The 72,089-nt window shown below is 39.2% G+C and overlaps 1 protein-coding gene across 3 annotated transcripts; it reads left to right on the top strand.

The window, feature by feature from the left end:
• The first annotated feature begins 31,064 nt into the window (after window positions 1–31,064).
• On the top strand, window positions 31,065–53,798 carry acsf3 (acyl-CoA synthetase family member 3). Of its 3 annotated transcripts, none has more exons than XM_041269217.1 (11): window positions 31,065–31,134; window positions 32,392–32,461; window positions 33,209–33,993; window positions 34,264–34,419; window positions 37,768–37,931; window positions 38,170–38,315; window positions 39,874–39,986; window positions 40,188–40,314; window positions 49,554–49,688; window positions 49,817–49,928; window positions 51,015–53,798. In XM_041269217.1, exons 3-11 carry the CDS (start codon window positions 33,283–33,285, stop codon window positions 51,130–51,132), a joined length of 1,782 nt encoding a protein of 593 aa, XP_041125151.1. In that variant the 5' UTR covers window positions 31,065–31,134; window positions 32,392–32,461; window positions 33,209–33,282; the 3' UTR covers window positions 51,133–53,798. The 3 variants fall into 3 exon arrangements, with proteins under 3 accessions (XP_041125151.1, XP_041125152.1, XP_041125150.1); XM_041269218.1 differs by having other exon boundaries at window positions 32,392–32,556; XM_041269216.1 differs by having other exon boundaries at window positions 32,392–32,575.
• Window positions 53,799–72,089: the final 18,291 nt, after the last annotated feature.

Genomic DNA, 72,089 nt, shown 5'->3' with positions numbered 1-72,089 from the left:
GATACACACACACCTTACAAAATGAAAGTGTAACACAAATTATTTTTTTAGATACTGAACAAACACACTTGCAGAGCTACAACCACACCAACATATACCAGCACTGTGCAAGGAAATATGAATCCACCTGCTGTAATGCTCACTGCCAGAGGAAAACACACACAAACAGACACAAACTCACACAAGCTCGCACCAGCTGCTCAGGATGCAATTATGAAGAGGATGTGTACCAAGGGAACAGGCAGTTTTAAAATAAAACAGCACGAGTGCGATACATAATTCATACTCTGCCTGAACTGTGATCACAGGCCAGTTTCATCCAGCAGGGCGTGTGAAAATACGCAGGTTCAGAGCTCTAACAACACACATACAAGCAGCCCGGCTTCCCCATAAGCACAGTCTGTTGAAGAGAACAGAGTCGTATGCACTAAAGGACCCTTGTTTTTAAGCCATATGTATTTACATACCATACTACATGAACTACTGTATCTACTTAGAAAACTAGTAACACTGTGGTATTGTTTTGCATTGTTAGTATATTGTATACATATTATACATACTTGTACATACGCATACATACATATTTGTGCATTTAGTGGTGGCATGGCTTATTGAAATACCATATCATTTACCAGATTCCTATACATTATCATGCCATACTAAAACGTTGTATAGAATAATAACAGTGCTCTGTTTTATGGTATAGTGCAGTAATAGTATAATATACTTTAGTAGTGCAGTTTAATCATTATATACTGTATCATGGTACATTATTGTATCTGTATATGTGTTGTTGGGTGGAGAGGGTTTGGGATCTGGTTTAATTGGCTGCTGTTCCTCCTCTAGTGGCAGGAACACAGTAGCCCAGTCATGTGATCCCATGTGTGAGACACTCCGCTAGCTCCCGTCAGATCTCTTCACGGCTGGCAGCTCTCTCACAGGCATTCGTGACGGCGAAGGTCGCTCAAGCAAAATGGAGCACCGAGCGACAGAACTGATTGTGCTGGTCTAGAGAGGAGGAGAGAGCTAGAGAGAGGAGGGCGTGAGGGGAGAGGGAGAGAAAGGGCAGCAAGAGGTGAGGGATTGAGGGGAGAGGGAGAGATAAGGAACAGGGAGGGGGGAGGAGAAGAGAGTGAGAAGGAGGAAGGGGGACAGAGAAAGTGTGAAGAGCATGAGGGAACAGGATTGGAAAAGAGGGTATGAATTGGGAGGAGGAAGGACTGGAAGAAGAGAGAGGGTGGGTTGAAAGAAGGTAATGAGAGAAAAATATGAGGAAAGACAGGGAGGTGTAAGTGCAGATGTAGGAGAGTGTATATCAATTACAAGATACTACAGGATATTACATAGGACTGGTATGGCTTAGATCTCTTTACCTGTCAGTGAACAGGAGTCCATCCATCACATAAGAGCATGAGCTAAGATTTGAATCCAGGTCCCCCTCTCTTGCTGCTCTTTACATTACCACTAGAACACACTGCCTCACTAATGCCCGATCTCTTCAGTGAAACAAAACAGGCACTTTGTTTCTTTCTTAGCTTGTTTACGTTCTTAAAACTTGTCAATCTCCCAGTCTGCTTTCGGCCTCCGGAAATAAAAAAAATAAAAAAAAACGAAAGAAATAAATCAAGAAATATGAACAAAATTAGCTTTTCAAACTCAGCAGATGTAAATGATCTCGCCCTGTGAACTAAACGAGTTTGTGTTGTGTGAACAGATGTCCCTTCCCCGCCTCCATGATAAACATCAGCTGATTTGGTTTACGCATTCAGCACATTGTGCCTTAGCCTCTCAGGTAAGCAGTAATAATCTGCCCTCCAGCAGATAGTGGGAAGGAAGACCACCGGTATTCACAGGTAAAACTGAACACACATAACACAATACCATGCTGCCTGACCCACCTGGATTCTGAGCTGCCAGTCTTAGCAAAGCTCTTTGCTTGTTACTGTGCAGATAATTCAATCCCAGAGTCGAATGGCTCTATGAACACACCTGAAGAAAAAGACTAAATGAAAGAGTAAACTCATAAATAACCACGTATATGCACCATTGCCACCTACTGGACAATGCACAACAGCTCACTGAAATGAACGAACCTGCAGATAATGGTATTCAAAATAACAGGCAGCAGTCACCTCACCCTTGCCAAAAAATGCTCATGAACAATTGCAGCTACGGCACAATTTTTAAAGCTTCTACTACAGCCTTTCATAAATTATCTTAAAGAACAAACTGCCAATTTTAGATAACTAGAACAAAGTAAAGTCATCTCTTTAGCACTCTCAAAGTTATTTGTTTCTCAGAAATGTTTGAATGTAATTTGAAATGTGATTTTTACATTTTTGAGTTCTGTTGCTCCAATATTGAATTCTGATCATTTTCTTCTAAATCTGTCTTCACCTGACTTTGGGCCTCCGTTGAGTTTGCCTCCTATTCTCTCTGTCTATATTAGTGTAAGGTGCAGTGGGGCTGGCAGAGGTGAAAGGTTGCATTTACACATGCTTTGAGTGGAGAGGGGAAGGGTGTTTCATCCTGACACAGGGCACAAGCTCAATTTAGGGAGATTTAGAGAAAAATGCATTTAGAATGATATTTAAAAAAAAAACATAAAATAGTAAATGGAAATGTTAAAAGTCAATTACAATAGCATTTGAAACCACTCACTTCTAAATGCTTGGAAATATGGCCCACAGTTCCAAGCACTGTATGAACGAGTTCCCAATCAGTGTATTTTCTGCATTTGTTCCAAATCCTTGGGACTATTTCCACCAAGAAACAAAAGCCACCCCAGGCCCTTGAAAGCCAGCATCAGTCAGACATGTCCTCTACAGCAAGGCTCCTGACAATATTACCAAAACAACCGCTGTTTGATTTCTGTGCTTTTATCGGATGCACTCAGCTTCCGAGCTCATTAAAACACACCCATTATCCCGACATTTGTACGCATCACATGCAAAACTAATTTACTTGTAAGAAATTAAAAGTTCATTTTAATTGAGCTCGCGCTGCAGTATGCAAATCAGGAGTACATAATGTACAGTGATGCAGAGACAAAGCTGGAGGAACGCTTAACCCCTTCCTGGATCTAACGAGAAGGAAATAAGACAGCCAGGCGGTTTCACAAGAATGCACTGCAGTGAGATACAATAGTAAAACTGCAGTTCTGAGGCAATCTAACTGAAGTACATTTGAATTCCCATATCGTTACCATTGTGATACTGTACAGTGCTATAATCCGCGTCAAATAACATGTTTGGTGTGATTTATTTAACCAGGATGTCATTTTCAATGGGTTCTAGAAGGCAGCAGAAATGTTCAATGTTAAAAGAGCATCACAAATATATAATACAGATGGATATGTACAGTATGTTTTTCTTCTTAATTCATCATATATAGAATTTCGTTCTTGAGGTCACTTGATCTTAGAGAACTTCAAGAGGGCCACACACACCCAAACTCATGGGCGGGACTCAGTTCTCATTCGCTTACACAAGAACATTTTGATTGAGACAAGTTCAGAGGGTTGACCAGGTGGGTACCTAAGATGAATAATGATAATATAATACAAAGAAACACACCTACAATAAGGTGGAACTGAACTTTATTTCTTGTATTTGTCTTCATTCATCATATATATGTATAGAGTATATGTAATTACCTTGTTGCCAGACTTAGTGTTTGCATTGTAATACTGGTTTTCAAAAGTATCATTACCAATTTAAGATCCCTTCTACACCATCTAATGGCATAGACCTCAATGAGATAAATGATTCTACTGGTATAGGCCTACAAAGTTACTGCATCCCAGTTTCATATTCATTTTGCCAATAGCTTAGTTAATGAAGGGCATGGAGCAAATACATTAGAGACTGAGTTATTGAAATACGCTCCTTCACCATCATTATAACCTGACTTTTGCAGTTGGTTCAGTTCCTGGCTTTGTGCATTGCTGCTCTGGAATATTGCTAAGGGTAATTTCCATTGAATCAGTAGTGCTGCTTTAATAAGTTGAGTTCAATGTACATTCCCTTTGATTAGCTGCCACCTCTAAACACGGTCTACCAAGGATTTTGAGAATCTTCACTAGAGGAATTCACTCCTTCTGTTCCTGGAAGGCTCATCCAAAATCATTTACCATGGCCGAACGTTTGTTAGTTTGAAGTCCATAGACTTTTTTTTTTTCTAATACTTCCCATTGAGTTTCTGCTGTTTTTATTAGTGCTTTATTGTAATACTGTACAATAAAGGTAACATTATTTTTAAAATGCCTTATTCTAAGTATAGGGGCTATGTAAATGGAAGGCCAGCCAAGACACCAACAAAATGTAGTCTCAATACTAGGTTGGCCCTACTGATAATGAATACAAATACATCTCTTTTAAACTGTTTAAATTTACTGTGTGAGTCACTTTTCTCTGTGTGTGCAAATGAGTTTCATCAAGCTTTCAGGGGATTTGTAAATGGTTGATAGTTCAGAACATACTGAGGTCAGTGTTTAATGCATTTTGGACTGCAGATGGTGCCATCAATAAAGGGATGGCCTTAATATTGAAGGGGACACTACTGGCTCTCAATAGAAGACTGTCAAAAGTAATAATTTACACTGGGGGTACCTTAAAGTAAGGTTCATCTGCAATTAGTTTTTGTTGCAATTTGTCTGTTTGAGTTGATGCTTTACGGTGGGTTAGAATTTATGTTTGAAATCATAATATGTATTTATTTTGGATTGATGTCACAGCATCTGAGGCGCTTGGAAACAAGGCGTTCTACGTCATTGTGCTTCAATTGAAATTTTTGAAAAAAACAAGAAAATATACAATACGTGATTTCTCTTCAGCAGATTGAACTCCCAGCTCGGCTACACACAAGCCTAATGCTTGTCAAAAACATTCTGTCCCCTCTGCTAAATTCAAATGCAAATGTTTTTTGTTTTTTTTCTTTATCTGATTTTTATTTTTGTCTTGAAATTAGCGAGGTAGAGTGCTCGGGAGGCTAATTATGTATTCAGATGAAAGAGCCTCGTTAATGCTGCACTAGGGAGACTCAAAATGATTGGGAGAAGATGATGAAATTGAAATGAGTGCTCTGATGTTGTCGGTGGTGCATCTGGAATCACTGGAGCGTGTCCCGGCAGATGTCACCTCTTGGGAAGGGGTGGGGGGGCTGCATACCTTCAGATATAAAGGGGAGGGGGCAGGATTCTATTTTGACAGAGAACACAAAGGGAAGAAAATCATACAATAGCCAGGAAAAAGAATTAAACATCAGATAATGATCAGGGAAAGAGAGGGCTCTAATTTTGCTGCCAATGAAGAAGCAAAAAAGCATTTCATTAGAATTTTAACTCATGACAGGCCTCCTCTAGATGCTAGAGTAACTATTATCCACGGTGTGCATTGTCTTTGAATTGTGTTACCTCACCTATATACCGCTTTTGGTGTAATAAGTGTCTTGCTCCATGAACGTATAGACATTACAGCAGTATAATATTGATTGTCCCATCAACCACCACAATGGAAACTCCATTCTCAAACTGTTAACGCAGTACATATGCTGTATTCCAACAGGAGCACAGATATCAAGACAATGTGGCTTCCAGCACTTCCCCTTTAAGACGTAATTCCCCTCTTAAAGGAGAGCTCAGTCCCACTACTCTCTGTCTATGGTATGCCTCACAAACAAAATGATCATCTCAGTGTATTGCCCTGAAGAAAACCCTAGCAGAACCATTATTACCAGCCATGGCAACACAATGGAATTGAAACATAAACTGGACAAGATACTATAGTCACATGATACCGTGATACTGCCAAAGATTACCACAGAGTTTTAGGTTATACAATTGGGATACTGTTCACTCACTGTGATAAACAATAAGTTAATCAGAAATAACGAGAGAGAAGCTCAAAATTCCACTGTTCATACACTAGAAGCCTCGTAAACACTCCACACTTAATAAATACATTTAAAAATGCACCTGACATTCAGCTTGTAGCTTATGTTATAGGCAGGCAGCATATCTATATATGATTTAAGCTGGTTAATAAACAATGCCTGTCTGGGGTGTTTAGAGGAGCGAAGATATTCATATACTGTTGAGGAGTCCTCTGAGCACTAAGCTGTAAATGATTAAACTGGCCTCAGTCTTACAGTTCTGTGAATATAGATTAAGCAAAAACATAGAGATATGGATTCTAGATTTTCAATTTGTGTGCAACACGCTGCAGGATGGCTAGGGTGTGTTGTTTGCTGGTGGATTGTCAGTGAGACAGAGAGGTAGAAGCTGCTCTGGCATTCTAGCTGCATGTTGTTTTTTTTTGTTTTTTTTGGTTTGACGGAGATGCATGGTGTTTCTAATTTGGCATGCAGACATTAATTCCAGCACAGCTGCTGTTTCCTGTCTCTCCCTCAAGGCATCTCTCTAATGTGCAGTTTCAGAGCTGCACTGCAAATTAGCACCATTTGTTCTGCAAAGCATGCCTTCTTCCCAACACTACATGCATATCTTATTACTTGATGTTCTTCTAAACCTGAACGAAAAACAAAACAAAAAAAAAAAGATAAAGAGTTTTAAAAAAAAATGGCTCGGCTGAAAATTAAAGATGCAAAATTCAAAGTCAGCCAGTTGTACAATCTGAAACCTAATTTATATCTCCTTTGGTACAGATGTGTGTTTTAAATTAGCTTTTGTATATTAATGCACACCCCTGCCTCCCACTGCATCCTTTGTATCCTATAGCTTTAGTATATAGCTTTATGTATATATCAGTAAAGACCACTAGCTCCTGTTGCAATAAAAGCTCTTTGTGGACTGTAATACCAATTATTAGCAGGATGTCCACCTTTTCAAGACTTTTCAATACTGGCAATGCTGACCCCTACAGGTGAGACAATGCTTTGCAATAATTGTTATACTAACTGCTCGTGCAAAGCAGTTAAGGTGCTCTCTGGGTCTGAATCAGCAGCCACGGCATCGAATGGGTTTAGACTTGGCAGCGAACCCGCCGTGGCGGATGGAGATGCCGGTGTTTGGAATGATGCCGACAAAGCTGCTGTACCACACTGATTACATGATGTCACATTTTCTGCGATCAGCTGCTGGCTTGGACACCATTCAAACTCCTCTCCTCGGAGCCTGGAGCGAGGCACGCAGCTCCCTGTCTCGTTTCATACAGCACAGTGCACAGATATGACATTTGAATATCTTTTTAAATAACATGCTTACTTTCTGTGGTGGCTGACACTAGACTGTGTGACATTTCCCATTTTAACCCCTCCCCTTATCTGTTTGTATCTATTAATAAATTAAATGTCAAATTTCCTCTCATCGCTTTAGCAACCCGTACCAGTCAGGGGCTCTACGAGGCCAGGCAGAGGGTGCCCAGGCTGGGCACTTTTCTCCAGGGTTCAGTAACTTGGTAAAATCCCTATAGGTTCAGCAGACATCAGAAACGGAGGTTATGCGTTGTTCTCAGAATTCCCGATCGCTAATTGGATTATAGCAGTGGCATCAAATTGGCCATTTCAAATTGGGTAGGATTCTAGGGATTAAATAAGGGATTAAAATAAAGTTCGCTAAGGCACATTAATGATGCCGTATACCATTAAATTATTTTGCTGTTTTATTGAAAATAGTTACACAGGATTCTTGCAGCTTTTGAACCCTGAGAAAAAACACCAGGGAGGTTTCTTAAGGTCGGAATGTTTCATTTTTGGTTTCTTTTTTTGATAATCAAGAAGATCTGTTTGTTTACTATAAATCTTAAATCCCAAGTCATTTTGTTTTGCAAGTCATTTTTCACACAGCTGCTGCCATATGTTAAATATCAGATGAAATCTGTTCTGTTTGAAATGCACGGCAGAGCGAAGCAGAGGGGGATATCGAACGATACTGGGATTTCATACATTTAAAAAGAAAGCACAGCGCTACAACACACTTTGTCTTGTATGAAAAAAAAGCAAGTATGCAAGAATGGTAAAAATATTGCAATACTTAAAACAATTATAGCAACGCTTTTTAAATGAAATGTGATGAACTAACACTAAATTCTATTAAACTCACTTAAACATTCAAAATGCATTTGTGTCATTGTTTATGATAATGCTGATAACATTCACGGCTAATTCATTTTAGGTTTATTAATCAGTGTGAAATGTATAGTTTTTTAAAAAAAATTGTAATTAATAATTAGTTACTGTGTAATTACAGTGTTAATAACTCAAATTATGTTGTAATAACTAAAGACAACACACAAGAAAGATCTGTCATAGATATAGCCTTAAAACCATTTCTCACGTCTTATTAGCATTAACTGTCCCTTTATTGTGTTTAAATCTTGTTTATTCTTGAGTTATGTTTTTTCATTATTTCAGTTGTGAAAGGGGCATTTACAAAAAAAAATCTAATGAAAGTGTATTTATTTTATTTTTCAGATGTAGCGAAAACCCATGAAAGAAGATGGAAAGAATCCCAATCCCTTGAAAAGCCACCTCTATCTCTGGATCTAAAGCGGACGCTGTCTATTGTGTCGCATTATAAGAAACCAGATTAGAACCCAGGCTTTTACAGCTGAAATGCTGCTGCCTGGTGCCCCCTGGCCCTCCTGTTCTTTAAAAACGCACTACCTGTGAAGGGATTGCTGACTTTTTCGCTCCCCTCTCTGTTATTTGTGGTGACAGCTATGAAGCACAGTCTCCGAGCAGCAGCCCAGGGATTCAGACTCCTGCCACCTACTAATTAAAGTGCTCTGAATCACCTTTAATTACCTCAAAGCTACGAGAAATCAGAAGTCGTCGACTTAAACCAAAGCCAATTAGGTATTCTCCAGTAATCCAGCCTTTCATTGTCTCCCGGGTCTCTCGTAATAAATCCAGACACTTTGCTTTGCTCACATTACAGAACACACACACGTAACAGATTGCTTGGCAAATACAAGAAATGAAGCTTCCTAAAAAAAAATACAAAATAAGACTATTCTAGAGGTAAGAATCAAAAAGTATTGCACCAGGCAATATTGTGCAATGCATTGTCCCTAACTTCAACTCACTGCCACTCTATAACTGCCCCTGCAGCACAGCCTGGCTCCTTTGTGCAGTAGTTAATATGTCTACCCATACTGTGTGTACTCGCAGGTTCATGCCCACCCTGTTAAGCCAGGTTCTGACTGCACTGATTCTAATAATCATTGAATGCAACCCCGTTGGGTGAAACATGCTGTACCATTTGGAGAGGGTAATGTGTGTAGAAGAGAATTATTCAGGCTGGCTGATAAAGTAAATAAATAAATAAATAAATGAGTGAATGAATAAATAAGCAGGAGTCTGCCAATGAATATTGCCTTAACCGGTGAGTAGGGCTCTGTGCATTAGCAAAATCGGGCTCAGTCTAGAGGGAGCTGCAACAGGAAAAAAGTGTGTATCTATATGACTGTTTTAACAGTCATGTTTCTTGGGATAAAATGAAGAACAACTGGAAGTAAAATGGAAACAATGTGGCAGAGAAAGGGTTTAGGGTTGCTAGCTGTACTGGTATTAATGGTTTTAGGTGCAGAGGCTGTGAATTTGCAAAATCATACAAAAAGATTGCTTAATGATCCCACCCACTGTGTCCTGCCTTAGTAATCAATGGATAACATTTTGTGTACTCCTGCAATCATGGGATGCTAATTGGGGTTAAATGGGTAATCTTGTTTCTCTCCCAACAATGAAGTAAAGTTTGATGAATACCAAACCTTCTGCAATTTCATGAATATGGACTGTTTTATTCAATTATTAGCGAACCTCTTTTGTGTATAAGCAAGGGAAAATTTAAAACACTGAGAACAAAAGCAGCCAGGGTTTAATGTCTATCATATTGAATGGCCTGAATATGATCTCTTTTTTTTATTAGCCTGCTCAATATGGGGTTTTGAAATACCTAAAACACAGCACAATGGAGTGATTAAAATCTGCTCACACTGAAAAAAAAAAAGCCTTGTCTATTGAATTTGTTTGTTTGTGTCTTAAGAGGAAAAAAATACAGGGGCAGTTGCAAAGGTTTTTAGTCATATTACTATAAGGTTTATGTTTGTGGCAGTAATTCTGTTTCTAAATTCAGCTAAATGTGTTTCAGATTATGGACTACCAGTGATGGAGCAAACTCTGTATGTGTTCAAGTCTTACATTTTTTTTAAAGCTGTAGCCTCTTATGAAGAAGTGCAAGTGTTGTTGTGATCTTGAAGTACAGTGCAGTCTGTGTGGTGTTTAATCTTGTGAGCGGGCCAGCCTCCCCTCTTCCCTCCCCCCTGTGGGGCAACAAGACCACAGGTGCTGAGAGTTTGATACCGACACTCTAATGCGAATCTAATAAAGGGGCTCCCTTGTTGCCTCTTAATTGCATTCACAAGTGCAGGCAGTCCGCTTTCTGCTGCTGGGAGCAGGCTTCAGACAAGAGCTTGCTGCTGCTGCTGCAGAATCTGTCTTCCAATCCTGCATCTCAAGCACACGGTTCGATCAAGCAATAATACAAGCCAAGGAGGGAATAACCTGAGATTTGTGTCAGATTGTGTCAGTAGCAGACACAGCACATGCCATTTTAACATTATGATTTGTATCACTGTACATATTGCTTCATTACATATTGCACTGTTTTAAAAATAAGCAAAGTTACCATAAACATAGTAGACCAATGTAAATGAATAACATGGGAAAAATATGGTAATGTTCAAACTAATCATGGTATACCTTAATAAGCCAACTCTTAAACAATGTTTACTTTATTTACCATGCATAACAGTCCTTCTTTAGAATATATTTTATTAGGCTTCTTTTAAAGCAAACTGAATAAGAATAATTCTTGATATATGGGATCATTTGGTTGGCAGAAAACTTTGTAGGACACACCAGTTTGGATATGAGGGCAGTTAGGATAAAGGACTGTACTGTAATAAAAAATACAATAAAGATTATTTAACAATAAAACATTACATGACACAAGTAAGACGATCAATTACTCCTGTCCAACCGTGGACAGGAGTTAACAGGGGGCGGCACACAATTGGTCAAGCGCCGCCTGGGGAGGGCTTAGGTTGGCCAGGGTGTCCTCGGCTCACCGCACACCAGCGACCCCTGTAGTCTGGCCGGGCGTCTGCAGATTTGCCTGTCTGAGGTTTCTGCATGGTGGGTCTGCAGTTTGAAAAGAAGCAGTCGGCTGACAGCACAAGCTTCGGAGGACAGCATGTGTTCGTCTTCACCGCTCCCGAGTCAGCATGGGGGTGGTAGCAGCAAGCTGAGCCTAAAAATAACTGGCCATTCCAAATTATAAAAACAATTGGTGACTACTAAATTTAAATAAATAAATAAATAAATAAAACTGAAAAAAAACCACTTCACTGTACTTATCTGACGCAATGAAAAGTTCAGCCTCCCTTCATCTTCTTGGCTGTGTCTTTCTGAATTCAGTACTATCACATCACATTTTATCAAACTGAATTATATTTTTATAAGAGTTATTTTGTTGACATGCAGTGTGTATGTACAGTATAAGACACACCAGTAAACTATACTGACGGCACAAAATAATGCAAAATAATTCATTTTTATAAACCTGTTATTATTGAAGAGAATTGCAGAGCCCTAATCTGGTTTTATAGTTGCTTGTTTAAAGAAGCTAGCTCTGCTTGGTTTGCATTCTGCATTTCATGCCAACCCCCTGTACACACTCTTTTAAATGTAATTGGTGTAAGTCTATGCTATGACAAACGCTCCATTGCAGGTAGGTGGAATAGGTCACTCGCGGATGTGACCTTCTGTGCACCGAGGTCACTCGGTGTCATCCATCACCGCAGTGTGACCTCACTGCCCTGCCTCTCAGTAGGTTTGATAATGAGGCTATGTAACAACCCTGCCATTTCCAGATGAGGAAGGGTTCCTGGATCCTTGGTCAGAGTGAATCTCTACCCATAAGCTCTATCATTCTCATTCTGCTACGGTCACCTGAGCACCGCCCCACCCAGCTGCTGATCCCAGTCCCCAGCTCCCAGCCCCCTGCCCCTGCACAACCCTATTGTTTACTAACATTGCAAAACTAACCCATTTCAGTTACCCTTCTAATGTGTTAACTAAATGAAAACTCGCCCGCAGAGATAGTGTGTGTGTGTGTGTGTGTGTGTGTGTGAGTCTGCAGCTCCTAGCTCTTTTGATTAAATCAGCAATTCAGATATATTGTTGGTCTGTTTTTACAGCAGACAAAACGAGAACATTTAAAGAAGGAGCTGACAGAGAACAATATGGTGCAAGTCTCTGCAACAAGGGAAAAAAAACTCCAAGTTTAATTGATAAAGTAATAGCTGTCTCCTCCACCAACTCGAGATTCACTTATTTCAGCTGCTGGAATTTAAACAGATAGCATCATTATTTTAAAAAAGAAAATAAAAACAGGTGATAAATAAATAAAATTACATCAACACTACCCTTATTGTATAATTGCACACATAGGCATGCACATATGAACGATAATCATGTGATGTGCTTGCATGCTAGACTATTTGAGAAAATATCACAATCTAGAAGAAATCCACCAGCAATTCTTTAACATGATCCTTTACCAATTTTACTAGCCTAACTTACTGTACAATGCCATAGTATAGTAAAGCATTGTTAAATAAGCATATCAGCCCATGGCATTTGTACTTATCTTTAGTCATGGCAGACACAGCTGCATGGGCTTTTTGAAACTAAAGGAGTAACTTCATTTTCACAGAAAACAGTGTATACTCAGGTATAAGCCCACGTGCCAATTTACACAAAATAAATATATTAAAGTGCATCTGCAAAAAAAGTCTGCAGTTATTTACCATAATTATTCCATGCTTATACTATGCATTTGCCATGCTTTACACAAACTTACATTATTGTGCTTTCCCTGTGATGCACCTGTGCTGACCCTGTGGGCACAAAGTGAATAATCTAAACTAAACTAACATCCTTCAATGGCAATGCATTAGTGTCACTACAATGGCACTGCGATAGTTCTATATAATACTTGAATTATCATGGCATTCCAATGTTTCTTTTTTGCCATGCTTTAGCACACTTTAGTGTGCGTTTCCATGCTTCCTCTCTGCTTTACTGCACTTTGCAATGTTATTGATCCTGCAGAGAACTTATTAGGACAAGTTCACTCATGTGTATACACATAGCAGCTACAGTTTGAATAATATCATGCCAGGTACCTTTATCCATTAATTGAATATTTAATAGTATCTGTTCCTAATAATTGCATAGTCTATATAATTGTCAGGCAAATGGGCAAGTGACATGGATCTCTCTCTTTCTCTCTCTCTCTCTTTCTCTGAGTTACAGTAAACTAAAGCAGTGCACTGTACAGCCTCTCAAAAGTTTGCTTTCCTAATTGGTGAAGATCGAGTTCCTCTCTTTGCCTCCCAGCAGGATTGTCAGGGAGCGGGCGCTCGTGGGAAATCAGTGGCATGCCGCACATAAACAGATTCATCATCAGTGCTGACAGCCGGCGCGATGCATAAAGATGAGTGTAATTGCGGAGAGGAGAAGAGGGAATATTCCTCCCGGACAGGCAGGCAGACAGCTCCTCCAGATTACACTGCAGAGCCCAGTCCACTCCACTCAGAGCATGTGCAGGACTGGGCCTGGCCTTGCCTGAGCCACTTGCTGCCTGCCTTACCATCCTGGACCGGGTTTGAAACAGGGCAGGGGAGGAACAAGGAGAATGAGGTCAGCTGGTCTCAACCTATCCTTTACAATAATTCATATAACAAAACCAACTCCACAACCAGCACTTAAACTCAAAAGCAGCACAAAGGAATTCACAGATAGTGTAAGATAAATGGACTGACAGATATAATACCACTTTACAGAGGTAGGCTGTGAACTGTGCATTATATGCAGAATCACTTACAATAGAACATTGATTTAACAAATCTCATCCACAGGACAGAGCACAAGGAGGTTAAGTGACTTGCTCAGGGTGACACAGTGAGTCAGTGGCAGAGGTGGGATTTAAACCAGTGATCTTCTGGTTACAAGTCCTGGACTTTAACCACTGGACCACATTGCCTAAATAGACAGATAGAGACAGACAGACAGCCAAGCAGATATATAGATAAACAGACTTCCTTGGTTTACATACATTTTTAAAGAGTTTTTCTGTCCCCTCTCCTCTCTACCCCAAGTGAGATTCTCTAATGAGTAATTTTCACTGAAATGCATCGTGGACCCCAGGCCGCTACAGCACATTGCTGCTACCAACCTGACAGGCTGTAATTACGTCTCATTGAGCCAAAGAGGTGCCCTGAATACAGAGAAGGCGCCTGATTAGCGATGCAAAAAACAAAAACAACTCAGAAGTTAATTTCACATTGCACCAGCATCACCACAGAGATACCATTAGTACCAAGTCAGGCCAGTAAAGTGGGTTTAATGGCTGATTCCAGAAAGATTTCTGTTTCATGTGGATTGTAAGTCCTGGAGGCACAGCTGTGATGTGTTGCCCAACAGTAATGAGAGCTATTAGCGGACTGAAGGTCAACAGTCAGTCATGATCTTGATGAACTGCTATTTATATGGAACTGGGAACAGGTGTACTGTACAAACCAGATCTCTCTTAGCTAAATATCAATAGATGTATAGTTTAGATTTATTTTAAATATTTCCTAAACATTGACCATATACAATGGTCAAGCCTTGCCAAGTAAAGGGAGATTTACAGAAAAATTATAATACAGAACATTTTTGGAGCAACAGAACCAGGAAGCACTCAGGACTCAGAAAAACATAACATAGTAAAGGAAATGTAAAAAGAAATTCCCAATCTAGACCCCGTTCTACAGATTGGAAATCCAGGACGCCTCATAAAGACCATGCAGCTGCATGAGTGTCGACATGGCTAATGTGCCAATACAAGATGTGGGGACTGAGATGTATATAAATATGCTATAGTCACTGTATGAGCTTGCACCCTGAGAACTGTAAAGTTTGGCTCATCCTACATCTTCAGCACAAGAAAGGGGATAGCAGTGATAATGATGCATGTGCCAAAAAGCGCTAGGAAAATTCCTTTTAAAGCCTTTTGTAATTGAACTGAACTGAACCACCTGTCTATATTAAAGACCCTGTGATATTTTCTGTATTGGCAACGAGAGTGAAGGTGCTGTCAATCTATCATCCGAAAACTAGCAAAGAGCACAAACAAATACATACCGGTAACCCCCCTTCCCAAGCCCATTGCCTCATACTTCTGAGCTGTACTACAGCAGCAGACTACAAAATTAGCCCCCCAAAGAACAGCATTATAATGAAGTTTCTGCCTGACCGCTTTCTCCCAAACTGTACAGATAATTAAAGAGCAGCTCAAGGCTTCTACACAGCAGAGCCTTTCCTGCCTATGGCGAGATGTGAATTGGACAGGTTCTGCAGTGAGCAGGGCAGCGTACTGTCAGAAACAACAGCACAAACTCCATCTGCATTTCAAATGCTGTTTGGCTTTTTTTTTTTGTAAAATGTATCACGGAAATACACTGACATGCACGTTTCTAATACACTGACAGGTCATGCCCAGCTGTTTAATAAATCAATATAACTATTTTTTGTCCAAAATAAAGTGGCCAAAGCCTCAGTGATTACTGAATATCAATATAGCATAAATCAGCACATTAATCTGAGTAAGCAATAACATTCAGATAATATCTCAGCTTCAGTGTAAATATCAATTACCTTTAAAAGCTAGCACACTTTAATTTCTATATGTCTTTCTATAATAACTAATAATACTCTTAAATCAGCAAATATAATAAAATGCAAGCAGAATAACTGTTTGAGTGAATATGAGTCATAAATATTTCAAATGGAATCTTGATGGATTCTAATGAATAAGATATTATGAAATCATATTAAATTCTTCATCTTATAAAGCAAAGTATGACACACCCCTTTTACATGTCACAACTTCAACCATCCTGCAGATATACACTCCCCAAGTATAGTTTCTGTAATTCTCTGTTGTTTAGTTCAATTGGAGAAAATACTTAATTCAAGTTGCAGTGTTGATACAATGTGTGACGACATCTCTTTCAGGCTTTATTTAATAAGAGCAGATATTCCTGTAGTAAAATCGAACGATTCCAGGTAGGCCAATGCAGTCCATTCTAATTCTTTAATTATTCACGTTGCTTTTTCTTGAACGGCTATACCAGTTAATGGAGTTAACAGTATTTTCTTACAAGTTTATTGAATCATTCAGTGTTCTGCTGGATGTTATTTGCAGCTGGCAGTTCAAGGTGTTAAAAGCTGCTCTCCATTTTTCTGACTGACTAGACAAACTCACAACAAAGAAAAGTAATTTTCCTTGTAACCTTGACTCATTATTTCAAATTCAGAAACATTACTTACAATAGCTAGATTTAATTACCAGCTCTGGAATTCTAGGTTGAGCATGGGCCTCAAACTTTATCTGTGTTGCTATGGAGATGAGGCCAGCTCCTCTACAACTTAATTTTTATCACACATTGCAGATGCTAAAGTTCTAATTCTAAAATAATCCCTTCCATTTGGCTCACTTGTACCCCTTGAATTATGTGTTTGCAATTCCCCACAGTTCAATATATTAAAATATTCACAATATATAGACGGTGCAGCAAAAGCTAAGAAGGGTTTAGCCATTCAGCAGTTTTAACGATCTGCATTCATCCTCCCTGAGACGATGATAATGAGCTGAGCTCCTCCCACAGTGACCCCCGGCTCAGACACATCAGAGAGGAAGGAGGCAGGAGGCTCTTTGAACTCTTCACCGAGGTCCCATGTTGATGAGGCATGCTGTGGCTTCAATAAAATATTGAAAGCTGCATAAATATTTCCCAGTTCCCACTCGAGGGACGCACTGTAAACAGGAGGGGGGTCATGGGCTGACTGGTGTCTACTTATTTCACTTTTACTAACGAGTGTACCCAAGGCTTCTGGCATGACAGGGTTAACCTAAATATCCCACTATGACCACTACAACGCATAATGATGAATGAATCTTTAATGGCAGTGCAGTTGCTCTATAATGACAATGCAGTTCTACAACTGGGGCCAATGTGAGCACATCCATAAAGTATGTAATTACACCACTACTCCAACAGGTTACCATGTAGCTACATCATTTTGGTATCCGCTCAGTTGTTACCATGCCATTACATAGTTTTGTATAAAATTAAAAGGCAGTGCTGTTTAAACCTGCCACTGTTAAGATCACTAAAATAGACCCCTACATGTCTTTATCACCATATCACCTTCACAAGTCCATCTACAACAGTATGCATGTAGGTCACTGAAGTACCACATTGGCAGCGTTTCGTGGACCATTGTTATTATAATACCAAGACACCAACCACACTCCTGGTAATACTACCAGCTCAAATCACCTTGCAAATCAACAGGGCATTTTAATTTCAACTTGATAATCATAGGAAGAGGAGTAAAAACCATACTAAAACTAAATGATCTAGCCATTCTTGAGAAAAGACACAGAGCACACACTGCATTGTGCAGAGCACCCACTCTGCTGGGATGGAATTGTTCAACTTAACTAATCAAATGCAATCCTAATATAGCACCCATTTAATACAAAAAGCAGTCGGACTCTTGGGACAGATGTTACTCTCACAAACATTCACAAATGGTATGTTGGCACACCCTGTACATAGGCTGCAGTGGCAGAGGGCAACTTTACCTGTGTCTTTGTAATTACTATTTAAATACATTTAGATGCAGCTGGGATTCAAAATAAAAATGTAATAAAGCTTTTCCATCTCTGATTAATTAAAAAATAATAACAAGGATTGCAGCAGGAACAAAGCGTGGCGCTTAATACTAATTAAATATCACAGGGTCTTTAATATAGACAGGGGGTTCATCTGTGGGTCTGTCTGTCTGTGTTTCTACTTCTTTTTAACTACTGTGTATCAGTCTATCTATCTATATACCCATCAAGACTGATTTATGTGCAATGTAAATTGCATTTCTATCTCTACACATTCACAATATCTAATTAGCTATGCTCACAAAGTCTTCTCATCAATATCATGTTCTTTCTTTCTTTCTTTCTTTCTTTCTTTCTTTCTTTCTTTCTTTCTTTACAGTAAAACATGACAAGGATTTGATGTTACTATTTTTAGTTTACCATGATAAGAGTACTGTAAAATCACAGTAGAAACAGTAAATTACATCTCAGACTGCAACAAAGGCAGGTGCTGAGTCCCCTTGTGTGAAGGAGCCTACAGCGAGTGAGGAGGGGTCCCCTGTGTGTGTGTGTGTGTGTGTGTGTGTCTGCCGGCGTGTGAGTGAGGGGTGGGGAGGTGGGGGGGTCCTATTTGTGTGTGTGTGTGTGTGTGTGTGTGTGTGCTTGTGAGGGACTGGGGGTAGGGGACGGGACGGGACGAGGACGGGAGGGAGGGGGGAGTCCCAGCTGGCTTGGTACACACATTCCACTGCAGATTGTAATTACTGTAGGGACCAGGAGCCTATCTGAACCTAATCCTGCCCCTAGAATGTGCCTCCCGACAGGGGGTGGGGCACAGAACACACTTCTGGGGCTGGGGAGGAGGGTGGCATGAATATATTAAATAACACAAATCAAATCACATCACAAACACACAGAAGTGCCTGACTGTATCAACAGTATGTTAAGTGTAATAGTAATTAACAATACATCTGATAATAAAGATTATCTTTCACTTTCAGGGTACAGCTGGTACGCAGAATATTAATTTACACAGACAAACATGGAATTGTTTGAAATAAATATATGGCAGGAGAATGGAGAGAAAGTAAAGCATGGTATATCACAGATAAGCAAGTGAATTGTTTCAATCAATGGTTAATATGAACATACCGTTAATCATGATAGACTAACCAGGTTGACCAAATACAAAACCCGGCTCACTGCTGAAGATGAGTTATACACATTCAGATGTTCCTACAGAAAATGAAAACCCACTAAGAAATGAACACGCCGATAAACACATACAGTATAGTGCTGTGTGAGAGAGGGAGCAGCTGTTTGTCTGTCTGCCCTATGATAATGTTCAGTAGTGCAGCCAGTAATCCAAGGGCTAGGTCAGCCTCAGGGTCTGCTCTGCCTCCGTCTCCTTTTGTCCCTGCTCCCTCTCTTCGTCCCTCTGCCTCGAGGTTCTCAAACAATATCTACTTGGGACCCCTTTAAATGACACACTGTGGTATTCTTTCTACGACAAGGGTTTCAAAATGCAATGCCTATTTTATATAACAGACATATAGATGGTCTGCCCCTGAAATCTTTCCCCTGACCCCCAAAACCTCCTTTTTCCTTTCCCTCTCCCTATCTGCCCTGCTGTGCTTTCCCTTTTCCCTCCTCTCCCTGTGTATTTTCTCCCTCACTCCTCCTTTTCTATGACCTTCTCTCCTTCCCTCTCTTACTCCCTTTATCCTCCGGTGTGCTCCCCATTCCCTCACTGTGTGCTCCTGTCATCTTGTTACTCAGCTCCTAACCCTCTTACCCCCCCTACCTGCTTCCCTGCAGGATTAGCTGGGATTAGCATTGTTTCTCTGCTGGTCTAGAGACCCGGGGCAGGCTGCAGTTTTACAGATCAGAGATGTAGCAGCAGAGAGTCCCTTAACCTCCTTCTCCCCCTCCCTGTCATTCCCCATCCCACTTCTCTTCATTGCAGTCTGCTTACACTGTTTATCAGTACAGTATGGCATGCACTGGCATCCTTCACTATTGCTTGTTTCCACCTATTAAAGTCTCCTCTCTGTTTTCTTTGCTGGGCAAACAATTCATGATGTGCCATCCTGCTTTACTGGATCTTAATGGAGTATTCTATGGGTATAGATGAACTATCTATGGCATCACAAGAGCCAGCAAGAAACAATAAGATACTTACAATACAATATCTACAAAGCAAAAGGAAACCAGAGGTGCAATACCACTTGCACACACAATTGATGGCTTCTCTGTGCTGTACCTTTTGAGTTCTTACAGGTTAATAACTGAAAATATGAACTAAACATTTCAATAACTACTGGCAGACCTCGTACCCTTTTAATAGAGATTTTATCTGCAGACCTTGGGAAGCCCCTATCTCCAGCTGAGACCCTCAGTGTGGCTCGTCAAGGACCCTCCTAATCCCTTGTCCTCATTTTGCTATAGCTCCATGAATAAGCTGTCCATCAGACTGCCACAGCTACATTACACCCTCAGGGGCAATTAAAAAATAAAAATCTATCTATCATGAAACAGAGGGGCTCAATGAGTTCAGTTGAGGTGGCTGGTTCTATTGGCATCCCATTCAGAAACAGCAAAGTAATGAAGGTGCTGAGGACTACAGCTACAATGCAGTGTAACTGAAAGGAGATTTGATGTACACTTCTTTAATAACTTTAACAGCACCAATGGTAATGAATCTGTGGGTGTTAATGGGAGGGACTGGGTGACACTCAGAATCAAGTGCTAGCCGGCAGATGGGCAAAAGGAAAATGACGGGGGTCCGGTGTTTGAGGACAGCAACTTATATTTAGCAGAACATGAATAATTTTAAAACAAAGGGCTGGCATCAGCTTAACAAGCTTATCATCATGCACTACCTCTCTGGAAAAGAACACCTTCTTAAATCTTGAGTTGTTCATTTCCAGTTTGGAAAAGGGTTAATTACAAGATATTTAGTACTTTTTATTTTAAGTGGTTCAGCGTACACTGTTGCAGCAAAGACATTTTGTTTTGCTTTCAAATAAATGGCATTTCGGACTGGAGTGATAATCATGGAAAGGAACCTCATGCTGTTCTTAACCTTGGCACAATACTGCACTGAAAAGCAGAAACTCAAAACAGGGAAACTCAACAGGCTCTCATCACTCCATAGGTGTTTTCATTCTTCACTTTAGGAGAGATGGACAAGGCTAGAATAAACACACACACAAAGAGACAGTGGGCATCTGCTTTCCAGGTCACAAGCCAGACACTCCTGCTGAAATCGGATCTTGTACCTGACTCTCACACACACACCTACTGTGACACAGACAAAGGGAGCATATGGGGTTTTAGGAAGGTAAGCTGCCTACTCTGGGGTTACTGTTTAAGTAAAACAAACAATTAGACCTCTTTAAAGTAAAGCATGTCAAAAGAGGCCTGGGTTTTCTACATCTCCTGATTAAGTTGCCCCTTCACAGTTTATTATTTATTTATTTATTTATTTATATGTTGGAATACTGGCTCAGCCATACAGAATGTCAGATTATCTGCCAGTGAATACCCGCTTCAGGTTTGTGCCCAACCACCCCTGCAGGTTATGCTCTACCAGTTGAAGACCTCCATGTAGATCTTCTATGCCCAATAACACAAAGTTGGATTATAACATCCCTTTTTGACCTTACTGAAGTAAGTCATGTCAATACAGCACAGAGGAAAATAGAAATCCAACAGTCTTAATTGTGGTTTGCCTGTAACTCTTTCAGGTTTAATATTTTCCTCTTTTCAGCAGACTGAAAAAATTGGATAAATCATCAGGAAGTGAACAGAAAGTTTCAGATGCAATATATATATATATATATATATATATATATTATATATATATAATATATATATATATATATATATATATATATATATCGATATATATTATATATATATACACACATATATATAAGATACTGCATATATCTACATTGGCTTCCTGTTCAATTTAGATTTTAAAGTGTTATTATTAACATATGAGTTTCTAAACTCCACCTCCACCTTACCTTTCAGATCTCTTAACACCACATGTCCCCAATCGGTCACTCCGATCCGAGGATGTCAGGTTACCTTCTATACCCATTATTCAGAGCAAAAACGCAGGTGGCAGATGCTTCAGCTATTTTGCACCAAAATTATGGAATGACCGACCCAGTACTGCAAGGGAAGCTCCCTTGTTTGATGTTTTTAAATCTTGATTAAAAACAATTTTTTATAGTCTGGTAGTTATCTAAAATGTTATTCTCTCATCTCTATGTGGCATATTTAGCTAATTTTACTTTTTAGCATTATTTGATTGTTTTATTTATTTTAAATACTTGTAACTATTTTAAGGGTATTCTTGTTATTATTACATTTACTGTTATTACTTTATTTGTTTTTCTTTAGTTTTTTTTTCTTCATGTAACGTGCTCTGTGCCGGCCCTCGTTAAAGGCACTATACAAAAATAATGATTGATTAATTGATACCAAGCACATGACATAGTAGACACGAAAGATACGAAAGATATTGCTACAGGTATATAAAACCTTCTTTATTTATTAAAAAAAACAAAAAAAACAATGAGCTGAATGAACCATTGGGGAAATTCCCTGCAAACCTGCCATTTCAGAAGTAATCAGCTAATTCAATTCCATTCTGTTCAGTGATCACATCTGCCTAAGTCTCAGTTGATGGAAACAGATGTCATTCATGTGCATTTATGAGAGGAATCCCCATTGCATTATGAACAATGTGAAATATGCATATTGTTATTATTCCAAGCTGTCCGTCTGGCTCTTGTATTCCTGTGTGAGCTGGTTGTGGTATCACCCCCTCTCCAGAACACAAACGGTTAATCCCCTCATTACAGCTGTGGCTGAGGAGAGCTGGGGAGGGGGCTGACAGATGGCATATGAAGCACGTGTAAGGGGGCTGCTTTTAAATAGACCAATTCCTACTTGCCTGGTTTTACTGGGATTACATTAACTAGATCAATACAATTGGGGGCCATGGGAAAAAAAATAGTCCAAACGTGGGCCAGCAAGCCTTTCCCTACACACTCTCTATTTTTTTATAAAACTTATCAAAGTGTATTATCCTGCAGCAACCCTAGAAGAATCATTACCAGGCCACAGCATTGCCAACAATGGGAGCTCTGTGTATTTGGACCAGTGGTCTTGATACAGTAGCACTGGCACTGATAGGGTACCATGCTACTGCAATGCGTAATGGGTTACCAGTGTATTAGTTCATACAATTGTGTTACCATTGGTAAGTCAAAATATTATTGACTTATGACTGTAACTTACTGTAAACGTGAGTTAGTAAATGGGAAATATCTATGCACTATTACATTTTTAGAGACATCAGAAATTACAGCTGCACACCACCAGTGGTCACCTCACTTCAGTAATTAAGCTGTTAGGAGTCTTTTCAGAAGCTGACCCTCTATTTGAAAAAGGACATTAGTCAGTAAGCCCTGCTGGGTGAAGTGTGTTCTGCCTTCGAGGTTCCACCACTCAGCATCACACAGCTGCTCCAGCAAATCAATCCCAGTGCTTAATAAACATGAACCAGGGGTCGAACCAATCTTATTAAACATGAGCCAGGCACACCTGAGAGTGGTACAATCAACACTGTCCTAACTAAACCTGCGGTCAAATCAAACCCTGTGCTTAAAGATCACTTAAATACATGATTCTTAGAGCTATTTACTCTAAAACGTCAAGAACATCAATTTCTTACCGGAAGGGTTAAACACCAAATACAATTTTAAAGCAAATAATTGTTTATTTCTGGTTTGGTATTTTTATTGGGTGCTGTTTTCCTTTCTGAAAAAAATAAAATAAAAAATCACTGTTTTCTTGTAATTCCTATTCATTCCTATACAAATCTACAGTGCAACATATAAATAAACTGTATTCAGTATAGAAAACCAGTCAGGGAAATTGAAAATCCACCATCCCTTTGTTTTTTGCTTCTTACTCGTTAAAGAAAAAAAAAACTTTGAAAACTGCCAATAGTTCCACAAGAAGGTGCATGTCAACTCTTGGTGATCACTTGAATATGAAAACATATCAGCTAAGTTAGGAGCAAGCAGGCCTTCTAGTATTTAAAAGGATAAAAAATATATAAGTGTTCATGTTTCTGTACTGGTGTGACCTTAAATAAGCATAGGCTCTGTTGCCACTACAATTCCCAAAATCATACTGCTTTTGAGCGAGCGCCAATAAACAAACCATTTCAGGAGAATGACATTGGTTCAAATCGCTCCAAGATGCTGAAGCTTTTAATTTAGCATTTCACAGTGCCAGAGAAAAAGCAAGGGATGGGAGAGGGAGGGCCAACCTAAACAGTCTTCCACTTTCCCAGGCTCCATGAGAATTAGCTCTGAGAAAGGAAAAGGACAGTGAAGCTGCCAGGGAGCCTGGTGGCAGAGAAGCTGAGACAGAGGTTTAGAGCTGCAGTGTCCACCAACCACAATCAAAACAAACCCAAATCTTAAAATAAAGGGCCTTGAGTATACTAAGCAAAAACTACATAAACTTTTTATTCCTACAAAAATATTTTAAAAATCCCATCAAAAAATAAAGATGACACCTTAAAGGGGGAGTTATTTCAGCCTCAATATTGTGTAAAAGCTGTCTGAGGCCCTGTCTATCTGTGACTTTATTCCTTGTTAATCTGCATGCCAGCCCTGCATTAGCTAATAAAACTCATCGCCTTTACTGGATGTGCCACTTGGGAGCCCCCAGTTGGCTTTTGTAAGGTAAAATTACAGTCAAGTAGACTGTGTACTGAAACATTTTCAGTATTGTATCTTTTTGTATCTAACTGGATTTATCCGCGCACACATGATATACTGCATACTATACATATACATGTATGTAGTTTCCAGTACATGTCAGTGGGTAGCGTGTATTCTTGCCTGGTCTCTGTTGTCTTCATTTAAATTAGATGCCCTTGTGGGATATGGCAAGCACTTATGAGATAATGAGTCAGGATGTGGATTGGAACCAGTCAGCACTCAAAGGGACCATCCGTCATTCCCCTTTCCACACAAACATCTGGCCACAGCTGGGCCTAGGCAGTTTGAGCTGATGAGAATTCAAACAGCAGCAGCAGCTGGCAGGCTCCAGAGGAGGACGGAAACACAGTGCAGCTTTGCAGTTCAGAGAGCAATGCAGTCTGCATAATATACTAAAAGAATCAATATGCTAAATCAGTGGCAGGATGATTCAAGCCTCGACAACAAACAACAACCAACATACAATTTTTACATATGTTTTATATTCTGCCTTGACCCACAATCAACAAGCCACAAGCCTATCCTCAATTTGTCAGTAAAATACATGAACACTTTCATTATTACTCATGTGAAGTACTGGTAAACTGATCAGCGAGATTCTATTTAAACCTCAGGGAAAACGTAGCTCAGCTACACTGTCTAGACAGTATACTGGTCTGACATTAGTTGGGTTTCTACAATGACGTCCTGACTGCAGAGAGAGTACAGTTCAAAGATAGGAAAGAATAACAGAGATTACAGCTAAAATAATTAAGTTTTATGATGTTGTGTTTGCTGCTGTTTCCTGGTACAAAATCACACGATGTCACTATTTCACTCCAGGGATCTAAGGTCTTGACCTACCATTCAGGAAGTGCTTAGTATCCAGAATGTAAATATAAGAAACAAGCAAAGAACCAGAAGATTTTCAACAGATGAAGGAGGGGCAGTGATAACTTTGCTAATGTTGATAAGGGCCAAGGACATTGATTTTAAGTTAGGAATCAAAATGTATTACAATGTGGTAACGGGAGTAAATGTAATTTTCCCTGAAAAAACACAATACAAACATGTGTGCATGTGTGTGTGTGTGTGTAAATATTTTAAAAGCAAGTGTAGTAGCTGTGCTTAAAAAATGGATTCGCATCTGCACTTCAGCTAATGGCCCCTGGCACTTTTCAGCAATCTTCTTCATTTAAAAAAAAAACAAGTCAATACCGCTTCAGAGCCCACCCAAGGTCCTGATGGATGCAGAGACAGCAGGCAGGGCTCAAGAACTGAATAACAAGCATGCATGATAATAACTTGTGTGATTTAACTGGAGGAAACAACATCTCTTTGCTCAAAATGCAAAGTGGTAATAATATCCAAGGGAAATAAAAACAGAAAATAACTGCCCTACATATGAGAAAGAAAAAAATGTCTTCTTATTTTTTAATCTATTCTCATTGTTTTCACTGATTAAATACCACACCAAAAACGCCTTTGCAAGAAAGTAACCTTTTTTAACTTCCTCTGTAGCTACTGTTTTGTCCTTAGATATTGTTTGGGTTTGTTTTCCTAAATTGATGGCAAGAAAGTTTTATCTGTTTCTAAAGCAAATGCAACCAAAAGCTACACTAATATTCTTTATCAATTGCATTGATTTTCAAGTAGGATGAGTAGAAACACATTTCTGAGTCTTTCCATTAGCTTTGCATTTTTACTGGTTTTGTTCCATTTATAGTCGCATTTTCTTTTCGCAAAAAATGTGCATGTTACTGGAGTAAAGGCCTTCATAAAGCTGGCCCATTGTTTGGTGCTCAACGTGGCTCAGAGGCTGCTGTGTATTAAATGAGAAACAAGTTATATACACAGCATATGTGCCACGGATATCCCTATAGTCACAGATATCGAAACTGATCTCAATCTTTTCATGCTGTCGTGGGGGTGAGAAGAGCAATAGGTTAATGTTTACTCCATTACCATCATTGTATATCCCCTGTTTGTTGTGTGAATTATGTTTTACCACCAGAAATCTCATCTCTTGTAACTCAGGGCTTATAGTTGCCCTCTCCACTCACACACACACACACACACACACACACACACACACACACACACCATTCTGGGGTGGCCCCAGTGATTCCTGACACAGCTACAATGAGAGCAAAGCTGGATTGGTCACCACTCCTTCCCAGGGAGGCCAGACAGCATATGGTAGCATCTGACTGTCAACCCACTCAATAACTGTGTCTGTGGCAAGACACAGCTCTAGAAACAAACAAACAAACAAAGAATGGCACTTTCAGCACTTGTGGGAAACTTTATAACTTGAACTATTTATCCGATTAAAATAAAGCTTTGTCAATAACCTTAATCCATTTTTGCTCCATTGATTAATGCTAGCAGTACGGTTACTTGATAAACCCCAACTTTTTTTTTAACTGTGAAAAAATGCATGTGATGTTTCCAACCAGTAACAGGAGATAGAAGGTTCTGGCTACTGTATCTATGTATCATAAATACTGATGTTGAGAGGGGGTTGCTTTGAAAAATTAAACTGCCTGCTGTTTACGTAACTCACATACGCACACAACTTTGATAACTTGGGATGACGTAAATTTTCACTGATGTCTTCAAATGTGTGAGCTCATACCCTGCTTAACTATTTCCCTTCAACTAAAAACACTTAGCGTTTCATTCTTCCTCCTCAATTCCTATCCTTCCTTCTGCTGATGTTTGCTGGAAGACAAAAGCAGAGAGATCGATAACTCATTAGTGCTGAAGCCATGAGTGAGTCTTGCCTTCCTTCTCAGGATTTTAATAACTAGAAGAACAGGACTGGATTTAGTCTGAGGGCATCTTACCTTTACATTTAACACTCACAGCTCAATCAATCACGCCAGGTTAGATTTTCCCCTAGACAAGTTACAATGCTCAGATCTGTTAGACTTTTCCTCAGCTCTAACCACAAGGTCACACTGCCTTCCAGTCTCTTAGCTATTAGACCAAACTTCTCCCTAGTTCCTCAACTCACTAGGCCACACTGCCTCACATAAGCACATCCGAATAAAAGCACAGTGACTCTTTGTGTCCACCCCTAGTGTGAGTGTCCTGGGGCTGCACTGACATATGCTGAAAAAGGAACACAACCATGTGACAGGTCCAGTGTCATGTCTGGAGTCTGTGTTTGGCAGTCCTGCATGGTGAGGATCGCTTATCCTCCTGCCACATCCCATATGTTCGGGACGTGGAACAGTTGGAAGTTGCTGTGAGCTAAACTGGGTCAGCCCAGCACAGATGGAGCGAACGTTCAGCAGTTCAATTTCACAGGAAAACTGCTTATAATCTGTCAGAAATTATCTGCTTGCATACAAAGCACGTGCCAGAGTAAAAACACTAAACCTGCCCTAACTGGGTCACTGTTTCAGCTTTAGGCAAACCTCTGGCTTACAAAATAAAACAATATTCACATACTGTAAGTTCAATGCATGGAATATGGTCTTTTGTAACATTTATCCACAGTATTTTTAATGTCCGCAGAGTAGATTTTAGTTCAGCATCTCACTCAAAAGGCATCACTTCCCACAGCAGAGTTACTCCCAGATCCCAGATGTAAATTAATTAATATAACATATGTACCTTGTACGGATGCTGCCTAGCGTATGAACTTGGAAGCTCCAGGTATTGTTACTGCATGTGACTCACGGGTCACCTTCACCTAATAAGAGAGCAGACCGGAAGTCTCAAAATGGGTGCCTAACTACAGCCAATCATTAAAGGTGATGCTATTGCGATCCAACACTTTTAAGATCATTAATCTAGTGTTATACTTTATTCTTTCATATCGATAATGCATTCATAATTCCAGGAAATTTGTGAGGACCTCCTGCTTCAGATACACTGATATATTTACTGACTGTTAGCGATTTTCAAGAAATTAGACAACAATTTTAGCAATGATGGACTAAGAGAAAGAACACCTTGTATTGTGTACAGCATACATTGTGAGCTCTGTTAAACGTAGGTATTCTGATTGCATGTCTATACTTGTTTGTTAAGAGTGTGGTCAAATAGAACCTGGTTTCACTTCATTTTCTCTTTTGGCGTAATTTGTTTGACTCTCATATGGGGGGAAAAAAAGATTTTTAGGAAAATAAAAATTCACTTATGCCTTAGGTGTTGACGTGTTAAATAAAAGAAGAAAAAAATATGTTTAATGAGTGAATTCACGTGTGCATAAAAAACACTTTTTACAAGCTGAAAGTGAATTGACTTGGGTCTTAAATTTGTTCTTTAAAGTTTTAATTTGCTTTTAATCTCCCCCAAAGAGAGTACAAAATACCACCACACTATGAGGACCCCGAGTGCATGTGACAGTGGTTCGCCTGCCACGCAGGCTCTGCATTCCACTGTACTGTGTCTCCTGGAATGAAGTCAATATTGCAGCTGCAGCATAGAATAATTCATGCCCCCCCCCCCCCTCCCCCTCTTCGGGAGAGAGAGCCACAGGTAGTTGATGAAGTGGCGGTGCCAAGCGTCCCAACTGGCGAAGATAAAGCGCAGCTGTTGAGAGTCAACGCAGCCAGATGCAGCCGACGTGCCATGTGTTCCAAGCAGGGCGCAGGGGGAGCCAGGCGCTTGCCAAGACACTCTTATCTTATGCCAACCCGACACATGTTCTGGCACTCCAACAATATCTGCTGTGGGCTTACTCCTCCATGTGAAAGAGAGGGGTTTGTGGCTCTGAACGCGGCTGGACACACTGTAGAACTGAAGTATTGCATATCAGAACAAGAACCTGCTTATTCATAATGCAAACACAATCCGTTAGAAACTGGGTAGCACTTGCTGATGTGTCTTTTCAGCGTCAGTGTCCTACAATCACCTGCTACCCCTTGCTGCTGTGCTGTTGTGGTTATAAATTGCATTGGTTACACATTTCATATTAAACTTTGAAACAAAATCTCAAATCACATTTCAACTGCCCCTTTCAAGCTTTGCTTAAATCATCCTTTTGAAACATTATCTATAAAGACATTACATGGTTAAAAAATAAACAGAATAAACAGAAAACATAATGGGTCATCCCCTATTTTTATTTTTTTTTGGACGGGAACAGTACCTATTTATCATGGCCCCAACAGTATATTTCACAGTTTTCCCACTAAATTCCCACTAAATTAATTAAGTTTGCTATGTGCAAGAACCGTTTCTACACCATTGTTTAACAAACCAAGTCTAGAACAGTTTCATAAATATCAACCTGCATTTTATTAATTAAAAAACACAAAACAAAAACAAAAATAAGTAACCCATGTTTTTTTTCTTTCTTTTTTTCTAATTTGTAGTATGGAATTAACCTTACCCTGTTCCAATAGGACATTGTTGATATAGGATATATTTAAAGTTGATGCAGTGCCTAGTTTTTCAATTAAACCATTTTATATTAAACGTGTGGGGCTGGGGGAATTGAAGACTTTTTAAAATAAACTCAGTGCCAATCTGAGCGTTTCTTATCTGAAGAACCTAGGTGCCAGCTGGCGGAGACAAAATGTGCCATTGCTGTGTGGGCAAGCCAGGAACAGCTGGCAGAAATTGAGAAGTAAGTGTAAGTGTAAGAGTGAGTGAGTGAGTGAGTGTGTGTGTGTGTTTCACAAGGTTACAGACTGAGGGGTGCACAGGCATCAATTCAAATAAGGCTACACAATGAAAACAGAAATTAATAATAAAAAATAAAAATACAACGTACTAAATGTTCAACTGAAAATGTACTGTTTTATTAGGCTCGAGTTAATTTACATATTTACAAGTTTTAACTCATAACTTAGTTAACCTTTTTTTTTTCTTTAAACTTTTGTAGACTTCTGTCCCTGCTGACAATTCCAGCACTGCTGTTGAGTTGATGTCCAGCTTCAAAATGGAAACTGGAACAAATATAGTATTTACTGTAATAAGGTTTAAAAATGTAGCTTGCTTGAAGAATTCCCTTACACGTGACTGAACACAGTTGTCATTCCATTCAAATCATGTGACAATGCGATGTACTGTACGCTTGCCCACCCACGGGTCTAATTCTCGCTCTCCGTGATTTAATGCATACACACAGCATGGACGCTCTTATCATTGAAATGTAAAATGTGCCATAACGTTGTCCAGACCACTTGGAAATGTGGACATTTGGTAATACCTACTACTATGAAAATTATTCTCAATAAAAGATAGCTACTTTTTAATTTAAGTGGTGTATTATGCTCCATATACTGCATTTTATAAATGTATAATTCTCGAAACATTAAACCGACTTGCGGCTGAAATGCCGAAATAATAACTTTACGTTACTTTTCAATTGTGCTGAATTTAGAAATATTGAAATATAGACACTTACTGTTTTTGCTTACTCGGTGTTGTTGCTCAGTGTTCGACCCCAGGTTTTTAACTTAACAAAAAAAAAAAGTACATAACAGGTCTTGAGGTTACCCTCACCTTCAGTCCCACCTATTCGTTTTCGTGTAAAGTTACAGTACTGAAGCTCTTAACGGTAGTAGTTCACGACAGGCATGTTTCCACACGGTCACAATTCGTCGAGTACCAGTCGGTTCCTGTATGAAGACAGTCTTGTTCAGGGTAAGGTGAAAAATATGCATCAATTTAAAGGTCAGAGGAGACTTTTAGTGTATTGAAGCGGTGTCTTCAAATAGGAGACTCTGATTGTCCCGTAATAATTAGCGCGGTGTTTTCCCACATAACAGCAAACCGTGCAAATAACAGTTTTGAACGTAAATGTAAACATAGTTCGCTGTATTAGCTTGCTTAGCTTGTGTGCGTTAGTTTTTACACATGACAAATGAACAGAATGTGTGTAAACGTCTGTTATCCACACAGGTAGCAGTTTATTTGCAACAGTAAAATATTACATTGTAACAGGTATCTCTAATTTTATTTTCTGTTTTTTTTTTTTTGTTTTTTTTTTTTTTTTGTTTTGTTTTTTTTATAATGTTTCATTTGTTATAGAGTGGTATGAAATACAGTAGTTTGTTTCCTCTTGCTTTTTCAGTGTACACGTATCAACAGTAACTAAGTACGATAATACCAGCTCTAATGTCGTTGTACCCTTCCCCCATAAAAATGAATGAAATAATCTGTGAAGTATTTTTCCATACCATTACCTTTAGTAGCAATTTTTCCTCCCTCCCCCCCCCCAAAAAAAGTTGACCTTACGGAAATAACCTATAGAAAGTCCTATAGTAAATTGGTCGAGTCCAATAGAATATCCTATATGATTTCTTTAAAACCTTTTTAGTCCCATAATGTCCTATATAAGGGTGGAGCTTTAGATATGTTTGAGAAGAAGTGGATGGTTCTCTGTTCTTGTTTTCATTCAAGGACTGGGTGCAGGGCTAGTACAATTTTCAAGCCCTGTTCATACAAAAGCCTGTTTTATTTTTAATACATGCACATTTGACTCAAAACTGAATACATCAAAGCCGCAAAGTAAGAAATAAAAATGCCATACAAAAACAATTAAAACTTTAGCTCCACAACAATCAAGGAAGGATTTAAACTAATAACCTTATTTAAAGAAGATACAAACTACTTATTATGAACCCTTAAAAAAAAAAAAAAATGAATGCTATCTCTGGACCCCTTACTGTAATGTACAGGACCCGATGCAATATAGCAAGTAAAGCGATTATGTGAATGCTGTGTTCCATTTCATAAATTCAGGCGGTTTATCCCGCACGGTTTTGCAGTTTGTACATCACAAGTTGATAATCTCCAGCATTTGCATGAGCAGCGTGTCTAATATGGGACTCTGCCTCCATCCTCCAGGGTTCTCTTAATTAGAGCCTAATGTGTGTTTTTTTTTTTTTTTTTTTTAAGGTTTTCTGGCAAGTTTCAGGGTTTTCTGCTGGAAAGTGCTGAGCTGGAGTTATCATCTAAACACCAGCAGGTGATGTCTGCAGTAAACACCAGTGGGGCTTGTTTTAAAGAGCAGGTGTGATTGACTTAGAGAGACTGACCCGGCACCATGGTGACTGTGCTGTGGTAAGGGAGGATCTCACCTGTGAGTTGCAGTAATGCTGTGATTAGCTCCCTGGAGTTTTTGGAGCTCCCATACCTGCAGCCTCCCATAGATATACAAAATGCCTGCCATATACAGTATAGCACGCTGTTATGTCTGTCTCACCACTTACTCATTTGTAATGCAAATTCTTGTATCATCCTGAGATGTATTCTGTATTTCCCTGCATCTCTCTGTTGCAAGTCAGTTTCAATGGGAAACACAGCAGTTCTGACAGAACTTTATGGGGCTGGTGCTTGGCAGGTGCATCCATATCCAAGAGTGCGCAAATGACATAGATTTCAAGAGAAACAGTTTCAGTGGTAACTGTTTGTGGCATTCTGGGGAACACTGAGGAAAACAATAAAATACATGGCGTGGCACAGAGTGGTTTAATTTTGTCATTGAGGCAAAAATGTACTGATAGGTACACTCATCTCTTGTGTCAATCTCACTCGTCTACCAAAGTGACATTGGAACCATGGGAGCAATTGAGTTCTGACTGTAAAAGCTAGTGGCATAGCATTAAATTAATCAATAGATAATCTTGCAAGTACAAGAAAAGGGATTTAAAAGCTTTGGTTAATACTCCTTTAAATAAATCTAGAAATAAATGGGTTATTTTTGTCCTTTTAGGCTACAAATATGTTTCAAAGACAGAAACCAGCCAATTGACTGAAGACACAGCGTCTACCCTGGCACTGTCTAAAATGCTTTCATGCTTCATAGTACAGACTGTACATTTTGCTGCTACCCTCCGTGCTCCTCCTCTCAGACTGAGACACTGCAGGCGATGGCAGGGCTTTGTAATGAGTCAGCTGGGCAGCAATGCCAGGAGATCATGCCTTCACACAGGGGTGCAGTCCTGGGGGCGACAGATAGCCCCTGTGTTCACCAGAGCAGCAGGTTTTGGAGACAAGCTTGCGATCGTGGATAGTAATGGGAGGCATAGCTACCAGGACCTGTACAGGAGCAGCTTAGGTCTGGCTAGGCAGATTCTGAAGGTGCTGAACTGTGGGAGCGGAGATCTCCAAGGAGAACGCATTTCATTTTTGTGCCCGAACGATGCCTCCTATGTGGTGGCGCAGTGGGCGTCTTGGATGTGTGGGGGGATCGCGGTGCCCCTCTATAGGAAGCACCCTGCCTCCGAACTGGAGTATGTCATCCAGGATTCTCAGAGTGCCCTGGTTATCGAAAGCAGTGCCTGCTCCGGTACACTTGGGCCCCTGGCTGATAAACTAGGGGTCCCCTGCCTGCAGCTCCCTTCCACCCTGGGCAGTTTAAGAGCAGAGCAGGGGGACAGGGAGCCGAGTCCAACCATCACAGAGTGGAAAGGGCGACCAGCCATGATTGTCTACACCAGTGGGACCACAGGGAGACCTAAAGGGGTGCTGACCACTCACAGCAACATCCAGGCTATGGTAAGCAGGCTGGATTATACAGCATGTTATCTACATGTATAACACATGTAGATTTTATTGATTGAACAAACGATCTATACATTCACATTTACTGCAAAGTTTGAAGCATCGTGTACAGGCAGCAAGTTGGTTCGTTGATTGTAATAAAAACAAGAGAAACAAACAAAAAGTGGATACAGATATTTGGGACGGTGTTTAAACAATGATTTACAGGCACTGATTTAGTAGTAGCAGTAGTTATACATTCTTGTTTTATTGCTGCCCCTGTAGATCCAGTGCCTGGTGTTGGAGTGGGCCTGGACTCGCAAGGATGTCATTCTCCACACACTACCCCTACACCATGTCCACGGAATTGTCAACAAGTTGCTCTGCCCGCTCTGGGTGGGCGCCACCTGCCTCATGCTGCCCGACTTCCAACCAGACAAGGTAGGTGGGCGGACGAGCAGGTTCCTTACTGCGCTCTCTCTAACTCAGCAGTGTATCTCAGTGTGGCAAAGTGCCTGCCCTGTGTGTATTTTGTGTTGTATATTGTGTGTTAACATGGTGTGTAGTCAGTGGTATATGGGATATAAATGGGTCTGTGTAACACAAGTGTTTAAAATGTATATTTGTATTTAGGCACGAGGATTGAACAGCACTTCACGTGCAAGTAAAAAGTAATATATGAGCACGGGGAATTGCACTTTATTAATTCACGTGCAGTTTTATTGCGACTCCAACTGAGTGATTGATTAGCAATCAAGTCTCGGTACAGCCACATAAAAGCAGCATGTTTTCACTCACTCAGGGTTCTGTATTCGGTGAGTGGAGAACGGGATTGGAGACAGAGGTAATGATAATAATAATAATAATAACAGTAATAATATGTAAAATATCAGCTCACCCTGTTTGTTTAGTGTTAGTTCATTTTTTTGGTCTGTTTATTTTGGCTACCAGTGCCGTGTCCTGTGTTTTTGTTTGTCTTACAACCGTTTATTTTCTGATCATTTATTAAATGCAGAGCGAGACCATTCGCTCAGATCCACCAAACTCCACCTCTCTGTCGTTTATTTCCTGTTCCTGTTTCTGGTCTGATGAGCCCCACTCCGGTTGTCTTTGTGACACTCAGGCACCCAGGAAGGTCACATGACAGACTGAAACGTCTGTTTTGCACTATGTTTGTTAATACATTTTCTTCACCAATACATTTGAAAGAAATCAAATTAATAAAAGTTAAGGAAGTGTGTCTTTCATATAGGAAAATGATGAGAGCTCAGAAATGATGGCAATAGATTAAGCAAGATTTACGGGATTTATTTAGTTGTCTTTAACTTCTTTAACATGGAGAACCCTGAATGTATTGTATACAATAATATCCTACAGCTCTGTAAGCAGGCAGGGGCACTTGGTCAGTCTAACAGTTTGATTCTTGAAACTGTGAGGATCTGGGTGGCTGTGTTTGTGTAGCGATAGATGTTTAACCTTATCAGTGATTTGACAAAGGGCTGCGCTAATTGTGTCTGCACTCCAAACCGGCAGGACCACAAACATCAATAAACCCATCCCCTGTTTGACAGCATGGCTCTTTCTAAAGCACACGACAGAGCTATTCAGGTCAGACGGCAGGCAGCAGTGCAGGTTAGATCGCTGCCTTCGAGTTCTCTTTCCCTTTGTCACACTAAGTGTCTGAGTCTCTTTGATGGATGGCTTTGTGTTGCTGTGTATATGCCTGTGCCGAGGTGCTCAAATGGGGTAGTATCGAATCAATCGATGGGCTGACATTGAGGAATGAGAGTTTAGGATCTGAGGAGGAAGGGGATGAGGGGGAGGGGGGGGTACTACAGAATGTGCAGTCTGGGTGATTGACAGGTGAGGGCTGTGAAGGACATTGGTCAATGGCTGTTTGTTCAGAAAGAATCAATAGGTAACAGTTTGCTATAAGGTTATTGTATGTTTCAATGGTAAAACTTCATGAGTTAAAGATTAGTGAAGAGGACCTATGTATCTTAAAAGAAAAAATGGAGACTGGAGCAGGACTCATTTTGAGATCTTCCAGGTTAGACTGGCCCTCTACAGAATAAATTTTGCAATTGTCTCATAGTATACCCCAGGAAAAACACTGCAGTGGTTTAGTAGACACATTGAACAAAATACCAGATAAGTGAGGCTTGTTTTGTGTGTTGTTTTACTTTCCTTTGCAGGGCAACAGATAACACTCCCATTGCATGGACATTTCAGGCTTTACCATGAGCTTAATTAGCCACCTAAGCCTCTAGAATTTGTCTAATATAGGCTATAGCAAAGCCTGAAGTGTCTTTCACTTACTCTGCCCAAAGTGTGTCCAGGGGGCACTGTGACTCTCTTTTTGTTTCCAGTTCAGTAGGACAGTGATTGATTGTGGTTCAAAACATCAATACTGTTAGAGGGACAATGCAATGGAAAAAATTAAACAATTACAGCATTACTTTACATTCGGTGTTACTCCCTACATATTAACACACTGGTCTACAAAGCATTCATTACATGGCTTGTTCAAGCAAAATACTCCATGTTATTGTGGCCAGTAAAAATAAAGTAAAATGCAATGATGTACTGGCGCTGATAAATACTTTTTAAAAAATGAAAAGCTGTAGAAGATGTCATTTCTATAGGCTAGGCTAAAATATGAAACTCTTTGGCAGTGTCAGAGTTGAAGCACACAGCATATGGCATTGCTAGAGTTCATTAGTTTCGTTTGTGCCTAGTTTGGATGTTGAGTTAACCCACCCTCTGGGAAGTCTTTCTAAGACCCAGACAGAGTGAGCACCAGCCCCACAGTGAAATTAATAGTGCATTTTAGGACAGGTCTGTTTACATTGCGCACAGTTTGTCCACTACACGAAATCTAACAGCAGCACTTCCAAACTTGGCTGCCGAGAGATAGTGGAGATAGAATTGTGGATTATAGGGACAGGATTGGAGTAAAGGCCTACAGTGGTCAGGATAACTATATATATATATATATATATATCTATATATACTATATATATATATATGAGAAAAGAAACTTGACCCTCACTCGGTCATGATTTTCCTGGACTCTCTCTCTTTTTCCCACTCCCCCTACCTTCCCTTTACGCACGAAGGGTCTCCCTACCTCCCTTCCTTCTTAGACAGGAGGGGAAGTGGAAGTGGATTCAGTCAATTAAGTACGAAAAAGAGGGTTCACGTGCGTCGGGCACGTGACGTGACTCGGACCATGCAGCGGGACCCGCGCCCACCCCCGGGGGGGATAGCCTTGTAAATTTAAAGAATACATTTGTCAAAAAATAAATAAATAAATAGTGATTTAGGGCTGACCTGAGTACAGCATTTCAATTCTTTTTTCTAACGTCTTGTACAGTGAGAATCAGAGTGACCTTTAGCTCTGACCAGCATTTCACTTGGTTTAAAAAGATCACTGTTAATATGAAGAACATTTTCTGGAGTCGCAAAGTAGGGGGGGGGGGGGACTTTACAAACGTGAGTCAGCAAACCTTCATGTGTTTTAAAATCCATTTTCTTATCTGTTATTAACATTATCTCCAGGTCAGCCCTTTCTGTTGTTAAAGATGTTTAGCTTCGTTGCTTGTATTTTATATTTTAGTTTAGAATACCACAATGTCTTAAAGATGAAAAGTTATAGATGAAAAGTTGCTGCTGCTGCTCCCTGTTACATTATTACTGCATGTCTACTGCACAGGTACCATGCTTTAGCAGTTTTACAAGTGGAGATGCACTACTGTATCTGACCTCCAGCCTGTCTGTGTTTCTCAGGTGTGGGATCAGTTACTGGCCTCTGGCTCCTCCGCAGCTCCTCGTGCCAACGTCTTCATGGCAGTGCCCACAATGTACTCCAAGTTGATCCAGCACTACGAGTGTCACTTCACTCAGCCCCATGTACAAGACTTTGTGAGGGCCATCTGCCAAGAGAGAGTCAGGTACAAACTATGAAAATTCAAGAAAATAGCAAACACAAAAACAGCTGAAAATAAGACATTTCTGTACCAGCGTCTTTAATTAATGGAATACTGTAAACAGACAACAGAATGGGGCCCAATATCTCAATGATCACCACAGTTTTGTCAGATTGACCCTGATTATTATGAGTGTCTGGCGCTCCTGGCGCTCGCCCTGCGCTGTCTGTCTGTATGACTGTCTCTGTTCTGTGTGCCTCAGGCTCATGGTGTCTGGTTCCTCCGCCCTGCCCCAGCCCGTCCTGGAGAAGTGGGCAGAGATCACGGGTCACACCCTGCTGGAGAGATATGGCATGACGGAGATCGGTATGGCACTGTCCAACCCACTTAGGGGACCCCGAGTACCAGGTACAGTACCTGCCTTTCTGTGTGTCTGTTTGCCTAGCTGTATGTGTTTCTTGGGGTTGGGTATACCAGACACACTCCTATATGCAGTGTCCAGGTGTCCCTTTACAAGTATGTTCCTTTAGAAAAGTTCACTGCAGTGTACCTTGGTAAAGGCACATCAAGTATAGTGAAGTTCAGTAGAAGAAAAATGATAACCTACTAAAGCACAGGCCAGCATGGCAAATCAATTGTAATGACAGGTAAATGCTTAGGACATGGTTAAATTATTGTGTAAATATATTGTGGGTAAACTTGGTGAAACAGGACAGGGCTCCCTTCTCCAGATTCTAATTCAAATTCTTCTTCCCACCCCCCCGACAGGCTGTGAGATTGTTGGCAGGGCTCCAGAGCTGTAATGGCTAGCCCTGTGGCAGCGATCTGCCCTCCCCAGTTCGTCAGCTCTTCTTTAGGGGTCCCGGCAGAGCAGCGTAGTGTGAAGGGCCCTGAATAATTCATGAGCAGCAGCGCTGTGCCTTGCCAGGCTCGTTCACTGGCAGGGCTGCTGCTGCTTTAATTGGGGGTTGAGATGGGCGCGCTGATGAAGCCTTGTTAATGGTCCTCTGAGAAGTCAGGGGACTCATTTGTGTTTCTGACAGGCCTGTCGCCAGAGGCCCCACTGCATTCCCCTACTCTCCGTCCTTTCTGTAAGAGACTCGGTCAAACCACAGGCCTGCTTCAAACGCTCGTAACCTAGGATTTAAAAAAATTATAATAATAATCTTACTTGCTATATTGTTCACGTTCACGTTGTTATTGTAAGACAATACATCCTGTAGTTGTTTTGCTGTTGATCACTGTGCGCACTTTATTTTTTGACCCAAGTGAAATCCATTTATTCATGTCACTGCACTCTATTAAATACATTTCTGGTGTTGCAGGTAATAATTTGACTCCCACATACTGTCTGATTTATTAAGGTCTTCACACCAAAATGCAAGTACAGTAACTCGTAAGTTTAATTTAAGGAAATATTTAAGGTGGCATTACTAGATACAGTTGAGTAGAGTAGCATTGTTATTTGATGTTTTAACCCACAGTATAGCTTTTGACCTTTCCTTTCGCAGAAGTGGCCAACAGTAAATTAACCCTTTATCAATATTGGGATCATTTGGTAACAGCCTAGTTAGAGTAGTTCCAGTCAAACTTACCTAATATGCAAGGGTTCCAAAAATAATATCAGGGCAATACACATATGCAGGCTGTTAGAAATATTTTGATCCACATAGAGATCAATATTAATAATAACAAGATGGAATAACCCATGTTAAACATAAAGTAACGCACATTTTATTGTAAATGTGCATTTGATTTTTTAGTAGCATTTGTATCATAGCATTTAGTGAAGAAAAATGAACAGAGCACTCCTTGCACATATTTCAACCCTGACTTATGTGACTGTCCTTTCACATATGAGAAGAAAGTGGTAGTAACACCTATTAGGTAAGATTTTCTGTTTAAATCACTGTTAGACACTGCATCACTGTGTGATGGAACATCTGTGTGTGTTTATAATGTTCAGGGTCGGTGGGCATCCCTTTGCCCGGAGTTGAAGTGTGCATCGCCATGGAGAACCCAAAGAAAGACGGCACCTCCTATACTGCCATCGCTGAGGGAAACAGCAAGGAGACCCGGGTAAGCTAGATGTACCATACCCAACCCTTGAGAACCCCTAAAAGTCTAAATCTTTCAGCTGAAAGGACTTCACCTTTAAGTAAACACAGCACATAGTTGCCCAAAAAAGTGAATTACAATATAATGTCATGATAAAAAACCCTAATTGTGTTCCTCCCTTCTAATGTTAAGTAGTTACAGATCTGGTTTTGTGGGTTGCAGGTGAACCCTGGCCTGGAGGAGAAAGAGGGGGAGCTTCTGGTGAGGGGGCCCTCTGTCTTCCAGGAGTATTGGAACAGACCGCAGGAAACCAGAGACGCCTTCACTGAAGATGGCTGGTTTAAAACAGGTATTGCTCACAACAATGGCACTCCTTTACACAGCACTTCAGTTCATCCACATCTCTTTCACAAAGTTACATTGCGCATAGAATCAGGGTCTATGGAGAGGTGCAGGATCTAATTTGACTCTGCAGGGAGGGAGAGATGGGGAAAGGGGCAGTGTGTGTTTAATTAGCTTACAGGGGTGGGGGGCCTGTACTCTGCTTGTCACTGTCACACGCCATTAGCTGCACAGGCTGTGTAATGAGAGAGTGCAATCAGCTCCAGGCTCACGAATCCCGCAGACACAGCCAAGATGAGACAACCCTTCCGGCTCTCCCAGCACCACAGGCAACCTGCTTCCCAATTCCCTCTGTTTAGTTCAGACTTTTTTTAGCTCTGACTATCAAGGACCGTGCAGCAGCCTTCTTGCAACTAAATCCCTTCAAATATTAAAATGTAGTTTTTCTTGAAGTACCCCCTCAAGGTAAACCTGTTAATAGTCACGTGTTGTTTAAGAAGGGTTCTAGAATGAGGATAGACGCAAGCAATTACATTCATCAGCTGTACATCAAATTCGACTAGAAACAAAAACTGTCTACCTACCCCTGTGTCTGGTACAGTTTTCACTTGCTAAAGAAAGCGTTCAAGGGAGAAGAAAAAGAAAAGTAGAAATTTGTTTTTGTGAGCTGGATGTACACAGAACAAAAATGAAATGTGTACAGTCTTCAGAGAAATGTAATGTGCATGGGGTCCATCACTTAAATACCTGTTTTATTATTAATTTCTTATTGATGTAGCATCGCGTGTTGATTCTTCAGTTTTAGGGCTTGGTGCCAGTGCAGGTAATTGAATAAAGACTTGTTGTTCTTTCAGTGTGAGTAGAATATAACTGCATTCAAATGTACGCGTACAGAATGGCCATCAAAATATGCTGCTTACTGTATCACTATATTCAGTTCACAGTGCATGTGATGCTCGTAATGGAACTCTTGAGAAATAGTAGAACGCATATCATACAAACTGCCTGTGCGCAAGAGTGGACAGCTGTAGCATTTCAGATAAAACATGGCCTAAAGGTTTGGGACTAAAAGCAAGTCCTACAGGACTGCTCAAGCTTTTAGAGGCAGTTAAAATGAAATATGTGAAAGTACAGTGCAGTCTGACTAATATAGAATAAGGAGGATGGCGAATAAACAAACCTCCCACATCTGGGATCTCTTGAGACAGGATTGAAAAACAAGAGGCTGGAGGAGAAGAGAGTTTTGGCACTTGTCCGCAGATCAATGATGGTTTCATTTGCGACTACCCATGGTTTTAATTGCGTAAGTGATCCTGCTTGGTGTAAGTGGCACTTTTATAGATAATCTGTCGCCAGGTCTCACTGCTCAGTCCGTGCATCTCCACACTCATTTGTAAGAATTGATTTCTTTCCGCAATCATGTTTCTGCCATTCACGCCGTCCGATTGCATGGGAATGGAGCCTGCGCCCAATCGACAGCTTCCAAGAAAAGTAAAGAATTGTAGCTAGCAGAATAATTCCATAAGTATGACCCATTTTACACTTCTATTAGCTACATAGATTTAAAATGTGCAGGAATCACATGTAGCATTTTCACTTTACAAAGAGACATCTGGTACTGCACTAGGTTAAAGAAAGTCCCCAGTTTGTGGGCTTGCCTTGCAAGAAGTCTGTTACTGCTTTACTACCATGGTCATTTCACATCAACAATGTCTTCTGCATCAAAGCATGTTACTGGCTGAAAGCATGTCAGTCAGTAGAGAAGTAGGTGATTGGTTATTGAGATGAAAGAAGAAGCCAGTGAAGGAGTGGGGACAGTTCCACCCTCCAGGTGAAATGACCCAGGACAGGAAGTGCAAGACAATCAAAATCGGAGATTTAACCCCGAGCAGTAACAGATATCCTGTTTTAATACGACCCCCCCACCTCACCCCTAAAGAAAATTAGGGCTGATCATATCTGGTGCATACAGTGTAGCACAGTGCTGTAATTCATACACAGCCCACCAGCAAGTATTAAAAATGTACGACACTTGTTGGAGGACAAGATACATCGAAAGGAACAGGATTTGCGTTGTATGTCAATATTACTGTATTCATTTGATTATATAAACATATATATATATATATATATATATATATATATATATATATATATATATATATATATATAATATAAATGCCTTCTTGTTCTTGTAAGTTTGGATAATAATGCATTATAGTTGTATGTCCATTATTTATTTTTGTATATAAAGTGTTTTACCAGTATGTGGTCCATTTGCGATTTATCATCTCAACCTCTTGGCAGCAGCACATATAGCCCTTCTTTAATACAAAGGACACCTCTATGTGAAATATTGTTTTTGTGATCCAGTCAGGGCGTCTTTCATTTCCTATTAGGTGTATTAAATACACACCTAATTTGACCCCCCATTTGACCACATGGTGGCATTGTGCGCTATGCATTAATCTGTTAGAAGTGAGTATAAATGAAAATACATTTTTAACATTCACATTCCTTTGGAAGAAAGTCTTTGTCATTGACTGACTAAATTATTTCTGCTTGTTGACAATTCTGTGAAATGAATATCTCATTTAAACGGCTTCTTGTTATTTCAATTGATCTCTTGTGCTCCATTATCTCATCAAAGCCAGACGTGAACTTTGGCTATGAAATGCAGTTGTTAGTTACCATTTGTCTGTTGTTAGACGTTGCTTCTTTCAGTACATTCAGCCAGCTAAATGATTTATCTGAAACCGCAGGGTGTCAATACCACTATGTATAACCCATGCCCCAGTAAAGTACTTAAGAGCAGATTGTGCTCATAAATGCTTGCTTGGGACTGTACATTTAAAGTGATTGTTTTAAATAGTAAAAACTGGGAGAATCTAGTCCTTGTTTTTTTTTTTTATGATTGAGTGCTTCAGATTAGGAGGTGCCAAATGAGTCTACGCTGGCTGGGGAGACTATTAGACTAGACTCATAGCAGTTGTTTGTGTCTCTGTAGAAAGTGCTGTTTTTTTATCTTTTCTCTGAAGTCTAGTGGGTATAGCAGTTTGTTATGGCTCCCAGAAAACTATCAAAACCTATTTAAGCACTATTTCACCACCTTTAGCTGAACTCCCATCCAAGAGTACTGTTTGCTGCTCCAATGTCGTATTTCACGTCAGGTGAAACCGTGCTTGTGTGAGGCAAGGTCTCAGCTGAATAGGCTGAACTCCAAAAACAAATCCAGCGACAAGAGAGTTTAGCATGTGCAGTATGAAACAGGGCTTGCATTCATAATTGTAACCTTCCTATGCTGTATGAACTGGTGTACCTGCGGTAATTTGCATTGTTATAAACCTAACAGATTGGATCCCCACAGGGTCAAGTGTGGTTCTGTTAGTTGGGCTGCATTGACCTTTATTTAAGTGTAGGTTAGGGTGGATAATCGGCTGGGGATAGTTTACCTTCTCGCCCTTCAGCAACCCCTACTGGTCAGGCACCTGAAATGTATTGTCTTAACACTGCTTACTAGACCCCATGGGATCTATTCAATAGATAGAAACAATATTTACTTTCTTCGAAATACAAAATTACATCAAAGAGACTCGCACAAAAAGTCCCCTTCTTCCAATGATTTAAAATGGCCTCGTCTTTTGAGTTAGCATTGTGTGCGTTTATTTATTTATCATGTAAGGCATTGTAACGGCTGGAAATGTCAGATCTGCGCAGAACTAACAGTGATTAAGGGCAAGCAGATCTGATGCCATTGAATATTAACAGTAACATAAATAAATAAACAGAGACAGGTTCAAATTCAAATGAATTTAGTTTGGTTGTCTTGGATTATTCATTAGTGGACAACAGCTACAGTGCCGAGAAAAAGTTTGTGAACCCTTTAGGATTTTCACATATTTTAAACCTAAAATGTTATTAGATCTTAATCTAAGTCCTAATTATAGATAAAGATAACCTGATTAAACAAATGACACAAAAACATGATACTTTTTCAACATTTATTTATCCACAAATGATTTAACATTCAATATCCATGTGTGAAAAAGTATGTGAACCTTTAGATTCAGTAAATGGTGGCACCTTCTTGAGCAGCATTGACTTCAACTAAGTGTTTTTTTGTAACTGTTGCTTAACCTCTCGCATCGTTTTTGAGGAATTCTGTCCCATTCCTCCATACAGAACTGCTTCAACTCAGTGACATTTGAGGACTTATTTGCTTGGACAGCTTGCTTCAGGTCCTGCCACAACATTTCAATGGGGTTTATGTCCGGACTTTGACTAGGCCATTCTAAAACGCAGAGTTTCTTCTTCTACAGCCATTCTTTTGTAGATCTGCTTGTATGTTTAGGATCATTGTCTTGCTGCATGACCCACTTTTGGTTCAGCTTCAGCTCATGGATAGATGTACTGACATTCTCCTCTAGAATCTTCTGATACAATGCAAAATTCATGTTTGTGTCAATGATGGCACGCTGTTCAGGTCCTGAAGCAACAAAGCAGCCCAAACCATCACACTCCCACCACCATGCTTGACGGTTGAGATGAGGTTCTTTTGTTCGAATACAGTGTTTGGTTTTCGCCAAACATAACGTTTCTCTTTGAGACCAAAAAGTTCTACCTTTGACTCGTCTGTCCAGAGAACATTGTTCCAGAAGTCTTGTAGATCATCTATGTGCTCTTTGGCGAACTTCAGATGGGCAGCAATGTTCTTTTTAGAGAGCAGAGGTTTCCTCCTGGCTATCCTTCCATGAACACCATTCTTGTTCAGTCTTTTTCTGATAGTTGAGTCATGAACACTCACACTAGCCAAGGCAGGAGTGGACTGCAGATCCTTGGATGTTACTCTGGGGTTCTTTGTGACTTCGTTGATAATTTTCTGGTTTGTTCTTGGAGAGATTTTGGTAGGACGACCTGGGTAGAGTGACTATGGTCTTAAACTTTCTCCATTTGTAGAATCTGTCTGACAGTGGATTGATGGAGCCCCAAATCCTTAGAAATGGTTTTGTAACCCTTTGTAGACCGATGAGCATCAATAACTGTTTTTCTGAGGTCCTCAGAGATTTATTTTGATCGTGGCATGACGTGTTTACGCACTCCTGTATGGTGATGACCAAACTCAGAGTTTCTGATCTTTATATAGGGTGGGGACTCCCAAACACAGCCCTGAAGATCTACCTAATTATTGAAACACCTGATTCTAATTATCCCCTTAATTGAGCTGATAAAACCAGAGATTCACTTACTTTTTCACATGCCCTGAATATTTAACAAAAGACATGGAATTGGTTAATATAAACCCTGTTGGATAAGAAAAGACTGGTTTTGATTCAAGAAGGCTATCATGGTAAAACTATGGAGTTTCCATAATTATCATTGGGGTTCACAAACTTTTTCTGGCTACTGTACAGTCAAGTTGCACCAGTTCTGTCAAGTGTGATTCTATTGGCAGTTTGGCAGGCAGTTATAGGAACTGCATACACTAAATAAATCTTGAAGAAAGCATTTTAGCCTCTCTAATTTAATTCCATCAGATGAATTAGATATCCCATCAAAGTGTGAAGGGTTGTTATATTATTAAATACAATGACATAACTTAAGGATGACAAATAATATTAAGATTGCAATTTACCCTGGAGGTACTCTTTATCTGTCTTCATAGATTGGTTTTGTTCTGCCTTTTAACTTAGTGTATTTTTCGTTTGGGTTTTAACACCCATATATCTTAATTGTATTTTCAATTAATTCCAGTAGGGTCTATAATTTATATTAAACTTGTTTTGCTGGAAATTTATTTTTTAGGCATAATAATACATCTCTGTCGCAAAACTGACATGAAAAACTGCTGAAGGGCAGTTTAATGAGACTGTAACAACAGAACTCTTTGAACTACAGGTGATGTGACAGTATGCAGGTCATTTGTGAATTGAAGGATGCAGCATTTTTTGTCTTTTAGAAACAATTTCCCAATTTCTTTTGCTGTTAATCAATTTCACTCTCCCAATCAGTGTGCACTGTAGTAATTTCAGGCTGCATAGTTATGTTAAATTTAAACTAAATGATGCACTCTTGATTCATGAGAAACCAGGCATTGGTGGCGTACCACTTTGCCCGCATTACCTACAGTTGCCAGGACATAGGCTCCATCCTTCCTTGAAACTCTGTAACTTTCAGAACTAAACAGCTGTGCTCCTGCCATATGTAAGCTCCAAGTTACATCTGGACTTCCCAATGATACAGAATTTTTTTTTTTTCGTATGCATTTCACTTCATGTTTACAATCCATTCAATCTGATGTGACATTCCTTTTAGATTATGCCCCTGGGTATGCTTTGTTTTTGTTCCCAGCAGTTCCCAGAGTGCTGGCAGCATGGTCTCTGCTGTGCCCCCATGGTAACGCGTCCTGGGTGGGTGTCAGTCAGCATGATGTTGTTTGGCTTCTGTCTTACTGCCCTTTTCAGGCATGTTACCCCTCATCTCACTCCACTACAGAGCGCTGTATTCTGCCAAGCCACTGCATAAAAACAGCACGTCCCAGTTAAACAAAGAGAAGGAAAGGGACTCAAAACAATTAGGGAATGGTCTACGTCACTTCTGTGCCAAAAGGGAGATAACAAACTCTTCTACTTATCCATACAATTCACAAACATTTAACAACCACCGCAACTCCCCAGCCCAGCTTGCCTCTGAGCAAGCCGTCCATCCCTCTATAGCAGGACTCTTCTATTCATAGTACTGTCAGTTCAGTAGCATTCCCTGACAGTAAAGGGCAATAAATGGAATACTAAAAACAGTTCCTCATAACAACAAATACATTTATATTGTATAAAACCGGTATTTTAATTTGAGTTAACTGTACATGTAAACAATGTTTCCAAGGAGTGTTGTACTTAACCAAGTACCAGTACTTGAGGAATGCAGAGTATACTGGTGCACAAAGGTGCTCCCACCCCCACCCCCACATTGTCACAGCCTATCAGCAGAAAGCAGCGGACTGTGAAGAAATTCCCGATATCTAAATTTACACACTGTATCAATCTTGTTTAATAGACTGGAAAGCTTATTGCTTCGTCGCGGAGCTGTGAAAGAGGGCAGCGGTGATGAATTGTGCTCTCCCCACGACAGCCGCCCATGATGCATAATGAAATATTTATGATTTATCCCAGCTAATAAACTGAAATGAAGTGCGTGATGTATGAGAGCAGATGGGCCGAGTATTGATGCGGTTCTCTCCACTGATTCAACCAGGGGGAGAGTGTGTGTGTGTGTGTGTGTGTGTGTGTTGGGGGGGGGGGGGGGGGTGTTAAATAGCCCCTTATTATGCCAAGATACCTTAAAAACACAAACATTTATTATACAACATACACTTCCTATTAGTAGGTTGGATAAAACAATTTACTGTATTAAGTGAAAATGCATAAGTACTTAATTACACAATGTATAGCAGTACTAAAATTAAGTATATTTTCTGTAGTATTACTAAGCTACTTCCGGGACAAGGCTAGGCCTTCCCATTTTGTTATCCTTGCAGAAATAACATAAGGCCTTCTGGTGCAGCTGCCTTGTCAATGGAATTGCAATTGTAAGCCACTGGGTGGCACTGTGTGCTACACAAAAATAGTCAGGACTGTTAAAGGGGAAAGTTATTTCAGCCTTCTTTCCCCCCCCCCCCTAATATCCAAGTTCTGTATGTTTGTGTGTAAATTCTGGAAGAGATTTGCAGACAAGCAGACAGAGGGTTAAAATATTGTTTTCTTGTGTATGCATTGTCCTTGGTTGAATTGTTCAGTTTGGTTTGTAGGTTACCAGGCAAGGAAGGAGCAGACTTGTAGCCCTTGTGTCAGCTTGAGGTCACAATGGCTTAGTCACCACGCTTAACCCTCTGTTTCATTGCCTCCGCCAGGGATCATCCATTTCTCACAGCTCATTGTTTCTCATAGATCCAGCCTGACACGCTCCTGTCTTTTGCTCCTGTTATAACATTGACATTATTACCAAAAAGGAAGTGCAAATATCTATTTATTATATAGGAGAATCCTTTTTAACACTTTGTAATTACAGTCTCGCTAAGAAGTGTCAGTATCTGCATGTGAAATCATGGAGGGAAATATGAATTTTCCAAAAATGTAAATATAAATATTTTGTAAACAAATTGTATGAACAATTCTTTGATTTCTTGCATTTAGTTTAAAAATAAAATAAATCAGGCTGCAAATTTAAAGTATGTTTTTTTTTTTTTACTATGTTCATAATTTAAAAAACAAATGTTTTACACAATAATAATTTAAATTGAAAACAACAAGTGTCACTGTACCGTGCATAGACACACACACACACACACACACACACACACACACACACACACATATATATATATATATATATGCTGGCAATCAAAAAATAAAAAGGGGCAATTTATTTAAATTTCAATAAGAACATTATTGCAGACGGTTTATACAGGTGTGCAGTGTAAAATCTCAGTTGTGAAATAGTAGTTTTAGACCAGACGTAGGTTTAAGCTACATACAGAACCTTTTTTCAGTATACAACATCCAGTCTGGCTCTTCACAAAGCAGCAGCCTCTAGCACTCTGACTGCTCACCTTACATATTGGCATTTGGCTCTAATTTACAATAACAAGCCAACTGCCAAAACAATAAACAAATAATAATCTAATTACACAATAATACAATTAAACAATTAAACAATGTACCTTCCAGGTTAGACACATTTGAGTAATTGACTGCATGGCCACCAGAGGGCTTTGAACTCCTAAAATGTGAAATATTTTTTCACATTACCTTGGTGTGACCATGTGGGAAGGTGCTGTAGTGACAGTACCCCAAATTGACTCTCCGTTTCAGAATGTCAATGAAAAAAAGAAATGACAGCATAACTTGCTGAGAATCTTTTTCGGTAAATATATCCCCAAATAAAAATGCCAAGAAATTGCTGACAGGGATGAACCATCCAACTGAGTGAAGTGGAAAAGTATATTAAGATTATTGTGAGGTTTTTTGTTTTTTTTTTCTGTAAAAGTCTGTATTTTACACCAATTTCCAAAGCTAACCCTCACAGCATCATTCTATGAAAACTGTTGATTGTTTCAAAATAAATTGGACATCCACATGCGAAAGAATTCTGAACCCTATAATTTTTTTTTGAGAAACCTTGAGAAAAAAAAATGTAGCAGTTGTGACAGAATTATGGTTGTTGAGCACTGGTTCGCTGTTATACCTTCTGCAGGGGACACTGCAGTCTACAAGAATGGTGTTTACTGGATCATGGGGCGCACCTCTGTGGACATCATAAAGAGTGGGGGCTACAAGATCAGCGCACTGGAGGTGGAGAGATACCTATTGACGCACCCTTATATTAAAGGTAATTACCAAAAAAACTTTTATCCTAAAGAATCCTGATGTTCTAATTTTAAATGAAAGTGAATGAAACACCGTGTTCCTGTGTGGGTGCTTTCACCATGGTGATTATGTGGCGTGGTGTTCCCTCAGATGTGGCAGTGATTGGCGCCCCTGACGCGACCTGGGGTCAGCGAGTGACAGCCGTGGTGGAGCTGAGGCAGGGGCGGAGTCTGTCACTACAGGAGCTGAAGACCTGGGCCCGGTAGGAGCATTCCAGCATTTGTTCCTAATTGTATTGTAACTCTTTATATGTATTTTCTGTATACAACTGTAAGAAATTAGAACTCTGCGAAGAATTCCACATTCCTATTCCAGAGTTCTCCTCCTCTCTGTCTCCCAGGCATCGTGATTCAGTGTCTGCCAGCGCTGCACTTGCTGCTGTTTTAAATGTCACTTGCGTTTGTTTTGTCCCTGACTCAAGCACTGGCAGGAGACACATGTCCCCTTTCAGTAGGATGTCTGTGGGGCCCATCGCCTCAGATCCATGTCCTGGCCGACAGCAGGCAGCCTGTGCGCTGGCACTCCATATGGCAGGGCAGCGGAGGATGGCACTAGCCCTGGCTTGTCTAGCGTGGTGGATTAGCGTCCGTGCCAGCGACCTGCTTGTCAGATGCAGGCAGCGCCACAGGATAGACAGAGAGAGAAGAGAGATGAGCGAGTTCCTTGATGCTCACTCCTCAGTGTATTCTCTGTGGCTGTCACCTTGCATTTCTGTCAGCACAGCCATCTTGCTTAATAAAAAAAGACAGGGGTCAAAATGTTTACAGAGAAAACAAGCAAGCAGGTTGCATCCTGCTTCTCCAGGACTACAAATTCCATAATGCACTGCACTTTGATTTGGTCCAATTTTGTGATATCATTGTTGCAGGTCTCCAGACATGCTGCTTCGTCATTCTGTCCAATTTCAGGGGAATAAAGGCCACTATAAGGTGGCAAAACTTATAGTGGTATTAAGATTTTGAGTTCATATGTTTTAGATTTTTTTCTTATGTGTTTAAACTTTGTCAAAAATATGCATGTCAAATATATGTTTGCATGTTTACAGTAAAAAGTGTGTAGGCTAATTTGTTATGTATTTAATATTTATAAGATATTTTTCCATATATAAAAAAAAACTTATAAATGTTACAATCCAAGTAGAATAAAGGTCCAAAATAAAGGTTAAATATTCTAAAAAGGGTTGTTTTGTTGAGTTTGAGGTGCTTCCCTAAACTACCTCTTTTTTTCAAACGGAAGCCGCTCTCCTGGTTTCTAATTCCCTCGTCTTGCTTGTTGTGTTTTTTTTCAGGGAGCACATGACGTCCTACACCATTCCCACAGGGCTCATCCTTGTGGAGGGGATGCCAAGGAACCAAATGGGCAAAGTCAACAAGAAGGAACTGCTCAAACGCTTCTACCCTGGCTAGTGCCAGCGCATCTGTTGCTGAGGTCACTTCCTGCAGGGATCCTGACATTCAGAATTAGCAGTCGCCAAGTGTGGGAAAGGAGACCAACAGCTCCATCTAGTGGTGACTGCTGTTCAGAGGGTCAATGACTGCTTATTAAACCAACGTGAGAAGGTGTCGTAATCATCCCACCATGTTGAACCGAAAAGAAAATTAAAATGCCCATAATAGTGTTGCAGTTATTCCATGTACCATTGGCAGGGTAAAAAGCTCACACTTAGCCATGCAGCTGAATTGACCAAGTGCCAAATATTTGAGCATTCAGGCCTCTGCTGATTGTACTAAATACAGTATGATTAAGTCTCACCTGTAGGTTCGTGCAGCTGTAGGGGTGGAACTGTTGTTTGAAAGCCTGATGGCACCAACTCCTGAGTAGGCCTAATTCTGATTTGCGGGACTTTTTGGATCCACGGTGTGAGTTTCGGGGGGGGAAAAAAGAAAAGCAAAGAAACGTCAAAGCTCATGATGAAAGACCTGTTTTTAAATGATCTGGCATTTAATAGAACAATCTAATAAACTCCCTGATGATCTGACATTTAATAAAAACAATCTAATAAACTCCCTGAGGGTGGTAGGAATGTATTGTTTTACAAGGTTTTCTTAAGTGACACAATGCTGATTGTGGATATGACGGAATGAAATGTATCTGTTGCCCCCCAGGGCTACCTGTTAGACAGATCTAACGAAAACATTTATAATAGTGTATTTAAAATGTGGGGGGTCTGAAAATGAATGTGCATACAGTAGTGCTTGGAACCAGCTTTTAATTTGTGCTTTGCAAAAACATTCGGTTGCCCTCTGTCTACAGTCAAAAAGAGGTGAGCATAATTACGAGGTTTAAGTGGGATGTGATAATAAAACGAGGGTGCGCATCATTATTTCAGATGTTTTAGACTATGTAGGCTCTTTTACAGAATGAACCCAGTTCAAATGTTTTAAACACTCTTGGGATCCCGTGTGCTGGAATGTACGCCATAGCTGACCCCTTGTTTTGTGAAGTGTAATTACACGGCTGTGCGGGAGGGATCTTGTTGAAGAAAACAGCTAATTTCCAGCGCCAGGGCTGCAGGTGAATATTAATAAGCTGCAGGAAGCTCTTTGTTTCAATTATCTCCGCACACAGCCCAGCGAGGGCAAGGGAAGGGACACTGCTTCTGCACCACTAATGCAGTGTTTACTTTCTGTTATAAGGCACCTATGTTCAAGCTGGAATTAACCGGCTGTGAGAGGTGGGGTGTGTGTCTGTTAACACCAGAAATGAAATGTGTTTATATTTAGCTTTGTCTCCTTACAGATCAGGAAGTTGGTTGATACATAAGCAACACGTTTGTGTTTGTCCTTCTTAAACGCAATTGTTTTTGTCCTCATGCAGTCAGTTCTGAGATTATTTTAAGAGTGTACAATGGGCAGGAGAAATCCTAGCATTAATTGCTTAGGGGAAACATTTGTGGAAACAAAACACAATTTGCTGCTGAGAATCTTCCAGTAAATGATGTTTTTTTTTTTTTGTTTTTTTTTTAAATAAAGATCACAATGTATTTTGCTTTTTCAACTCATAAACTCTTCCATAGATTTTTACTTCTGATCATACACCACCTCTCAGTGTTTGAAATTGTAACTTGAGGTTATCCAAAGCATTCAGGATTTGTAAACTTCAGTTCAAGACTCCCCACTGTTTGTCTCAGAGCAATGTTTGCACTGCTGATGGAGTGTTTACTTTCCCTTGCCTTTATTGAATCTGGAGTACAGCACAAAAGCTTTCGGTGTGTGTCTGTTAAGAGTTTTGTAAGTACTGTATCTCCCTACCGTTCTGGAAGTTTGATGTTTGATTGGCCTTCTCAAGGCTTGTCTGAATTTGTGAACCATGTGCCCCAATGCAGTCAGATTAAGGGATTAGTGTAAGAGTTTACAACATTTAAAAGAAATGCTGAGAATTTGGAGTTCAAGTTCATGGCAGGTGTTGCAAGTAGCTTGAGAATTCCAGGGCAGGATAAAAGCTAGACTAGTTAGTGGAAGTGTTTAATCAAAACGACAATTGATGCTGAAAACATGCCCAATAAAGGTTTTTTTTTGATGATCCCAGTGTCAGGTTGTAGCAATGAAAAATGTCTGTGGAAGAATTCCAATAACCTGATTTTTAAAAATAATAATAATTATGTACAGTATATAGCTTACAATTATATACTTTATATGAGTGGGAAACCAGGGTGAGGTTGCCACATGCAGGACCGTCTTCACGTGTCTTCTAGTGTAAATAGCAGCACTTCACAGGCACAGGCAGGGTTTTAAACAGGGCAAGCCTGTGTTTATTTTAAACACAAAACTAAACCCCACAAAGCGTAACCCCTTCCAGGAGCGCTAAACTAAACCTTTCAGTTCTAACAATGACCAGACAGCTAAACGCCTACTTATTGAGGTATTGCAATACCTTTCAGGTTTCCTTCAGGTCTTAGCCTTAATGCACACCCAAATCAAACATTTTGCCAGATTTTTTTGCGGCAAGTTAATTTCGCTAATGGTCTTCAAGGTCAATTTTTGCAAAACAGCCACAAAACCCGCATTTTCAGATGTTTTTGGCAGGGACAGGAATTCACCCCATCCCTGCCAACCACCACCAAAATTCATTAACACCACATTATTTACAGACAGGGCTTTTGCTCTGCCACAATAAATACGTATTTGCTCTTATTAGGACTGAAGTCATTGTACTTTGATCTTATCTTGATCTTAATTGTACTGTAATTCTTGATATGAATTTTTTATATACAACTGTAAGTCACCCTGGGTAAGGGTGTCTGCTAAGAAATAAATGTGTGAGAGAGAGAGAGAGAGAGAGTTGCATTTTGACAGTTTCAAAAACCTCAGAGCACTAAATTACCTTAAGCTAGTGCTGTCAAGATCCAGGCTGCACTGACTGATTGCCTGCAGTACAGATCGCAGCAGATTCTTCAGAAAAGCTTGGCTGTAAAGGGCAGCAATCGTTTTCTGAGAAACTTCAACCGGCAGCATTCTCTCGCTCTTCCAGGGGAAAGCATAGCTTGGAGAAAGCAAGTGGAGCAGCTCATCAGGGGATTAGCTCCAAGCCCACAGAAACAGAAACAGTCCTCATCACAACATCCAGCGTGTACGAAACTGACCCGCAGAGAAGAGGAGAAGGGTTGCAAATGTGGTGTGATCTGATTAAAAGTACTGGATGAAAAAAAAAAACATAGGGGTGGATGGAAAGTGGAAATCATCCTTCAGACATTATCATGCAGGATGAAATGTTTTCTTGTATTAATGTTGAAAAATTAATAACAAAATAAAAAATAAGAAAAACAGGACACAAAAATGTTTTGATTTAGAGCACTTGGAGAAGCATGGGTATGGACTATGCAAAAGGTTTGATTCTGGGATATGATTTAGATTTAAAGGAGTAATAGCCAAGGCATAAAAATACTTTGCATTGCGTATTAGCTTGAACTACCACACTGGTCCTCCTTACATTGTGATCGTTGAATGATCCTGTGATCAGCATCATCTTGCCTTCATTGGAATAATCAACTATAAACTGTATTCATGTCTTATCTTAACATACACCATTGTAAAGTGCTTGTTTATTTAATGCCATGTAGGGTGTAACGATCACTAATGTTACAATGCGATCATGATATGCTTGTTGTGTTGCAATATGTATCGCGATACATGCGATGGTCCTGCAGGCCTATTTGTGTGATGCACAATATTCCCACTAGTTTGACAACAATTGAATGAGTTATTGACAAATATCTTACAAACAGTCCTTAATATACTTCCTTTTCAGTCGGTATTCTGAACTTAGCTGTACCTCTGCGAATTGCTGTCTGTTTAAGATGTGCCTGGGACACTTGGGCTACACCTGCTCCTGCCTGGTAAGCTCCTTGTAGGATTTTTTTTTTGGAATAGCAAGTAGTGCCAAAGTGTCGTAATTGCAATTTGTTTGACTGGGATTTTAACTTGACGAGCAGTGCCCGCAAGTGGCCTTTTACAGACCAACTGGTTTTATTTAAGGTTAATAAACTTGACCCACGATTAGTGCTGTGGCGAGGAGCAAAAAACAATGTAATCATATTCCCTGTCTGTCCTTATAAAAAAACTATTTGTTGTTTTCAACCTCTGTAAAGGTCACTGTACTCTGCAGGTTTGTTATTTCTAACGTTTGTTTTCCCCTCATTGACCTTAAAAAAAAAAAAAAAAAAAAAAAAAAGCTTTGTTGCCTTTGACAAACTCGAGATAGCGAGCGAGGGGGGGGAAAAAACGTAATTACAGCTAGCAAGATAAAGAGAGGAGAGCACTCTTCTTTTTAGTGGAAAGGGAAAAGAAAAAAAAACAAGTACTACCGTGTAACTCGAGTAAACAGCAGCAGCAGCAGGGAGTCTGGGCAGGGAAGACTGTGCAGAGGTGATTCTCTCCTCCTGCCTGCAGCCACCAGAGACCTGATTAAGAGACCCAGACCATCGATCTTGTGGCTGGCAGAGGAGGATGGATGTGTTATGGGAATTCAAGTGGCAGTGCTGGACAGGAGCGTTGTTGAGGCTGGAAAGGGGAGGGGGATAACCACCCTGCTGGGCTGGGAGCCTCGTAGAATGATGAAGTGCACAGCCTGAGCACAGGGCCTCTGAATGCTGCCTCCCTCAGCCTGCCTACCCACTGGAGCAAGGAGAATACTGTCTGCAGAAGGCTGTTTATTGGGCCTCTGGGGGCACACAGTGCAGATAGAGAAAGAGTAAAGATGAGAGCATTGCACTCATCCGCTGACTGCTGTACTTGTTCGACAACAAGTCAAGGGAATTAAATAGTATCGCAACGACTGCTTTTGTATTTGGAGAGCTTGGATGGCGTTTTGATCGCCAATATGATGCATAAGAAATAGGGTGACATGCACAAATATTAAGATGCTCCCTATACCATAATTATATAGGACTTGTTGGAACCTGAGTAACTCCCACTGTACTTTTCTGGTCAGTGCATTCCGCCTTTAAGTCCTCTGTAGCCATCTTCTTCCCATATCAGACCTGGCATGCAAATTAAAAGTCCTGGCTAAATAACCAAAAAACCTAAGTAATAGAACAATCATTACATAGAAGAATCATTACAGAATTGCACACAAATAGTTTTGTTATTTAACACATCTGATACATTCTGCTGTAAAAGCTGCTGACCCTATTTAGTCTCCTGGTTCCATAGTTTTTTGTCTGCATGTCTCGCAAGAGGAGACAGGTGCAACCAGCAGTGCATTAACTGCTGCCTGTAAAAAGTCATCTAGGATCGAGGGCCCATGTGTATCTGCAGCCCAGCTCCTCCCTGAAGATCCCCCAAGACTTGTACTGCGGCAGCAGGGAATGCAAGAGTGTGTCAGGAAGGGGGCAGATTTATTTTTTTATTTTTAAATGGACTGAAGATGTGGTTTAAAAGTTTTTGAGAAAGGGATCAATATTAAATTATCATGTCCCTACACTCATAACTCTAAGCGCTCAACAATGGGGAAGAGACAAGGTCATGGGAGAATAAATAGCTGGCAGACTGGCTAATGATCTATCATTTTCGACAAGTGCAGGCACCCCGGAGCTGAGGCGTTGACAAGATCATTAATAAAACATGGAGGGAACGTGATCGATCCCTTTGATGGATGATCGGAGCCACAAATACTATAAAACAGCTGGCTGTCAGGGTCTGGGATGGGCAGCGCAACCAGTTTTTTAGAAACAACAATCTTGGACTTACATTTTGCTTTTTAACAGCCAAAGCCTTTTGAAAAATATTTTAAAAAAATAGACAATAAAACTGCAAAAAATTACAGAGAGGACAACTTAAGAAAATTAAATAGATACAAAATATATATTATTTAAACATCTACTGAACCAGAGACATTTATAGAGGGGAGCTCCCTAGATAAAAGTTGAAAGCCATCTTGAGAGTGACATTTAGTCCTGCGGATGGAGAATAAATGAAGGTTAGTGAAATTACTGAGAGGGGATCAAGGTCAGAGGAGCGAAGTGACCGAAGGGGGTGTTTTGTGGTAGTAATCTTGTTTAGATGTGCAGGGGCCAGGTCAAGTGCAGCTTTAAAGATGAGGAGCAAGATCTTGAAATCCATTGCTGTCTATTCATTAATCTATTCATCCATAAATTCTATATTTTGTTGTCTATATATCTATTTGTTTGAATTCAGAGGGCCCACATTTGGATTTGATAATTGCTTCACATTTGAGTCAACATTTTCTGGCAAATACTTGGTTCTTTAGATTGATTCGGTTAGATATTAATGGTTTGCATGATCTTGTCTTCATGTATTTAAATTTGTGTACAAGGCTATTCTGGTCTTACTTCTTGACTTGGTTCTTTAAGAAGAGAGAACAGAAATATATACTCATTTATTGCTGCTGCATAGTGAGCCAGGGAGATACAACACTTTTACCAGGCTAAAGTGTACATCACAAAGATAACTTCAGCTACACACATAGGGAGAGAGTAAGTGAAATTATATAAAAACCGATGGAAGTTAAGAAACATTTTTAAAGACTTGCAATTGCACCAATGTGAGTATTAAAAATACATGTGTATTTTATAATTCACGCAGAAGATTTTATTTTACCCCAGGGCATCTGCTTAACTTCCACTCCTTGGAAAACTGTCAGTCTGAGGAATAAGAGCAGCATCCAGCAGCATGCTAGCACTTTGCACTTCTGAACTACCAGTAAGTGTTTTTAAGTGATTGTCCTGCATGTCTGTTAATAAATAAAATTGCGGTAAGAAGAGAAACACTACACTTGTACAGTATATATATATATATATATATATATATATATATATATATATATATATATATATATATATATATATATATATTATAAACAAGAAGATCTGTATTTCAAACACTGTCCATGGTATCAAATGTGCTATAAAGCAAAGCTACAGAATCAATGTGAGGTAAAATGCTTTCTACTGGTTCATTAATGGACTGCTCTATTAATTATTCACTGCCGTCCATTTTATGTTGAAATTAAACTGGCTGCTTAAGAGTGTAATTTGATATATTATATGGAGAATACGTAAACATAATGTATACAAGACACATAACTTGCGTACTGACTTGAAGGCCCTGCTTTAAGGTACTGTTTTTAGTGGTAATGTTGTGTTAGGTACTCTTTTTTTTTTTTTAAATAAGTCTGTATGTAGATGTGTGCACAATGTTAAAACCTAAACCCCTAATTATACCGAATTTTGCAGTCTTGGGGGAAATTTCCAATATGAAGGCAATGAAGGCACTTTTTCTTGGGTTTGGCTAAGTTAGAAGTGCTTTATTAAACTAACTGCACATTAGACCAATACAGACACAACTGTCATATTATTGTTCATGCAGTATCAGAAACAGATGATTCCTGGAGCAAGGAAGAGAACACATTTTAGGTATAACAGACAACACCTGAGGTAAAGGGGTTAAATACTCAAATAGAACAGGCTGACCTTTACCATTTCATCAACTAGCAGCGCTTTCACAGTTTTATACAGGTCTCAGCAGGCAGAGGCCCAGATGAGAGCTTCCTTTAATCATAAATGGGACTACATCAAAGCGACCAAATGCTTTTAGTTTCTAAGTGCTGCATTGTTCATTTGTGCACCTCTGTTACACATATTCTCTTATCCTGCATTAACAGTCCTATCATAAACAACAAGCACTCACAATGGAAACAGGCTATTAAGCCATCCATGCGCTGTATTAGAGCCTTCTAGGCTTTTCTCCAGCAAATAAAAAACCTTTAACAACAGTAATAAAATATTCAATACAGTGTGCAGATATATATGAAAGGGAGAAGGGTTGTTCTTTAGTGATAAAATAAAAACGTTAAATAATTTTTTTTTTTTCTTCTCTGTGGTGGTGAGGGATTAATGTAAATGCCGTTGGTTGCTTGTAAAGTCTGTTCTCTTTCTCCAATAAAGGTTAGTTCTAATCTAAACCTGCCTCGTTTTTAAATATACACTACTGGTCAAAAGTTTTAGAACACCCCCATTTTTCCAGTTTTAATTGAAATTTAAGCAGTTCAAGTCCAGTGAATAACCTGAAATGGTACAAAGGTCAGCGGTAAACTGCCAAACTGCGACTTGCACAGTGAGTGGCACCCTGAACCAAAACAGCTACCACAGCATTTTGCAGTGCCAAGCAATACCCTCTGGTATACGTTTAGTTGGTCAGGGGTTCATTCTACAGCAATATAATGACCCAAAACATACCTCCAGGCTATGTCAGAACTGCAGAAGGTGGCTACTTTGATTAGTCAAAAACTTAGATTAAATTTTGTTAAACAAAACGATTCCATGATTTCTTTTTTTTTATCTCCAATTGTTTATTGTTCTAAGCTTTAATTTCAGAGTACATTGAGACATTATACTGCGTAAATTTCAATAAAAACTGGAAAAATGAAGGTGTTCTAAAACTTTTGACTGGTAGTGTGTGTGTGTGTGTGTATATATATATATAGTTGTAAGGGCTGTTTTTGTGGTTTTGCTTGTATGTTGTATGGGCTTGCACTATGTCTTCCCCTGTGAATCTTACCTGCTAACAATACAAAAAAATCTAGATCTAACCCTCTGCACTTTAAATCAATATTATTTTTTAAGGGTGACCTTAAGATCTGTCTGTTTTTTTTTTTAGACATTTACAAAGCATTCAAATCTTAAATTGAGTAAGTGATATTACGAATTGTGTGCCTAATACTTACTTGCTAAATAGATTTTAAATCCAGTATGAGTGAGATGCTATGATCTTAAAGACCATAAGCTAAAGGCTTATTGATTGGTCTAAACAGAGAACAGATCGTTAGTGAGATTGCAGTGATTTAGCAGCCACAGTCTGGGGGTTTGTATATTGTATTTATTATGTATATGTACATAGTAAGCACAATGTAAACCAATTAACCTGCTTTAAAATTATTTAGAGAAGTCTGTTGTGAAATTCCTATCAATGTACTTTTGACAATCGTGGGGAAGCACTGATATAGCTCTGTGCCCATTAGATGATTGCTATTTATTTATTTATTTATTTATCTATTACACCTATTTTCATGGACCCTCTTTTAAATTGTTCTGTATAAGTTGTGTAATAAGCTTTTCTTAACACAAGACTTGCAACAGGGTTACAGGAGATAAGGATGATGACGATTCTTCAATGTGTCCCTTGAATTTGATGCATTTTGACCAATGGAACAATGTTAATCGTACCAAAATTGACACTGGCCTACCCAGAGAAGTGTAGTATGATGATGGTATTTGTAGAGAAGTGTAGTATGATGATGGTATTTGCAGAGAAGTGTAGTATGATGATGGTATTTGCAGAGAAGTGTAGTATGATGATGGTATTTGCAGAGAAGTGTAGTCTGATGATGGTATTTGCAGAGAAGTGTAGTCTGATGATGGTATTTGTAGAGAAGTGTAGTATGATGATGGTATTTGCAGAGAAATGTAGTATGATGATGGTATTTGTAGAGAAGTGTAGTATGATGATGGTATTTGTAGAGAAGTGTAGTATGGTGATGGTATTTGCAGAGAAATGTAGTCTGATGATGGTATTTGCAGTGAAGTGTAGTCTGATGATGGTATTTGCAGAGAAGTGTAGTCTGATGATGGTATTTGTAGAGAAGTGTAGTATGATGATGGTATTTGCAGAGAAATGTAGTATGATGATGGTATTTGTAGAGAAGTGTAGTATGATGATGGTATTTGCAGAGAAGTGTAGTATGATGATGGTATTTGCAGAGAAATGTAGTATGATGATGGTATTTGCAGAGAAGTGTAGTCTGATGATGGTATTTGTAGAGAAGTGTAGTATGATGATGGTATTTGCAGAGAAGTGTAGTATGATGATGGTATTTGCAGAGAAATGTAGTATGATGATGGTATTTGCAGAGAAGTGTAGTCTGATGATGGTATTTGCAGAGAAGTGTAGTCTGATGATGGTATTTGCAGAGAAGTGTAGTCTGATGATGGTATTTGTAGAGAAGTGTAGTCTGATGATGGTATTTGCAGAGAAATGTAGTATGATGATAGTATTTGTAGAGAAGTGTAGTATGATGATGGTATTTGCAGAGAAATGTAGTATGATGATGGTATTTGCAGAGAAGTGTAGTCTGATGATGGTATTTGCAGAGAAGTGTAGTCTGATGATGGTATTTGCAGAGAAGTGTAGTATGATGATGGTATTTGTAGAGAAGTGTAGTATGATGATGGTATTTGTAGAGAAGTGTAGTCTGATGATGGTATTTGCAGAGAAATGTAGTATGATGATGGTATTTGCAGAGAAGTGTAGTATGATGATGGTATTTGCAGAGAAATGTAGTATGATGATGGTATTTGCAGAGAAGTGTAGTCTGATGATGGTATTTGCAGAGAAGTGTAGTCTGATGATGGTATTTGCAGAGAAGTGTAGTATGATGATGGTATTTGTAGAGAAGTGCAGTATGATGATGGTATTTGTAGAGAAGTGTAGTCTGATGATGGTATTTGCAGAGAAATGTAGTCTGATGATGGTATTTGCAGAGAAATGTAGTATGATGATAGTATTTGCAGAGAAATGTAGTATGATGATGGTATTTGCAGAGAAATGTAGTATGATGATGGTATTTGTAGAGAAGTGTAGTATGATGATGGTATTTGCAGAGAAGTGTAGTATGATGATGGTATTTGCAGAGAAGTGTAGTCTGATGATGGTATTTGCAGAGAAGTGTAGTCTGATGATGGTATTTGCAGAGAAGTGTAGTATGATGATGGTATTTGTAGAGAAGTGCAGTATGATGATGGTATTTGTAGAGAAGTGTAGTCTGATGATGGTATTTGCAGAGAAATGTAGTCTGATGATGGTATTTGCAGAGAAATGTAGTATGATGATAGTATTTGCAGAGAAATGTAGTATGATGATGGTATTTGCAGAGAAGTGTAGTCTGATAATGGTATTTGTAGAGAAGTGTAGTCTGATGATGGTATTTGCAGAGAAATGTAGTATGATGATGGTATTTGCAGAGAAGTGTAGTATGATGATGGTATTTGCAGAGAAGTGTAGTATGATGATGGTATTTGCAGAGAAGTGTAGTCTGATGATGGTATTTGCAGAGAAGTGTAGTCTGATGATGGTATTTGTAGAGAAGTATAGTATGATGATGGTATTTGCAGAGACGTGTAGTATGATGATGGTATTTGCAGAGAAGTGTAGTCTGATGATGGTATTTGCAGAGAAGTGTAGTATGATGATGGTATTTGTAGACAAGTGTAGTATGATGATGGTATTTGCAGAGAAGTGTAGTATGATGATGGTATTTGCAGAGAAGTGTAGTCTGATAATGGTATTTGTAGAGAAGTGTAGTCTGATGATGGTATTTGCAGAGAAGTGTAGTCTGATGATGGTATTTGTAGAGAAGTGTAGTATGATGATGGTATTTGCAGAGAAGTGTAGTATGATGATGGTATTATGCAATTCAAAATTCTAGAAGAAGAACTTTCCATTGTGGGTGCCAGAAGCCAGCATAGTCATTGTTGAACTGTTTCAGCTATACATCTTTACTTTTCAGTCTGATACGTAAAGGGTTTAGGAACAGCACACAGTGCACACACTCATGCTCAAGATTACTGCAATAGCACATTGTCCTTGTAATTGTGTCACTGACAAAGAACCTTTGGATCTTTCCTAATGGTTCCTGTTTGAGACTCTGCTCTTAGATCTGTGGACTCATTTCTGATGTCTTCGATTTCATGAGGTTGAACAGGAAAGAAAGCTTTTAGTTGCTCAGCTCTGAAAAATTGCAACCAAATTACCTGTGCTTTTGTCGTTGAAACTGAGTATTCAAAAGAAACAATATTGAATTATTTATTGGTGAATATGACCTGTAATTTTATTTGATGTCAATCTGCACAGAGGTCCTATTGTGCTGTATTGAAGGAGTTCTGGGGGCATGAGATAGACAGTGGAACAGATAATGCCTGATTTAATTGTGTTATCTTAGTACCACTCCACTTGCATGTATACCTACATACATACATACATACATATATACATACATAGTAGAATACAAAAATGTAGACATTTTAATCAGGGGGAACATGTGAAGATTGTTATTGAAACCGGTCCCTATCCGAACATGTTTGAGTTGTTTCAAGGCTTACATTAAAAAAAGCTAATAACATCTACATGTTTTAAATGACTCTTTGGAGCTTGTAAACCTTCAACATATGTAATTAATAGCTAAAATCACACAAAAAAATGTTTCAAAAATTTCCCTTGGCCACAAGGCTTAATGACAGAGTTGTCGATCAAGGGTGATGTGATTGACAGTGGCATGGCACTGAGTCTGTTGACGAATTGATTTGACAAAATTTATTTGTCTTTCTTCTATCACCCTAATCCCAACAAACGCTCACACACTGAAATCACCTCACTGCCACGGAACATCTGTCACCCCTTCACCCTGCCAGAAAGCGTTAGAGTCAGGGATGGGTGCTTACTCGAGTGGCCTGCCCTGGAGAAGTCGTTGGGTAGGCCTTCAGCCCCAGACCTCCAGTGGCAGGGCATCCGAGTGGAAAGGGGTCTGCAGGCCACCCTCCACTGCAGTTCTGTTCTCACATCTGCCCAGGACACAAACCATGCAAGAGAGGAGAGTGGAGGAAAAAACTGATTGTTTACTAGATTTGTTTAGTTCTCTTGTGATATGGCAGGTATGGAAAATATTCTCTATTTGCATAACAGATTCAGCCATTAAGAGCTTTACTGTGAATTTAATTAGTGAAAGCTTGTGCCCTCTATGGTTAGTTAACTTTAGTGTGACTGGATTACATTTACAGTGAAACCTGGAATGGAAGGCTATGAAATTGGAATCCTTGTACCAGTTTGTTTTTTCATGTGAAAAAAAGAAAAACACACAGTGCTATCTGGAAATGCAGTAACCAGTTACAACATGAAAGACATTGACAAATATTTTATTTTAAAATATCTGTCTAATTTCTAGTATTAATAAATAATCAATGGGGCTAGTGCCAAAAGCCATACCTTAGAAATGCTAATACATTTCACAGTGCACAACTGTAAATTGACGCCTGAAGAATATTACAGTTAATAAGCAACTGAATAAAAAATAGTTTAAAGTCTTGAATCAGCATGACCAGCTTGAAAGCTACGGCACCAGCGCTAAGCCTATTAATTGTGCCTGTGATTGATTACTGGGGTTTCTGACAAGGCCAGTTCCTTCCACATCAGCTAAACCTGGATAGACACAGCGGGGGCCCTGTTAAAAACAGCACATTGCTTTTCAGCTGAGCTATCACACAGGGCAAAGAAATAATTTGCAAATAAATAAACCCCCCCAAAAAAAGAGGAGAGCGTTCGTCAGTGTGCAAGTGCTGGAGAGATCAGCTCTGTAAACTGCGTGATTATGAATATCAATTATTTAGTAACATCCGATAACAGAGAATCCCACTGTGCATGGATCCAACACTAATCTGTGTGATACTACTGAACAGCAAGGAGCACAGTCGCTGCAGGCAAATGGGGCCATTAGAACTGTTACTTTGTGTTTGAGTGCATACGTGTTGACAGACAGTTTTGGTTTAGACTATAAAAGACACACAGAAAAAGCAATTGAATTGTCTGCATTGGATTCGGCTAACAGGATGTATGTACTGTTATTGCAATGCAGTTCAGAGTTCTGTAGTCCAAGCATCTCAAGGCTCTTCTTTAGAATACTGAGACCCAAAGGCCAGACGAATTAATCTGAGTATTATAGGCTTGTGATGGATTTCAACAGAAGGAACATTGTCTGATTCATTTTAGTGAAGCAATTTAACCATAACCTTGTACGTGGATTCTTGTTTCATTGGAATAATTAGAGTTTAGATGAGTTTTCGGGAAGTGTTTTGTTGTTAATCCATAAGAGAACTGTTTTGAGTCTTTTTTTGTTGTTTTTGCAAGCTCAGTTTTATGGACATGCAACACATGAATTTAATTGTCATTAAGCATTTATATATCATTAAGCATTTATTATTGTATTTTAGCTTTCTAAATGAAAAAGTCATCCCTTATTACATCACAGTGCTTTCACTTTGTTTGCTATACCTCCAAAAGCAGAGAAGCCCATCTTGTTAAGGGAACAGACAGAAAGGTAGCAGAAAGGCAGTGATCATGACAGGGGGGTTACAAGCCCAGGACCTTGTTCTTACCTGCTGGTTTCAATTACAGTCAAACCTGATACTTAAGACCACTCCAGGCACTGTCTAAAAGTTCTCTTCATTGACGGGTGGTCTTTATAGACAAACATGAGAAGTATATTGACAGAGAAAGAGTGGCTAGTGCAGTATAGCTGCATAGACAGGTGGCTCTTCAACACATTTCTACTGTATGTCTTAATAGCATGATACTCTTGTGTCCCCAGTTAAAGATAAAACACAACCATCAGGACTTGGAAGATGTGGTTTAATTATCACTCCTTTACAGGCAAATAGAAAGCTGCTTTGGAAATTTACCATCCAGATGGTCCCAAGAAAGCTATTAAATAAAAGATTGAATAGCTAAACCCACTCACCCCCTGTTTTTTCCCATTGTTGCGCACTGGAGGTTTGAGCGCTGACACATTCAAATACTCCAGGAATGCAAAGGGTGTTCCTACAGGAGAGACTGAGTGCATCGTCTTGATCTGTGTGCCAGCAACCCAGAACAAGATAATGACACGCAGAGTAACATGCCAGTGTGTGTGTGTGTGTCTGTCTGTCTGTGTGTGTGTCTATGTGTGTGTGAGAGAGTGTGTGTGGATTTGATAACTCACTTGGTATTCAAGTAGGGATGGAAGGCGTGCAAGATGCTTTACATATCCATGAGGATGCAGGCTTAATAATACTGAGGGCCACTGCAAATTTATGAACTGTTTAGAAACTCAATTTGAGAATTATGGGATGAAAAATGTGTGTGCTTGGTCATGTATTCATTTGTGAATGTGTGCATGTATTTGCTGATGTCTGGCTACATAGTAAAAACAACATTTTATATTAATGTGCTGCTTATTAATGTTTTTACATGTTTTACATGAATATGTAATAGATACATAATAAATATGTTATAATGTGTTAATACAGTTTTATAAAATAGATATTTTTAGCCACCCATTGTAATTTGGGATGCTTAAATGTAATTCTGCCTATGTCTATTGCATGGTTATAAACCATCTACAATGTTTTACTAATATGTTATAACATAGTTATTAAGCATATATTATATATTTCTAAAACATTAATAAGCAGCACCTTAATATAAAGTGTTACCAAAAACTGTAATGCCAGTCACCGTAGCACGGCAATTAACCTTTGTTATGTGTGCCCCCTCAATGATTTAGTTTCAAGGGTTATTGTTAATTAAATAATTCCATACATCTTACCAATTTATATTCACTGTTTTATAAAAATAAAAAAACAACATTATATTTGGTAGCAAACTATAGATAATGTTTCTTTGCATGACTTCTTTGTGGTTTTGCTTGGTCATTTCACCTGGAGAGTGAACCTTTCCCTAACCTTTCAATGTCTTTTTTCCTGTCAATCACTGCTTCACCTGGCGGCTGACATGCTTTACAGCAGCCATTGACATGAACATTGACGCCAAATGAACAGCTGAGGTGAAATGACTACCTTTTAATTAATGAAAATGGTCTTAGCTGTATCGTGTTCTTGTAGAAGAACTACTCAGATCAGATCTGTATAGCAAACCGATTTATTTAATTAGCTTTTATGGCTTTCCAACAAATCCTTAATTTTTTTTTTGTTTTGATTGACCCCTCCTGCATCTGCAAAGAGCATCAACATACAAAGTTGCACATTCCTTCAAAACAAGTCAATTACTAAATGGAATATATGTACATTCATCAATGCATTGCTTTGTTCAGGTAAAATAGGGCACTTTTCTACTGGACAGAAGATTTAAAAAGCCAGAGGAGAAAAAAATGTTGACAAAAGAACGGCACAAACAAGAAAAAGAGTTGAAGTTGCCTGTGTCCTCAGATCTTCTTCAAAGCAAACAGTCATATGTGGGCTGACAAGATGACATTGCCGGTGGACAGCGTGAACGCACCGCCATGCAGACCAGCTCTGACGTCTCGCATTGTGACAGGTGATGAGAGAGATTAGACTTGGCACGTCTCAAACTGTCATTTTTAAATGCTACTTGCTGCCTGCCTACCTGCCCGCAGTGTGAAGGGGGGCGCACAGTGACCCACAGACTGCCACAAAGTTCAGCAAATGCCACTGCCACAAACTCAGCAGTTACAAAAACAAGACACAGCTTTGGAAATACCTTGCTGTTAAGAAAAGCAGTGGAAAAACATCTGATGATACTAATTTACAGTGAAGTTAAAACTGTCTGACAATCTAATTATACTAGAGCCTGTTGTGGTATTTCCCATTCAGAAATGAGGACCCATTTCCTGGAAATATGTGGTTTGAATAAAGGGCATTAAGAAATTAGATGAAAACTGTTTGTATACAGTAGTACCTAAAGACAAATGTAATTTCGCCTGCTATCATATAGCAGGATGTATTTTATTACAAATTGGGTTATTAATAAGAAGATCAATTTTAGAACAGTCGCTGGGAAAAAAAAAAAAAAAGTGTTTTAATAGAGAGAAACATTGATGCCAATAGAAAAGGCATATCTAATGTACAGCATAGAAACAGACTCCACTGATATGCGGCCCACCATTCTAGTTGTAAAGGAAGCAACTGTTCATATTTCAGAAACATAGAAATGTTTAAAACGATTTTCCTATTTAGTGTTATTGAAAAACAAAACCTGCATTACTGCTCCCCACAAACAGACTGTGTACCAATGCAGCTGTTGTGACTATAGTAAGGCATTATGTCTGTGCTTTTAATCTCAGTGCGTATGATCCTACAGTATCTGTATTCCTAAGTGTCCTTGCGACACACCCCTGCAGCATTCAATTAAAATCCAGCTGGAATTACTGGAGAGAAATGTAGTGACTCTAATAGCCTAGCTCCTGACTGTCATGCTGACTTTAAGAATTACCGGAGAAAAATTTAAAAAAAATTTAAAAATACATAAACAGACTGCACATAGTTTGCTTTCTTTCTTTCTTTCTTTCTTTCTTTCTTTCTTTCTTTCTTTCTTTCTTTCTTTCTTTCTTTCTTTCTTTCTTTCTTTCTTTCATCGTTAAATAGACTAGTTGTCTTAAAATTGTATTATACTGCCACCTGCTGTTCCTTTGAATAACTGCAGCTTTTTGTACTTTCATTCAACTCCTTATCATTTATGGCCCACCATAATTAAAGTAGCTACATTTAACCTAATACAATCAGTACTGACAGAACCCAATATCAATTAAACCCATGCACTGCAACAGCAAAGCTTTAAAGGACCAGACACAATGTTGCAAATTGATTTCTCACACCATTGGTGCCTCCAGCAGTTCACTTATTCCTCTAATTGTATTTGCTGTTTGTTCTGCTATTTGTAGTTTAATGTTCCATAGCATTACAGTGAGTATAAAAGTCTCCCACTGCTCTGTGCTGGAGCAGCTGTTCTGAGACTATTAAAATATGCCTCGTACCCGCTTCCAATCCACCGCTGTTTTCAGGTGCTTTCTCTGATGCGTTCCTGTGAGTCTACAATGCATAGCAATCCTGTCCGCCAATAATAACACACACCTTTTTAATAAGAAGGCGCTGCAGAGAACTGGAAACGACATGCCACATTGATGGTTTGGAAAATCTTAGTTTCAAATGTCATTTGAATTGCTTTTTAAAAAAAATCTTATTGTTCTATGGGGTTTCGGTAATTCTGAATGGTTCTGAGATTCAATATTGATTTAGTAGAATTTGCCTGACTTGAGCTTGCCTTATTCAATTCAAATTGATATGGCATGACTTTTCAACTAAATTGACTAAATTGGGCTTGTAAAGCTGAACGGTCGTTTGCTTTGAATGGAATGAGGAAAGTTGATCAGTCCCAGGACTTGAGACACTCCGGACAAGCTAAAGCCAGGAAAAAGGCAGATTTAGAGGGTTGTATTTTAAAAGAATAAAAAAAATTGGAGCAACATAACCAGACAAATAAGTATTACAAACACCATACAATAATTAGGAAATGAAAAAATATATATACAGGCATTTGAAGGTACTTATTGTTTAATAAAAAGAAAAACATATAATTAAAAAAGCATTTTAAATATTGATTTAAAAAATAATTAATAATAAATCCACAGGAAATTTTTTATGTTTCTGCTTTTCAAAAGAAGCGGAAAATCCTTGTTCAACATTTAGTTACATGGCACCAATGACATGCTTTCCTGTTTGGAACCCTGAGAATGCTTTACTATCCATTCTAATTATTAATGTATATTATATGGTATGTATATATAATCGTTGATATGTAAATATTACATGTATGTTATCTTATTATAAATAATATTTAATATGATTTATATATGCACTAATGCAATATGAAAATAAATACTGATTATAAATTGTAGTCACCATATGTAATTTTATTGGCACATTGTTATTAAATTATTATCATGCATCCTGCATTCTTCATTACTCTTTCTACAACATTATATAATTGTACCTATGGATTGATGATAGTTAGTATACATGAACATTATTTACCTCATATAATGACAATATTACATATGATGTAAATAATGTATAATAATATGTATTCGTAATTATTAATTCATATCTGCTTCCCCATTGTAAATGTCAAAGTTCATTATATATTGTGTATTTTTACAGTATCAGATTATCATTAAAATAATATAAGTGATACATTGATGGTATAATCAATATATGTGATGTAATCTCAATTATTGAGATCTATTGTATGTATGATTATCATTACATTTATCATATTGTTGATAACACTCACAGGGGGGTATATAGCCTGGCTTCTTAATTATTTACGCCTCTATTCCAGTTCTGTACTTTTCGTATCGTAATGGTTGTTTATCTTGCATCTTATTCATCACTAATCTCCTATGTTATTGTATTATCCTGATATATCTGATGTACCAGGAATATGCAGTTATGCAATTTGTTTTAATTTTCAGAAACTTCCTAGTCTATTCAGCAATGGCTAACTCCGCAACGTAATTAATTTAAGTCCACGGATTTAACCTAATAGTAAGACTGGAGAGAACATACAATATATTGTATCCTTTAACGCAACGTCAAGTATTAAATGTAAATACCAGGAAAATTTTACAATTTTTGGTAATGATTCTAACACAATATGGGTGCATAACAGTAGCGTCATTATTAATGATAATGATATTGGGTGTCTGTAATTTGTAGTCTAAGTTCCATAGCATAGGGGAGCAGAGCTGCCAGCAGGGACAGATGAAAAGCAACAGGTGAAAAGCATTTATTCAACCACAGCAACACCATACCATAACCCACCCACTCACTCATCGTGCTGTAATAACTCATACCAGAGTGCCGAGAACAGGGATAGTTTTATTCCATGCGGAAAATGAGTTAAAGTCACGGCTGTCCAGCCTTCTTCAAGAATAGCCCAGACTGGAAGGGACGTAGTACCCTACACCAGGAATCAGGTTTAAATACACAAGTCCCCCCAGCTCTTATCCAACCCCATGTGAGCAGCTCACAGTCCAAACAGCAGGGTAATCAGCTCAGGCATATATCATTAGTTAGAATTGCACTGTTAATTTGAGCAGTATTCCATGTCCAAATCTTGTACATGCCCTCGCGACTATCCCTTACAACCATCAGGGCTGTTCAGGTATGAATAAGATTTTGTCTGACGTTGGAGTAATGGATGAAAGTTTTTCCATTTACATCATAGAACACACATTGTGATTTCATAAAGTCCATAGATAAGGTAGGTTGTCATTAGGGTTTCCCCTGTTTAAAAAGAATACAAATAGTAATCAACAAAGATACTGCTTTCTTGACATGTAATATGATCAAAATCATACTACAAGTATGTCAACTATCAAAAACGATATATATATAGTTGGTCGGCTTCCAATAAAACTGTATGTGTATAATAAATGCCGAAAATCATGTACTTAACAAAATCAAGACATAAATATAAATGTTAACAAAAATATTGTAAATCAAATACAACAGATCAAATTTTATGTCCGCATATAACCATGAATTTATTCTTCCGAATCCTTTTCCTTACTAGAATTCAAATGCGCCATGGGTTCATTATTGTAGTCATGAGAAGCTTTATCCGATCATTGATTGTTATGTGATCAATATGTATTAAATATGATTAAATTACCTTTGTCCCCCAGCTCTATCCAACCCCATTGTCACACAGCATCCACATCAAATCCGGTAATCCCTGCTCAAAAATCGCACGTATATGTGCAATTACAGAAATAAGGTCCTTGTCATCTATATATCACTGTCATATGCCATATATTTTTATATTCATGTAAATACTGATTTTTGATATAATGTGTAAGCGAGTTATATACCTGGATCATTCTATGGTGTGCATAACGTAATATGCAATCAATTAAGTAGTCAACAGGGGGACCTACAGTGTAATATTGATTACAAGCCAATGTAGCCTGTAAAGGGCAGTGTCATATCATTTACATGTATTGTTCGGGTCTTTGTCAACAGTATACACATCATAGAGTGTCTAGATTTGATTTATTATCCCCTGCTGTTTAAGATTTATTCATCAGAGCTATTATGGAATTATGGCTATACCAGTATCAATCACAAGACCGCTATTATATTCACACCCAGTTATGTATTGGGGCCCACTTTATTAGGATCTGTTCTTTGACCATGCGATTATTGTATTGATATCATCATATTGTCTATATATGTTGTATCATATTTCTATTGCATATATATATTCATATGATATCATATATAATC

Source organism: Polyodon spathula, chromosome 13 (assembly GCF_017654505.1).
Source record: "Polyodon spathula isolate WHYD16114869_AA chromosome 13, ASM1765450v1, whole genome shotgun sequence".
Taxonomy (NCBI): Eukaryota; Metazoa; Chordata; class Actinopteri; order Acipenseriformes; family Polyodontidae; genus Polyodon; species Polyodon spathula.
Note: the sequence above shows the minus strand (reverse complement) of the source record. Positions and strands in the feature narration are given on the sequence as shown.

Coding starts and splice junctions, on each gene's coding strand:
- acsf3 (XM_041269217.1), top strand. CDS start 33,283: ATGCTTTCATGCTTCATAGTACAGACTGTACATTTTGCTGCTACCCTC. Junction 40,315..49,553: donor AGATGGCTGGTTTAAAACAG/GTATTGCTCACA, acceptor TACCTTCTGCAG/GGGACACTGCAGTCTACAAG. Junction 49,929..51,014: donor GAGCTGAAGACCTGGGCCCG/GTAGGAGCATTC, acceptor GTTTTTTTTCAG/GGAGCACATGACGTCCTACA.